Below are 72089 nucleotides of genomic sequence, written 5' to 3' on the forward strand. Positions count from 1 at the left end.
GGGAAACAATCATTTTTAGGTGCTTGATTATGGGGCATCTAACAAGATGCTTTAATGTTTTCTAGGTGAAAGTGGAGGGTGGTGGGTGCAGGTTGGGGGGGGGGGAGAGAGAGAGAGAGAGAGTGCAAAGCCAGAGAGAGATTTTTTCGACATGAAATTTGACCTATCAAATGTGGGCAGTGCAGAGAGACAAAGAACGGCAAATCCAAAAATAGATGGAGAGGCATTGAATTCTGGATGGGCAACAACGATGGGCTACATTTTTGTGGTGAGTCCCAGTGTGTCTGGTCGAGAGGAGAGACGCATAGAGAAGTGCAATAGTGATGATTGCTTGCATAAGTGTAGGGTTAATCTAGGGTGTTGCACCACAACAAGCAACAAACCAAGGAAAATGTGTGTGGTGTTTTGCATTGTGTTGCAAAGCTGAGCAAGGATACCATAGGTTAAGAGAGAGAAGGGGGCGGGGGGGCGGGATGCCATGTTTGGTAGCGTTCAAAGGGAGATCCCTGTATGGAGATCACAAGCAAAGAGAGAAAGAGGAGGAGAGATGGCAGTCATAGTGAGGGGCAGGGGTTGCACAGGGTTGATGTTGTTCCTTTCTTGTTCACACAAATTCGATGCAATTCTCCAAAACAAATTAATTGAATTTTTAATTTTGGAGCGAGTAGATGAGGTGTAGGTGGCTAACATCAATATGTGGGTGAATCGATAATATGAGCCAAAAAAATACATGATAGTTTGTGCTCACCACTAGCCACATATACCCACCAACTATATACATTAGATTTTTCCAAAATTAGTATGTATACTTTGCTTCTATGTGATGTGAAATCCAAATATGAGGTGTCCACATGGATCGTTAGAGTAGGTTATTATATTCAATGATATGTGTATGCACTAAGTTCAAATAATTTGGAGTATAATAATTTGATGTTGTTCTTCATTGACAGGTATGGAGCACAAACACCTCTTTACATCACCGTAAGCTTACTAAAAGTACCCCACTTTTTCTTGCACATGTCACTTTCTATGTAAATCTTTTGACATACTTAAAAAAAAAAAAAACACACAGGCCTTCTATTTTTACTACCATTGTATGAAATCACTTAGGAGGCTATTGGTGTGGTTTTGGCTGATTTCGTGCTCACTCTATTTGCAACATTTTTGATTGATCAATTTTCTTTGATGTGTTGATTTCAATTTCATTGAAGTACCTTGCTAGTGTATATTGAGAAGGAGGCAAGAAGGATGGTGCAAGATCCAAGATGTTTGTTGGGTGACAACGACTACTGAGGATAATAATTGAGCTCTTCCATGGCAAGAGATAAGCATAAGAGAGAGAGAGAGAGAGAGAGAGAGAGAGAGAGAGAGAGAATGAGAGTTAATTTTGACCAAAGAGAAAAAACAAACAACATGCTATATTTTGAACCATTGCAGTAGGTAGTGGCCTATTGCAAGGTGATTTCCTACACACACACACACACACACACACACGCACGCACGCATGGATCTCGCCCGATTTTTCCGCTCGCTCGGTGTATGGCAAGATTCTGTTGAACTCTGTATATTTGCATTGCTTTCTATTACCGAGCTCGAGAGAGAGTGAGATAGACCATCCTTGTATTCTCTTCTTGTTCTTTACCTGCTTCCTGCTTCCTGCTCCCTACTTCCCTTTTTTCTCAACTTCTCTCATTGCTTTCTCCTCTTTACCTTGACTCACAAGGTCAAGAGAAAGAGAGCTTAAGCTTCTGTAGAGCTAATCACTTCCCTTTGTTTTCTTCACTCTGCAAATAAATCAAGGGAAAGAGATAGCTTATTCCTTTGTTCTGCTGGGAGAGAGAGAGAGTGATCTCCTTCTTGCTTAGTTCTAAGAGTGAGAGAGATCGATGCTTGCTTCCTTGCTTCAAGGTCCCAAGAGAGACTCTTTGAGCCCTCTAGCTTTCCATCCTGCAAAATCCCCTCTTCTCTTTCTCGTTCCTCCCTTCCATCATGAAAGTCCTTCCTTCTCGTGGCCAGGCTGGGTATATCTTGCAATCATTTTTCTACATAAGATGACATTCTGGAACTTGGTCGAAGTAAAAATTTCCCTGATGGCACTCCGGCCAAGCCGACCAGATTGGTGCAAAACTGGGAAATTCAATTTGGCGATCTTGGTAATTGTAACTCCGATCGCTGATGTGAAAAGACCGACGTGCTCCACAAAGTGAGCACTTTATGTCCATGCATTCACTTCATTTGTGTCCCCTCAGTTGCAGTTGCCAAATCCAATACAGATCTACAATCGGCTTAAACTTCAAACTGACATAGCTTTATCATCGTAGCTCCAATCGACGAGCCATAAAGACAGGCCGGTAGATCACTTCAAGCACTACAGCTCTAGATCATAAACTCTCATCTATGCTCACTTCAAGCATACTCCTTTTTTATAATCATCAAATCATCTGTTGGCCCTTTTAAGCCGCATCTGGCATACATTAATCATTAAACTTGGCATGTTAACAAGCCATGATCAGTGCTCAATAAATGTGTAGGCTTCAAAGCATCTTAGCTTGCATTTATTTTCTCTTTTACCCATCATGGAAGCGGAGTGGCATGACATCCACCCCCTCTGAATCTCCACAGCCTTCGGTCTGTGCCCATTGCACTTTAATTAGCATCTTCTATAAGTACCTTAAGCTCTTTGCCATCAGCAGACTCATGTAACTGGTAAGCATATGGAAAATAATATAAGGCTTATACCCTATCATCAATGTTCTAGCTTAATCATTAGGTAGGTGTCCATTCGAAATCTTTTAATCGTATCTGTAGTATCTCCAAAGCATTCAATTATGGATAACCCATTTAGTGAACCCCGCTAGACTCAAGTGCTCCAGTTAATGATGCTTACGACTTGACCATTAAGGTCGCTTTAGGGAACCTTGTCAAGCTCAAGCATGCCTTACTCTGTCTGCACATGGAATGGCCGTCAAGTCCTTTACTTCAAGTTCTAGTAGAAGAACCAAGTCAAAAGATGTGAAGATACTTCATCAATTCTCCAAAGAAGTCAGTTGGAAGCTAGCCATGTAATCTTATTAAACGCATACCCAAAATTTCTTCTGACTTAGCTTAATCTAGAAACCAAAACCTTGTACCATGCAACCTGCTACAATAGACATTTGGTATCCTTTGAATCTGCAACTTCCACTAGTAGCCCCTAGTTGGATCAAATGGGATAACAAGGAATTGCCCAAATACTAGAGCAATATAATATCCACATGAGCATACATTTCTTGTATCAATCAACATTAAGAATATTTGGTGCAAATATGCTACCCTTGGTTCAAATAGCACACAATTACTATGCATACTTAACAGTATCCATCCATATTGAATCTGCTTATAAATGTCCTTCAAATATCCTGGATCAAACACCATTGAGATCACATAGCATTGACATGCTCCGAAATATATTAGAGCTTCACGTGAAGCATAGTGCAACACCCACATCTCGTAAACTTTTGGCAGCTGAAGTTTGTTACCAGCAACCATTAAAAAATTTTGACTCCCTTTTACTGGCAACCAGGACATCACTAACATAAGCATCAATAGGAATAGCACCCAAATCTAGTCACATTTGGCACATTGTCCAAAGAAATGAAAAACCCTATGCAATTTTTGCAGTATCAAGGATGCTTTAGCATCATCACCTCCTCTAGTTGCATAGCCATCACAAAAAATCTTGGGAGTCTCTGGACCTGTATCATCATAGAAATTTTTACCTATTGGAATTTCAGCTTGATCATGAAAAACAGCTTTATCCTGTAGATTTCATCCATAGAATCCTCATGAAAAACACTCTTCAAAAGATCAACCTTCATCCGAACTGTAGGAGTTATCTCCTCATGCAGCCCAAGTACAAGCATAGATATAAAATCCCTGCCAATAATCTATTCACAATCAACATGATCTAGGCAATCTTCATACTCGTCCATGTCATCCTCTTCTTCCTCATATGCATCCATGCCACTTAGCAATATGAAGAGGTACATGTATCAGAAAGCTCTTATATACTGCCATGATCATCTCCTTTGGATCTAGACAAAAAATCATCGATTATGGAATCCTCTTCTGTAATAGCAACATCTGTAAGCATATTGTTAGTAGCAATCATAGGTTCATTGACATCCTTAGGTGGATACTGAGTTGGGTCCACAATCTTAGTCTCTTCATCAGCTACTATGTATATAATAGCTTTATTCAGGTAATCACCTGCCAAAAACATGTTGTCCTGCTCGGCTATAGTGTAGATAGTTTCAGTAATATCCTATAGAGGCTCATGTGCATGATAAAATCCTTCAAAATAATCCATGTCAAGGTCATTATCTTGTGAACCACTTGCTGTACAGTTTATGTCTTCACTGGAACTGTTATTAGAGGTAGAATCCATGCAAGAAATCTTTTTTAAAAAATCATATAATTCTATTTCACCATTAAATTCATCATTTAGCTTTTTTTCATTGCTCAAAATATGTTCCTTTGAAATTGAATCTACTACTTCCAATTCCACGTTTTCTTTGACTTTGCTTCTTGCAAAAATGTGTTTCCAAAATTCATCAAAGTTTAAGGAACTGCATCTGATCCCCTTCACCTTTACTGAAGACAACATGGCTTCATTCAGTAATCTCTTTTTATTTCCAAATATAGAATCCTTGCGCTTTTGCAAATAAATTCCTCTGCAAAATATTCCTAGCGTCGTGTGGCATATGCTTTTGCTAATTCTTGAACCTTTTTTAAAAAATCTGAGTTTACAACCTCTCCAAAAGCTGCAATCATCCAATTTTCTAGGACATTTTTTCTCTTCATCTCAGATTCATAATATGCAATAAATTCATGTATTTACATCTTTTTGAACAGATGACCATGCATATAAATGCTACTTTGTACATACCAAAAGTGGTTTATCATCATTGCCCAACCCCTAGTAGAGCATTTATGCTCAACACTTGCATCAAACAGTGACAAAGAAACTGCAAAAGTGACCCCAAAATTCCTCCAGGATCATAGGGAAACTTGTCAAGCTTCATAGCACCACCTATGTGCCCAAGAATTCCACTCACACCAAATAAGAAAGCTTTTATCTTCTTGCATGAATGCCATCCTCCACCCGGATCCCAGGAATAATTTGAATCTTCTCCAAGGTTGGCACATGCCATGTTGTACCATACTTTGTTCCAATCAGCACAACCTACAAATACCTCAAAATGCAACTCATAACTAGATCCCATTTGATTGACAACCATAAATCCCACATTATCTTCTTGATGCATTGATTGCTCTTCACTCCCCACGCCCAAGAGACCATCACTCCAAGCATTAACAACTCCATTCCAAAATTGAAAAGACGCTTTGAAAACACTATCACCAGCATCTTCTTCTTCCAGATAAGACATTTGCCACTTGAAAAGACAAAGACATGCATACAAGGCCACATAAGACATCATTACCCAGTCTTCATCATGCCAACTAGCCCCAAGACTCGCCAATTGCCAATCAGGATCTTCACAGATGAAGGGTCTGGGCTCAAACATACATTGAAGCATGTGAAATGCATCCATAAGATCAATATGCAAGCAAAAGGTCACTTTAACCTCCTTGTCATCCACATCCTCAAGAAGTTTATACTTAACAATCGCATGGCGCATATCATCATGGACATCCCTTGGAGATGGCACTAGCATCAAATTCTTGCATACATAGAACTCATCCCTATCACCTTCATGACCCAATACCTCTGCATCACAACCACTAGAGGGTTGCCCAACCCCCAGCTTTGGTAAAGCACATGGATCCAAGGTCACATCGACCATCATAGCATCATCCTCTCCTGCATCATCTTCACTTGTCGATGGAGAAAGTGTTTTTCCATAGCCCACCATCTCATCATCAAAGCAAGCATCCATATCATGTTGCTGCAAAGCTCCTTCCCAAAGGATACGTTGCTCTTTGTGCAAGGCTACCATATCCTTCAATGGATCTAGTGACTCTATGTCATCATTGCACCAACTCTCACAAGCATCAGATGTGTCACCATCATAGGTTACCTCATCCTTGTCAATTCCATTCTCATCATCTTCACTTTCCACACTAGTGCTCAAACTCTTGCATTCATCTACTATGTCCTTGCCATTTTGCACCATGGGCATGTGTATGGTCTCTAAAATTGCTTCACATATTTCATTTGCATTGACTTTGTGCATATGGGCATCCACATCTATATCCAAGCTATTATCCTTGCTAACATGACCACCTGCAATCATGACTTTATGCACATAAAGGGCATCCACACTATCAATTCCGAGTATAGACAAAGGGCACTTCATGCCTCTAGCAACACACAACTTTCTCTCCTTTCTTAGCGCTAACTTCAATGCTTCATGCATGGAAATGGGCTCTTTCTCTTGCAATTTCATCTTAAGGACCGGCTGCAATAGACTCGTGAATACCTGTATTCTTTGGCTATTTGTAAATGCAGAATAGAATTCCTCTTTAGACATGGCTTCCACATGCAATAGAGCATCTTTCCACACTCTCCAAGCATCATCAAATCTTGACCAAAAATCTGCAACAGACTCGTGCTCTTGCATAAACAAACTAGTGACTTGTTTCCACGCATCTTGGTGAGGAATCACCTTTTTAAACCGCTTCAAAAAGCATATCTTAAAGCTGTCCCAATTAACTTTTTCATCCTGTGACAATCTCTCAAACCATTCTCTTGCATTACCTCTGACCACCAGATTGATACCTGCAAGCTTTTGCGCCTCACATGGAACTGCACGGCATAAACATGTCAAGTCGAGCTCATATGATGCAAGACAATCGTCTGCATCCTTAGAACCTGTGAAAATTGATGGTTGGAATGGAACCACCATCATGAAACTGCCTTCAACATCCAAAACTTGTGTACATCACTGTTCAAAATCCAAATTTTGGGTGCACAACCAGCAATTTTCGCTCCCCAGCGGGATCGCCAAAGGATGATGGAGCAAAAGATGTCGTGCGCACACTCACACACCCACACAACTCAACACAACACAAGGAATTTAATTGAATTCCTTTCCTCACTCACTACCACTCAAAATCTTCCTGAAAACTCTACCCACGAGCTCAATTCAAACTCCAAACGCCTCGACCTACAAGCCCTTGCCCGCCCGCAGACACTACAAGGTGAGTCGAGGTGATCAACACTTGAAATCACGCTTGATGGTGACCAAAATATACAAGAAAAACCATCAAAAAACCAAAAAATCCAGCCACAAAAGGCCACTCTCAAACCATTGCAAAAGATTCACCAAACTCCACTCTGTTGGACTCTTTGGATCGAGTAGCGCCAACCCTAATGGCACCGATACAGGGTCACATAGTCTTGCAGAAAGCCGCACCTTCTTCCCTCAATTCATTGCACACACACATCCATGGAAACCTCAGAACTTCCATAGACTCTCCCAAGTGCAAAATTGAGGAGAGAAAGCTGTCATTCACTCCTCCACACACTCGAAAACAGTACGAGAACGCAACGAGACTGCACTAGACCACCTGTAGGAACCCTGCTTCCTCCCACACACAGAGGGGTGAAAGTGTTGATATTGCTCTTCCAAAGTCCTCCCTCATCCTGGACCATCACAGCACCGTGAGTGATGTGGCAATTTGAAGCCATTTCACACCTTTTTGACCATTTTTTGACCTTTTTTGGCCCAGTTTTGACCCCTGTCGGGCATTTTTCGCAGGAAAAACCCCAAACGGACTCCAAAATTCACCAAATTTCGCATGCTTGATCCTTGATACCCAAAGAACTTTTACACATCCCCACATTCTATTTTTAACCACTTATAGGGCGATGCACGTATCACCGCAGATCAGGCGCCGCAAATAGACAATTACTGCATGTCCCAAACTTCTTGGGCGGGATGAGAGTACCCACACTTCTCGCTTGCATAATTTAAATTCTAGAAAGTTCAAACACATTCTCTAGAACCAAAATAAGCCACCTTAAACCATATCCAAGGCCCCGATACCCTATATGGGCATGTACATGTGTCCGACTGTTAGCGCGCGAACCTGACTATTCACAATGTGTACACATTGCATCTTTTTTCAAATTTAAAACCACTTTGAAAAGCTCCCAAATGGATGTATTTACATCTTTTTGAACATATGACCATGCATATAAATGCTACTTTGTACATAACAAAAGTGGTTTATCACCGTTAATGGCTTCGTGATTTATAAAAAAGGATTAACTAAATCTAACATGTTCTCGATAATCAAAAATTTCCTTCGTGTTGCATTTCCTTGCTTTGAATGTTGTTGAACTCTGTATATTTGCATTGCTTTCTATTACCAAGCTCGACTTAAAATTGCTACTAGGCTTGTGTTCATGTTATGCTCATTCTGAAAAAACTTTCTCCCATCTGATTCTATTGCTAGCCGTTTTTTGGCTATCCGAAATTTCCATAGTGAGCTACCTCACCGTATCAAAATCACTCAAACACTATGGCTATCCTCACTCTTTCAGTGTACATAGGCATGAGTGAGTTAGGGAACTTTTCCCATATCTCCTTATAACCCTCAGTGAGCTAGTCATTGAGATAGTTGAACCAAATAAATAGATAAAAACAAAAACAAAAATATATTATGGCCCATTTGTGTGTACATATTTGATGGTACATAGGGATTTATTTAAATATTTTTACCTGAGAAAAAACACAAAAATACCCTTCACCTAGTCATTCCTTTTTACTAAATCACCATTTTTCTACATGCATTCTTCTCTATTTCTTGTAGATAGTCCTAAACCAATAAAAACAAATGAGGACTCCTCATTTGATTTTCTATATTTCTTTATTTCTATTTATATTCATATAAAGTTGACACTATTCTAGATTCCATGAATTGTTTATATACTAATCTTTTTTCTCCATCATATCCATATATCTTATTTGTGAATAGTCATAATCCATGCATATTCTCAAACCCTCAAGAATATATTAGGTCATGCTCTCATGCAAGGAGGGGCTCACTCTTGGAGGATTATGCAAATTCAACAAAAGGGAGGCCACTGAAGACTTTTGTAGGAGGAAAAATAGGCATTTTGATGGGATTTTTGGCGTCCACCTCAACTCTGAATTTGAGAAAGTGATCAAAATGAAAAATTTAGCTCACAAGCTCAGTGATCACCTCAAAAATTTTCATAATTTTTGAAGCTGCCATCGATGAGATATGATTTTTTTGGTGGACCCCAGTCTACCTACTTTTTCTCACAAGTCATCCTAGTCTTCGTTCACCTTCCTTCAAACTTCCACACTTCCACACACACACACACACACACACACACACACACAAACTTGGTCACTTCATCTGACCAGGATAGCTATTTCTAGTTACACTAACTCAACCTATTGGTATTACTACCCTAACTATGTATGTTGCTAATACTTTACCCAACACACTTCTGGCAGTTTGACTAAGCCTTTGCTGCTTGATTACAAGTAGCCTACTCTTAGCATAAGGTTCTCCACCTTGAATATGAAATCACTGAATTGATACTTGAATTCCTTGTTGCTAGCCTACTATGCTATCTTGGTTAGCATGGATGAATGAGTACCACTAAAAGCCTAATTTAGTGGGAGCAATCCCTTGTGGATTTAACCTTACTCATTGCTATCTTGGTTTTCATGGTTTAGTGTGAACCAATTTTTTGAAAATAGGCTTAGTGGGAGCAATAATTTAACCGATAAAGGCTAGGTTTCCTTCCCTTCTGGCATAAAGCGGTTACACTCTGCAATACTAGGTTAGTGTACTCTATCGAGACAGGATTCTTCCCCTTTCACTCGTACTACTTCACGATGAAACACATCTAAATCTAATTGTAAGAACTAGGGAACTAGGCTCTGAGATCCTCCTCCCAACCTCCCTTTATATAGGCGGGCTCCTAGCCCCTTGCCCTAGACGGATCCCCTATCCACACTGCCTAGCCCGGCCCTTGGCCGTAGTCCGTGACTAACCTAGTTCTTAGGGTACAGGACCATTTTCCTGACATTACTTCCCCGTTAAGGAAGAGTTTTCGTCCTCAAAAACACAAGTAGTACTATCGTCTTAAGGATACCGATGTTTTCTTTATTGACATCCCATAAGTGAGCCAGTTGTCTGTATGACCGATAATTGGTGCAGTGAGGAGGTTCAATGAAACCAAGAGCAACATCTTGATTTTCAACATTGTTGTCCGTTTGCAACCACTTGGGTTCAAATGGTAACTCCAGTTATAACTCACTAGAGTACTATAAAGGAGTAGCCACAACTAAGAGTCACTTGGGTCTAATTGGTAACTCACTTGAGTACTGTAAAGGAGAAACCATAACGAAGAGTTGCCAAAAGGCATAACCATGTTGAGATCTTCTGAAGGTACTGGAATAATTTAAGGAAACCTTGGCGCAACTGTCCCTGAAGTTGAGAGCCAAATTTCCAACTCGAGTGAGTATCTTAAGAAGCTTCATAGCTAGGAAGAATTATGGTAGGGTGTGTCCTTATGGCAGACTTTTGAACATATTGGAACACCTAGAACTACAGGTTCATCCCTAATGAAGGTTACTGGCCAACATACTTTGTCAGCACACTTGCCAAGTCCTTGACGTATGAAAGTATTGACACAATCTCCAACCCCACCACAAGAGGTGTTCAAAGTTGAAAAATCATACTTAAGCAAATTCTAGAATAGGGAAAAAAATCATCTATTCAGAAATGTGTTGTTTTAACATATGCTCTTAGCAGATCCTTTAGCGCAATATTAATCTTTGTAATCTGCATATTCCCTTGGATAACTGATAGTATTGAGGTGTGTTTTCCTCACGGTTTACAGACAGTCGTCCCAGATGACTGGTAAACGGGGAATCACAGTAGTGTATAACCATCGTGGTTAACTTGTAAAAATCTACAAACCCCCAAACCAAGCCATGACCTCTATTGGTTATTAGTAGACCCAAAAGTAATCTCATAGAGATAGTGCACATAGAGTGCAAAATGCTTCATAAGCAACAACCTGAGGAATATACATGCCGTTCCAAATCAGCCTTTGCTAAACCCTAGGGCCCATAACACCTAGTGTGCATGCACTTAGAAGAAACTAACCCGAACCTGTATATCCATAATGGTCCTGGCCAATACTGATGGTAAATGTGATGCGCCTAGCGCACATTAAAAGGAATGTAAATAGTTCTAAAAAGAAACTAAATACTTTTAGTTGCAATCTTTTGCAAGCCTTGCTGAAACGTGTGAGTCACAATAGAAGGTGAAACATTGATCACTTCTAGGTACAGACAATGAAACTTTTCATTAACAACTTATAGCCTTGCTATATGTATAAACAAACATCTGTAATGTTGTTTAGCAGTACTTGTACCTTAACAAGTCATTCTGAGTATCCAACAATTTTTGGCCACGAAATTGCTCCTGATACGTCGTGCTAAAAAAAATGGTCTAGAAAACAGATGTGACCAGCACGTAGGGACTTTGTCGTGACACATAATTGAAATAATGGCGCCAGTGTCAGTCCAGAGACTCATATTCTCCACATGTGGAATATGTCTCATGTAAGGATGTGTAAAAAGGAACATCCTTCAAGTACAAGATGTACTTGTGTGTGGAGGTAACTGCAAACACTCTACGACGAGAGTGAGAGGGACCCTCATTCATTGCTCCACACTGGCTAAACGGAACTCCTCGAGTTCCTAGACCATGTTGTATCCCATGTGACAACATGTGCCAAATTGAATCCTACAAGTGGATTCTTAACAGCATAAGGTAGAAAGATAGATTGGACACTTGGCCCAAAATACTTTGTGCCGACATGCCCTTGGCATGGCTCTGTAACATTCAAGCGTATTTATACGTCTTGAAAAACCAAGCAAAGCATACTAAAAATGGAATAACACCAAATCAATAAATTCGTACCTGGAGATTTGAACGTAATGTTCACTTACCCGTATTTAAATGGAGAGGAGCATGTCCCCTACCTAAAAAACAAACAGTATTCCACTGGGAGCCCTGGTTGTTGCCTTTGCAACACAAGCCCTTGAATTAGAATCTACGTAGTCAAATCCATTGATCAGACTTCTTTGTAGAAACTGCTCAACTAGGAGATAATGGTAACCAACATAGTTAACCGTGTACAGATTGAGTGGAATCAACTTAGAAAGTGTGTTCGTCTGCTATCGCATGGTAGATTGCAAAATTATTTCCTTGAAAGTAGAATTGGGAGAGATCCACTATGATCTTCAATGCAAATCACACTGTGATCCTTAATGCCTATGGGGTGATGTAGCAATCACTCGCTGGGTCTTACCCCAAAACCGTATGTCCATAGAAACTTTGTAGTGCTATAGAGAGAGCAGGAGACGCACATGAGTGAACTACCGATCTCTTACAACCATGTTGTCACCCATGATTGCTGCGTCTATACTCCGTGGTAGAGATCAGCTTGTGTGAGGTTAAGATTATCAAGAAACGCACATGAGCATTTGCACTGAAAACATGTGGTGAAAAAAATGACACCCTAAACATCTGTAATGATATCTGTAATGACAAGACACTTGCTTGTCAATTAACGTTAATGTGTACTCCACTGGGTAGAGCTGTTCGATCTTGAGAACAATCATCCAAGGAATACCAAGAAGTGTATCGTATCCTAGATTTAGCAATGGCCCGTAGCCAGCGTGCGTGGTTCATAGCCCTTATGGCAATGATTGTTCAATCGATAAACCGATGAAAATAAATGTGAATGGCACCTTGCCCAATTTGTAGCTGAGAATGGTAGAGCGTCTTGGCTCAAGAGAAAACATGAAACAAACTTCGTAGAAAATTTTCATGTTGTTCCTTAGAAAAAGAGGTGAAGAATGAATAGAAGAGCATGCTGGGCTGAGGAACTTTCCTTAAATGTCTAGTTTGTGTGTGCCCAGAATGTGTGCACTTAGACATCTTATGCTTGGCTGGCAGCTTATCCTATAAGCATGCAACCATCTGACTGTATGATGCTCGCAACCGAAAATTATGGTAATCAATGCGTAACTAATAGTGTCCTTGTCAAAGTTATTTGTGAGAGTGTACTTTATACCATCTGGGTAGCATGCCTTGCATACAAAAACGGAAGCTTGTGGCTATCGTGACAAAAATTCAACACCCTAAGTGCCTTGCACCGATTAGACTAGTAGGGATTTGATGAGATGATATCCTAAATAATGTAGGTGCCCCAAACTTGGTTGCCAAATGTTCTTGTCGCCGAGTTAATCGGAGTACAAATTAGAAGCCTTGTGTCATGTGAAATTTTCCAAGCATTTGGCTTTTCACAATACTATCGAAAGTAAATGCGAGACGTAAATTTGTAGGACACGTGTATCATATACACCCTAATTCAGTGATCTTGCATGCATCTCATAATGTTTTCAGTAGATCGTATAAGCCGAGATGATGTGACTGGTCGTACCAAAAATGACTATGGCAGAAAGACAATTGAGGCGTAATAGTACCCAATTCAAAAAAACTTACAATACGCTGAAAATCCATATTCAAGTATGAGAAAATGGCTAAGATAACATGTTCAAAAGCCATATAACTACTGTGACATGCACCAAAACTGGAGTTTATGTCAAATCACGAACTCATGCATCATGCTTTAGTTGTTCGACATGTGGGCACTGCTTTTTTTAATGTGTTCCTAAGCAAATAAAGCATAATTTTTGACTTTTTGCACGTTGAAATTTGGATGGTGATAGGCGCTTCTTGACCACGTTGGTTGTGCCCCGATTTGCTCTGACAAGCGAATTATTGTGGACATGTTGGACCTCTTTGGTCATAACCGGTAAATTGGCAACCCCCTGGGTTGCTGGCAAGTGGAGAGCTGATTCTGGTAGCATTCGGTAAATTAGTTGTGTAAGATTTTCTACTTGTGTAACCAAGATTTGAACCCTAAGAGTGAGCTTCCAAAATCGGGCATCAAAAGTTTTCCAGTCCTGTCGAGTGACAAACTCCATGGCAGCTGGCAATTGTTGACTGTCATCCTCTAAAATATCCAACACGCTCTGAGGAGGAGGGGTTGATAAATGAGGAGATAGAGATAGATCACCTGGGTTTGCATTGTCCATCCCTGTTGCCACGATAGTACTCTCCGTGAGAGTATCCGGCCCCATTACATCCACAGGTGTAGCCAATGCCAGGTATTCAAAGTCAAACATGTGTTGATCATCAATTTCCGCACTCATGGAGAATCTGTGTTGTGCGAACAAAAGAGGAAACAATACCTTGGAATGCAACAAAAACTCGTAGCCGTATAGAACACAAAGGTAGTTAGCCGTGCTAACTTCACCGACAGTCGTAAAGAAGGTGAATTTCAAGTCTCGGTAGAATTGGCGAAGAGGTGAAATCACCGAGGAGCCTCAGCACTAGCTCATAGCAGGTTGCGATAATTAAGTGGGTAAGTATGTCCTCAACTGAACCGAAAGCTGAATTTGAAGTCGGATTGTAAATCCCAAGCAACCGCGAAATCAACACAATCAACAATTGATTTGCAGCCCAGGATGTACTTGAAAACACCGATCAATTTGTAGTAGTCGACAACCGGATTTGCATCTTATGCAAACGGAAAAATCAATTGGAGTTTGCAGCCTGATTGGAATACTGAATTATTCCTCCAGAACCACAAATTATGGTCGTTTATCTTCCAAAGGAGCACGAGAACGGAGGAAGGCTTGCCGGCCTCTTGTTTATGCTGCCCAGTTGGTGGGAAGGGCCTTCTACTATGGCCAAAGCTCAAAGTTAATGGCCAAACGCCTTTTAATGTGAATACGCAGAATTTTTGAAGCCAAAAATAGAGCCGAAAGCGTGCACTTCACTGCGAGGAGAAAGTTGGCGATGGCGCGACTTGCTTAGGCCGGCTACGGCCGCGAGGTTCTGGCAAACACCCTACCTCAGCATGCCGCTCCTTCCAAGCCCGACTCCTCATTAAATCATCCACCACACACATCGTTCCAAAAAAGGAAAGCCTCCCCGAATTGGCAAGAAAATCGGCTAAAAATGGAAAAGGCCATAAAAAGCCACGGTTCTCCCCCAAGGAGCCTGCTTTTAGGGACCTAAAGAGACCACGCCTAACTGTAAGAGACTCCTAGGCTCTGATACCAGTGTAAGAACTAGGGAACTAGGCTCTGAGATCCTCCTCCCAACCTCCCTTTATATAGGCAGGATCCTAGCCTCTTGCCCTAGACGGATGCCCTGTCCACACTGCCTAGCCCAACCCTTGGCCGTAGTCCGTGACTAACCTAGTTCTTAGGGTACATGACCCTTGTCCTCACACTAATGATGGGCGGCTTGGCACGGACTCTGGGCCATCCATTGCTTGGTATGATTCAAGTTTTTGTCTTATAAGACTCTCTTTTTCTTTATTGTTCACAAATGTTAAGTAGTATGCATGCTTAGAATCAAGTTTGTGGAGACGGCATCTTCCAAACATCAAGTAGAGCTAGTCACTCTACTATGGAAGATTGATAGGACTAATGTGCAGACATGCTTGATTAGTCATCCATTCTAGAATGATGTCGTAGGGTAAGATAGGGATCCTCTATCCGCTAGAAAAAGGACTAATAAATAGGATTTACCTTCTCTACCCCATAGTCAAGGATGACTATGATTTCAAGTGAGAGGTAATGTCATAATAACTAATATCTAATTCTCCTAAATGATTTTCTCATGTTAAGCTCGTCATTTAATATAGGGAAGTACCAGGGCAGAAAAAGTTAGAATATTGGTTAAACTGGCAAATTGGCCACAATAGGGATCCAAAGGAGGGAAGATAGGGATCCAAAGGGGGGGGCATATGCAAAAAAGAAATGTGAAACAATGTCCTTTAAAGACCCTAAGGTTTATCCCATTAAGACTTCCAAAATGCTAAGGTTCCAAAATTCAAAGGTTGTGTCCAATGGTCAAGCTTAGTGATATTGGATGCTTTGTGAGTGTGCCAAAAAGTCTTCAAGACTCCTACATAGGAGAGGGCAAGCCCTGTAAGTAGGCGATAAGAGAGAAACACACACACACACACTCACACTCATAGGCTCCCTTTACACAAAGGGAATGGGTGACACATGTCAACTCCCTAGGCCAATTTCCCACAAGGTGCACTCAAATCCTATTGGATGGCCATAGAAGTGGACCAATGAGAATTAGGATAGGTTAAATCTAGTTTAATTCATTTAGAAATACTTGATAAAAGGACCAATAAGAATGAAGCTCTCTAGAAGACTATTGGCCAATCTCCCAAGGGGTCCAATGAGCATTCATCAGCCCCACGGCTTGCTTGATTCCTATAGGCCAGAAGAAAAAGGGGTCCAATGAGAGTTTATTTGCATTATTTAATTACCTAAAGCTCTCACAAAAGGGGAAAGGGGGACACTTGTCACAAGGCTATCACTTATGCTTCTTAAACCCTATTGTCTAAGCTTGGAGAGGTCCAATGGGAAGCCAACAAGAGGATTTAGCGAGAGGGGTCGACCAAGAGAGAGAAGGGGGTGATTTTTCAAAGAAATTATCACTCACACACTCACACAATCTCATGTGTGAAGCAAGAAGACTCTCTCTCTCTCTTTCTCAAGCTTTAATGGAAAGCTCATCACCTACTCCAAGCTTGTGAGAAGGGAGGGCTACACAAACAACTCTTAGCTTTGTGATGCAAATCCAACCAAGAGCCAAGCTTCAATGCATGCTCATCTCCTCTACCATGCTAATTACTAAGGTATGCTAAGCTATTATGAGTGATTAGGTGAGGAGATATACTTCTTTCTCGTAAGACTACTCCTTCCTGTCAATCTACTCTCATACCCCGCTAGCTCTCACCATCTTTGAAGGTGCGGAGGAGATATACTTCTTTCTCGTAAGACTACTCCTTTCTCTCAATCTACTCTCATACCCTGCTAGCTTTCACCATCTTTGAAGGTGCATGAGGTCTTGGGTCTGAGACCATGAGGAATTGATGTTGTGTTTTATAAGTGTTTTCTTAGTGCTTGAAGTTTCCATCTTCATTCCACTAGCTAGTTATTGAAGGAACACAAAGAATTGTATTGTAGAATGTCTCCCTTGATGGGGGAAACCTATAATACAAAGCCTTTTGGAGGGGCGGCCAGCTCCATGTAAATCCGGTCCTCAACTATTGTCAATAGCTTAATTTCTCTCTCTTTTGAGGTATTTCTCATGCCTATCTAGCTAGATGTTATGATTTTGTTGCTCTCTCCACCCAAGCAGTCTTGCTATGATCATTAGGAATATATTCTAATGAAATGCTCACTATGTTCATGTTATTTTCCACTATACACAAGTTACTAGGCCATTAAATGTTAGACACACACACACACACACACACACACACACACAGAAGAGGGGTTTGATTTTGCAATGCACTATGGAATGTTTAAGTTAGTTGAGAAATAAATAGGGATAGATATACAAGAGCATAGAGCCATAGAGATAGTGTGAAATACATTGGAGATAGATAGATAGATAGATAGATAGAGAGAGAGAGAGAGAGAGAGAGAGAGAGAGAGAGAGAGAGAGAGAGAGAGAGAGAGAGAGAGAGAGAGAGAGAGAGAGAGAGAGAGAGAGAGAGAGAGAGAGAGGAGTGGATTGATTTAGAAATGCACTATGGATTGTTTAAGTTAGTTGTGAAAGTAATATAGAGATAGAAATATGAAAGAGAACATAGAAAGCTTATTCGTATTTTGAGTGAGCTTTTTTTGAGTGACCATTAAGAGAGTTTCTTTCCAATATTTTTCAAGCGAGGGTATCTCTAAAAAAAATCCCTCTCAATCCCTCAAACTACTCACTCCAAACCTCAACTCCATGTCATCCACATTGGGAATCTTTACCTAGATTCAGATGGCCCTGCCAGTTGTAGAGCACAACCTAGTTGCATCATTTTCTTGACAATACCATCATGATATTTGAGTGGATCTTTCTTGTTTTCACTTGGATCCACCTTTGGATTTGGCAATGAGGTACATGTTAGCCTTTCCTTATCTTTTGACATGTGACCTTCTTTGATGTCCACACACTTAGCATACTTGTAGAGACAAACTTCAATGAAATCACACTTAGCATACTTGTAGAGACATCATTGTAGAGACATACTTCAATGAAATCAACCTTGCTTCATGTACTTGGCTCCTTGAGCTATTGTTGTGTGAGCCTTGTTTCATTGAGGCTCTCACAACTACTTGGAGTTGTAGTCCAAGGTGCCACAAGGCATGGATACTACATCAATGATAGAGAGTGTCAAGTATCATACATCAAATTATCCATGCCAGGCTCTAACAATGCACTTGTTTCTCATTGCACGCTCATAGTTGTAGTTGCAAGTGCATCCATAATAGGTATTTCTTGATCTACGTCTTGTGTGTTATCTATTCATTGGCCCACCTTGAGTGCTAGTGCTTTAGGTGACATCAAGTTGATTTGGACCATGGTGATGAATGTTGACATGCTCCTTGATGCTCACACATTTTGGATCTTCACATGAGAGAGATCATAGGTTAATTTTGGGAGGCGAATTGTTGTGCCTTGCTAGACGTAAAAAAGATAGCTCGGTTGGAGCATGGTGTGAGTGTAGTTTTCAAGCTAGCTTTACAGGTAAGCTATGGAGGGAGCTTTTTTAAAAAAAATGTGCAAATTAGTTTCTTTGAAAAAAAACACTCCAAAAGCTCACCCCAAATAAGTTACAAGTAATCCTAGACAAGGCCAAAGTGAACGGATTTGAAGCCCACAAATAGAAATATGCCCACAAAAGCACACTCACACTATACGCACATACTAGCATGAAATGACAAAAAGCACACAAACACTTACAAGCATGTGTATACATACACATATGCACCTACACCACAAATATTTAAATACCAAAATCACAATATATGGTAATATACGTAGAGTATTTCCTTGACATTGATAAAAACAATATAGTATGAATATGACAAGCCATGGTCACCATGCATGAATTCCCAAATATGACTACACAATAATGAAGTTATCGCTTCTAAAAATTTCAATCCAACACCATAATAAAGTATCCTTGAGCCAAACTAAATCAATGACACACTTAGATACATTGTAAATGTATCATGAGCTCATACATCATATACAACAATCCTTGATTGGAAGCATTCAAGAGATTAAATATATATATATATATATTTTGAACAAAAAGTTACAATCTGTGACAAAAATTGAACGATGTTGCTATGCCCTAATTTGTGAGTTTACATTCATCGATAAACATATCATGGTTTACAATATATCCAAAGATATGCAAAAAGGTGTAATAAATGTGTGCATACAAGATATGGTCATGGTCACCATTCACGACTTCCCAAATATGACTACATAGTAATGAAGTGATTTCTTCTAGAATTCTTGACATAACACCACAATGAAGTGCCCTTGAAACAATCTAAATCAATGACACACTTAGAAAAGTCAATGTATCATAACCTCTTTCATGATATTCCACAATGTGTAATTTGAAGCATTTGAGAGTCACAAAATAATGATAGTATACCAAAAACTTACAATGTGTGAACATTGAATAATGGGGCAAGATCCTCATTTGTGAGCTTACATTCATGGCCAAGCATATTATGGTTTACAATCAATCCAAAAATACAAAAAAATAAGTAATTTTGTTTTCATTGCAAGATACAGTTATCATCACACCACACACTCACACTATACCACAAAACTTTTGATTCTAACATAACCATTTATGGTTCCCTAGAATCGTCTAAACAATTTGGTATCACTATGAAAAACCATGGCCACCATTCACAACTTCCCAATATATGTCTACTTGGAAATGAAGTGACTATTTCCAAAAAGTTGAACATAACACCACACTAAAGTATGTTTGAGCCAAATTTAATCAGTGGTACACTTAGACCAATTATTAATGATTCATGAGCTCATACATGATATACAAGAGTGTTTCATTTGAAGCATTCAAGACTCAAAAAACAATGATAATATTCCAAAAATTTAGTAATGTGCAACTAGCATTGGATTCTCATGCAAGGTTCTCATTTGTGAGCTTACATTGATGGATAAGCATAGTATAGTTTACATCCACTCGATAAATACCCAAAAAGATGTAGTAAATGTGTTTGCATGGAAGATGTGGCCATCCTTATGCTACTCAATCTGTGAAGTCTTTGCACTTACACATTGGGTCTGTTGTAATGTGCAATTCAGACACCTCATCACATACTTAAAAACTTGAAGTGCCCACCATAAATCTTTCTTGTTGTTTTTCCTATAATAACAACATGGTCCTCAATATTTGTCTCCATAGATATTGTAGAGTGAAAGTGGCTAAAATGCCTGGAGATACTACACATTTCTCAGCTTTGTCACCACTCACTTTTAAACTTTGAATTATCCTTCAAATTTCTTAATTCACTTGATTTCAAATATGTTCCTTTCTCCATAGGCAAAGTGTTTGAAACTCACCTCGGACATTGCAAAATTGTATTTCCATGTAATGTCCACACTGTTATTACAAAACCGCATGTACTATGTTTTTTCCCCCTTTCCCCTGCTGCCCACCCTCATTCCCAGTCTCTCCTATCCTTATCCGCTAGAATTATGGTGCTACAGTGATGATACCCTTATTTTTTATAATTTTCATACATTTTCCATTTTGATCACCCAACTAGCCTTGAGATTGTATGCTAGTTCCTCTAGGGATTCATCAAATTTCCCTTATTGTTTTGTAGATTTCACATTCTTCAAAAACCATCTCTTGAGTGCTTTCTTCCTCCAAGAATCTTGGTGGTGCTTGAGGTGTACATCTTGTTTTCCTTGAAATATTTTGACTTACATTTTTTTGGAGCAATTTTTTTCCTCCAAGTTTCTCATGGTCTAATCTACTTCTCTAACAAAATGAGGTTTAGTAGGAGCATGCCCTTGAGACATGCATCTTGACAATTCCTCTATAGAATTTCTAGCCCCATGGTATCTACCTTCAGAATGCAAGCATTTTCACACTCTGTAACAATGAATTGGGAAAATTAGACACACTTGCATTAAACAAGTTAAGATTTTTTATTTTTTCTTGTCTCTAGCTAGTCAACTGGTGTGTTGTGTTGTGGCCAAGTTTCTGGTAGGAATCTTTCTCTATATACTCATTCCTTTTTATTGCTCTTTGCTTTCTCTTCATTTCTCTAATTTTATTCCTTTGACTATCTCTTTATCATGTTTCATTAGCTCTTTCTAATTGAGCTAAGTTGCACCAATGGTTGTGCACAATGACTTGGTGAGTCTCCACTTTTTATTGCTCTTTGCTTTCTCTTCATTTCTCTAATTTTATTCCTTTGACTATCTCTTTATCATGTTTCATTAGCTCTTTCTAATTGAGCTAAGTTGCACCAATGGTTGTGCACAATGACTTGGTGAGTCTCCATAGCTTTGTTGCATTTATCATAGATGTTCATATGGATTATTGTTGGGTTATTTTTATGCAAGGAAAAGAAGAAAGGAAAGCTTCAATGTTTTTGTAATAAGTAGAAGGCCATAGTATAGATTTACTTTTATGGGTAGTCATGGGACCATAAGTTGATCACATTTGTTAATTGATGCAACATTAGTGCATAGGCTTTTGTTAAATGCCCAAACCTAGTAGCTACATATCAAGGACAAATACAAAGAAGTGGCAAGAATTGGATCTACACATTTTTTATGCAACACGTTGATCACATTTGTTAATTGATGCAACATTAGTGCACAGGCTTTTGTTAAATGCCCAAGCCTAGTAGCTACATATCAAGGACAAATACAAAGAAGTGGCAAGAATTGGATCTACACATTTTTTCAATTTGATCGCGTATTGTAAATTTTTCATTAATTTTCAATCACTGTAATAATTATGATGTGACACGGCTCAATATGAGTTTTGAGCTATATAGGTGATGTTAGTTAGTGTGTCTATGTAGCACATAAGCGAGTGTGGAGTCCTAAAAACTTTGAGCACTTAGACTTTAGGTACATAAAGAAATGTGGAAATGGAATTAGGGTTCTTAGCCTCATTTGTTGAGAGCACAACCTAGTGAGAGGTCATGTAATGTATGGCTATTGAGTTCTTGAACTTCTTTGTACTTATGTGACTTTATTAAAACTAATCAATGCTCTTAATTCTCTTTCATTATGCCTCTTTTACTCTCTGTTGATGGTATTTGATTAGCTAGACATCAACTAATCAATGGTGGTCAACTACTTTCTAATCATGGGTGATTGCTCTTTTTTCTTTGTGTATGCATTTATGATTTGATTGAAGCATGGTTAGCTTTATATCTACGTACGTACTCATGTGATCAATGTATGCCATGATAGGGTTATTGGAGTTGTGCTTTAGTGGAATAATTAGTGTGTTTGATTGTGTTGATTTAGGTGAAGAAAAGATGAATTAAAGATTTCTAATATCGTGGCTTAGCTCATCCATTGGCCAAACGTTACCTCATTGAGTAAACCATTTTTACTGCTTTGATTATATCACTATTTGTGTGAGTGATTCCATGCCCTATTTGGGTAGCTCGGCTCTCCGATTTGACAATTTTGTTGATCCATTGGACCTATGAAATCATCAATTAGTAGGTAAACAAGGTGGTATTCTCAACCTCCATAGGATGCTAGACATGTGTAATATGCCATGATGTTGCCAAGTTGATGCTACAAATCATTAATTTGTTTGTTTTCATACCATCGTAATGCCATTTTTTATTCTAGAGTATATATGCACAAAATTGATGATTTCAAGTGGTAATTAGCGTTGGTGATTTGCTAATTGTGTCCTTAATTGATCTAATTGCAAATGTTTGCACTAAAAATAAGTGTTTCTATACTCTAATTGAGTGTATGTAAGCTTGATTTCAAATGGACGTGCACAAAATTCAATTGTGTGTGCTTTAATTAATCAAGGTTTAATTGTGAATTTGGAGATTGTGAGATTGACTTGTGGTATGGGCATTGTTAATTATGTTTGATTTGCAAGATTGATCACTTTAATCTTTGTGTGTGCACACCTAAAAATTGGTAAAAAACCATCATTTGTTAGCATGTATGTGCATAAAAATTGACAAATGTGCATGTTTAATAGGACTTGGGAATGCAAAGTTGATGTGTGTAAAGTCTAATTAATGCATGATTGAGCTAAAATTATTGAATTACACACACTAATTGCACCAATTTTGACCGATATTGTCAACATAATGGCATAGTTCTTGATTTTAATTGATGAAATTAATTGGCAATTGAGTTGTTGTGAAAATTGTGACATTATTTGGCTTCACACTTGATCTAAGTGAGAGGAATTTTTAGAAAATTTGCGAGTATTTTTTGGATAATTTGATAAACTTTTGGCATTTTTTGCTAACTATTGTAATAATTTTTAACTGATTCCATAAAAATTTAGCTATGCATGATCTTGATGAATTGTTTTGAATGCAAGATTTTGAGTGCTTATGTCTTCACATCAATCAAGCTTGGTGCAATTTACTATGTTCAAGGCCAATTTTGTTGATTTTTGTCGTAATTGGTAATTTTATAAAAAATTATATTTGTGGCATGGTTGTACATGCCAATAATATCTTGATTTCTTTAGTATTTTTTGGCATTTTTAGTAAATTTTGAGTTTTTGGACAAATTTAGGGTTATTTTGGCAATTTTTGAAAGTTTGAAGGATTTACAACTTGAAAAGAAAAATTGCCCGTGCACACCCCCAACCGCACTAACTCACATGGACCACACTCACAATTGTTGCCAGCAAACATCTTGTCAGCAAAAATCGAAAATTTGTGTACTTTCAATTAATCGACTGAAATTTCAAAATGTGGTTAGAGCCTGAGCTTGCCTTCACAAAAACTCGTAAAATGAAACAAGTTTTTGTGTAATTATTGGCAAATGCTTCAAATTTTGGCCTAGTTCATCTGTGCCCTAAATTCTAAATTGAAGAATATTGTCATGGAGTAGTGTGAAACACTTTATAAATAATCAAAATTGAAAATAAAAAAGGTGAAAAAAAATCTCTTTTTTTATATCTCTCTAAACCTTCTCTCTCTCTCTCTCTCTCTCTCTCTCTCTCTCTCTCTCTCTCTCTCTCTCTGTTTCTCCTAATAACAATCACTACAAACACATCCTACACTCTCTCCCCTCCCACACACCCTCTCTACATCTACTCACTCTATCTTTCACTTTCTCTCTCATCCTTGTATGCATTGGACCTTGCTAAAGGGTGCGCGCACACACACACACACACACACACAAATGTTTTTTGCTACTTTTCATGTTGGAAATGGCAACCTTATTGCATTGGATGACAAATCCACACACATTGAATTAGTGGCTATTAAATTTTGGTAATATACACACCTCTCCAATTTTCTCTCGCTAATCGCATTGCCAAGCTACCTACTAAACCTATCAAAGGTGCACATACACACACATGGTTTTCTCCTTGTAGCTTGCATCCCAGCCATTCTGGAACAAACCAAGGATGACACCAACAATCACACAAATCCACCTTGCACTCTCTAATTTGTGATCTCCTTCTCCCTCTAATCGCTCATCAAATTTAATCCAAGGCTAGTTTTTAACAAATCAAAATCAAATGTTTGATGATGAAGATCTTGTTCCCACCTCCATCGTCTTGAGCCCTCAAACTCCCACACACACACTCCTTGTTCTCTATCTCCATCTCTCTTATTGATGGTTAGCAAAAATTCATTATTTTTGGAAAGTTTTATTAAAGAAGAAAAAAGAGGGGGACATAAAAGAGGGCTTCCACTTTGACCTCAAAAAGGATGCTTCCCAAATTTTTTTATACGGGCCAGCAAAGACATGTTTGGGAAATTTGAACTTAGCCTATGTCAAACCCAAAAATTTTGAGCAAAAAATGACTCAGACTTAACCTTGAGCCAATAGAGAGAAATTGAGACACACTAGAGAGGATTTCAAAGGAAAAAAAAAAGGTTTAGATTTGAATCAACCTCATTAGGGAAAATTTGGACTCACAAACGGGCCTTATAAGGAGTTTGACTTCTTCTCTTATGTCCAAAACGGGCGTGCGATAATATTTCTGCAAATCAACTCTAAACTTGGAGGAGATTTGATAGTTAGAATCTACCCTTCAAGCTCTTTCTATTGATATATAGCACGCCATAAGATTCCTCATATTCTGAAAGATTCTCTAGATTCTAAATGGAGTTGTCATATCACAAGAGAATAAAAAGTAGAATCTTTCAAAATATGAGGAATCTCGTGGCATGCTATATATCAATAGAAAGAGCTTAACACTAGGTTGGTAACGGGACACTTTTATGTCCTGTTAAGTGACCATTTTCAGTGAATTATATCAAGAGTTTTAAAATGGATTTTGAGGTGCTATCTGTCTAGAAAGTTGTCTCATGAGCTGAAAAAAACTTGACATTTTTTTGGAATATCAATTCCATCTTTAACCTTGTCCTTGCACACCATTTCACAACCTAAACTGTGTGAAAAAACGGGTCCTGTTTTTGGCTTTTTTCAACTTTTTGCAGCTATACCACTCTAAAATTCATGTTTGTGAGGTCTATAATGCTAGAGAACTATCTTTAGTAGTCCTCAACATGTCCTGATGCTTCTAGGGAGAAATAACTGTTAAAGTTGTAAGTTATGACCAAATTACAAAAATGGTCAAATCCTGTTTTTTAGCCAATTTTAGCTCTTCTATGATTTTTTTGGTGGCTTTCATGATATCCAAATGCAGTTTTGATTTTCTATGTCGCATATTGTAACATAAAGCTAATATTCCTTGAGTTTTGGGGCACCTAATACCCTATTTTTCATAGTAGACAACGATGGTTGATTTTTTTAATTATAGAAGAAAACGAAGCATTCTAGTATATCAAAGTATAGCTTTTTCAATATTGTTAGTTTCTTGTGACAACTACATGCATTTTGTAGGTAGTAACCATATCTAGTCATAAGGATCAAATCTGGCTAGATATTGAATAGTTTCTATGGAATTCTACAACTCATAATGTTGGACCCAGTTTTTTCATCTTTGCTGTATTTAGCACTTCATCTTTGTCCCCAAGATTCCCCTTGGTAAGATATGTATTATTCTTTTGACACGCTCCATGGCTCTTTACGAACCTAAAGGACAATAGGGAACTAAGAAAACATGCATATATTATTTGTATTGAGCGTGGCTATAGAAACTTTGATGATAGGTTTGCAGAATGGTAAAAATTCAACTTCTCTGTACCTATTTTTTTTGGAAAAACAAAAAATAGTGAGTGTGAAGCAATCATATGTTTTGATCACCAACCCATTGAAGTTAACTAGGGAATTTATCTCAAGTCCTACAAAAATCCCTAATCTTATTTTTATGCAACAAAACGTAAGAAATGACTATTTTGATGAAAATATATTGGTCCATCAACTTTGGAGGCTTGGTGTGACCAAAAGATGAGAAATTTTACAAGTTTCTTATTTTTTCCATGTGTAGTAGACTTTGAACTATAACCTCATGAAAGGATTTTACAAAATGAGTGGATCTACTATGGTTTTGGAGGTTTTTTTCAAAACCCTGAAAGGACACTTTTATGTCCTGTTAGGTTACCAACCTAGTGTTAAAGAATAGATTTTAATTGCCAAATCTCCGCTAAGTTTAGAGTTGATTTTCAAACAATTTATTGCACACCCGTTTTGGACATAAGAGAGGAAGTCAAACTCCTTATAAGGCCCCTTTGTGAGTCCAAATTTTCCCTAATGTGAGCCCTTTGAGATTCAAAAAAGTCATAAAGAGAGAAGTGAAAATGAAAAAAAATCTCGAATTTTGAGTTGGTGTTAAACCCACCTTGCAAAATTTTGAATTGGTGTTAGGATTTAACATTTGAGAGTTTTTCATTTCAAGTTTTTTTGACAATTTCAGCAAACTTTTGATTTTTTTAAACCAAACATGTGTCATAGCATAAAGTATCTACTTAATGTAATTTTCAATCATCATAAGACTCCATATATGTGTGGTTGAAGGAGAGAGAAAATATAAATTCTAGAGAGATAATATCTATGCGCATTACCATTGGAAGAATAGATTATAAACCCTAGAGAGAGAGAGTGACTTCTCTTCTAAAATCTTTAGAGAGACAAAGTAAAATTCTAGAGTTGTATATCACTATGCACACCAATTCAAAGCACAGAGAGAGAGAGAGAGAGAGAGAGAGAGAGAGAGAGAGAGAGAGAGAGAGAGAGGATGACGACGTGAAAATGTAAACCAAAAAAATCGCCACTCCACAACTCATGCCATCAGAGTCAAATATGTTTGCAGCGCATGCCATCATAGTTAAATAATTCCACAGCATATATACATGCAAGAAGGTCAAAAATCATGCCAAATAGAGATAATACTATTTTCTCCAAGCTTGAGCTTTTTGAAATAACATAAGTTTGAGAATGTAAGTATAGTCACTTAACTACCGCAGGGTAGGACCAAAATTAGAGTACAAAAAAATTCATAAATTCCATCATTGTAATGGTCACTCTAAAATGTAAGTAATTTTCTCCCAAATAGCTTTCAAGTTGCTTCTGTCTTTTGCTTGAAATTTGAAATCCTGTGTTGCATAAACAAACTTTTTATATAATCACAAGTATAATAAACTAAAATAAATGCAAAAAAACACTTTAATATCATAAAACAATTATCTACTTTAGTGAAAGATGAATACCAAATCAACAATATAATTAAATGGGGGGAGAAATCCTTCTTTTGGTTGTCTAAGAGTAAAGGTGATGTCCATTGGTGAGAGGGTTGGTTGATGAATAATCATGTGCTCCTTAGGTTCAAGTCCGAGCACTTTCGTGTACGCATAGGACATATGTTTGCATGCCAAAAAGGATTTGTTTTTCTTCTCTCGCTTTTGAAAATCCAGACACCTACATGCTGGACTCCCTTTTATATGAATCTCATAACTATTTACAGTGAGAACTCAAAAAACTACATGCTCTTCAGACCTTTCACTTCATCCAAAAATATAATTGTCATACTATTACATGCTTCCAACTTCTTCATGGCCTTCTTAGAAATTCCATGCCTCCACTTTTTCTTCCACGAGCTGCCACCACCTTCTTGGTAGTCACCAGCAGGAGGTTGTGTATTTGCCATTGTATTCTCTCTCCTAAATCCACTTTGATCCAGTGCTACAAGCTCTTGTGTGGAGAAATCTGTCCCTCTTGCTACTGGCCAAACGTTCGAAGCAAGAGGTAAATCTTTGACTTGTCTTTTGATTGATTGAGTATGCAAAATATCATGATTACAAAACCATAACCATTGCTCAATTGTTTTACCCTTGAACATTCTTTCGGACCATATACATGGAGCAACAAGAACATTAGAGCGAATATGCAAGAGATTGTCACAACTTTTTCTCCCTACTATTCCAAAACACTTTCTTTGACTTTGAATGGGCATTCTCCTCATGGCCCATTGAGTGCGTGACACATCTCTCTCAAACACACTGTTTGTTTGAGATGACAAAGGTGTGGTTGTTTCATTTTGAGATCCAATATCATCATCACTATCACTAATTTGCAGTGGAATGTTAGAAATACCTGGTCCTTGGGTATCAAACCTGATTTTTTTGGGCCAGCCGTGATGGTTTCATTGCCTAGATTCCATGACATATTCCGGGCGATGGGAGCTACTCGTTCCTATTCTACTCCTCTTTTTGCAATTGTTTCTTTATATCCATGCAAAATTGGTTGCGCATACATTGGAGTCCCTTCAACATCCTCATGTAATAGATGGGCCATGTTGGCCGGAGTTGGAATATGTTGAGATTCAAATCGAGAAAGCAAGGTCTCCATTGTGGGACCCGTTCCTATATAACGCCTAGTAGTATATCCCAAACGCTTTGCACATTGAATATATGAATTTATAACATTTGCTACACAGGCATCATACAAGGAAATTTTTCTATTTCCACCTTCACCTGCTAACCAACTGGAATGCACAATTTTTGACAAATTAACATTGGGAAATTGTGCCCACTCCCACGAACATAGACCAGCCTATGAAATTCAAACAAACATGCATTAAAATTTATAAATTTCATGTATGCAAAGTTTATAAATTTTTCTCAAAATATAAATTATCATAAAGGTACTAACATTTGTACCAATTCCTTGTGAGTGAAATTCATTGCTTCCACCATTTAAACCATCTGCTCACTGTTTTGATTCTCTCTGTAGGTAGATGCTATCTCCATCATTTTTGAATTGAACGTGCCTTTTGAGATGCAAGCACAATGGTATTACAAGATCTCCATTCCTCACACATATCAATGTGTTGATTTGTTAGATGTTGAGGTATCTACTTTTTAGCATATTTGTGCAGACTTTGCTCCCAATGAAATAGGCATGACCGTTCACGTCCCTCCATGATATTATCTGGCCCGCCATTGAAGACTATTTGAATAGCATTCCAATTTGCACTAGCCTCATCAGACATAAAACCTACAAAGTCAATTGCACCATGTCCATATTTTTCCATTGTTGAATTACGGTTCTCCCAAAAAATAACTTGAGTCTTTGCATCCTCCTCTTTAGTTTCACATATAGCAATTATTTGCAGTGATCGTATGTTGCAAGATATTCAACATAAATATTTTCACACATATCATCTCATATTCAATGATGAAAAAAAATATGAGATATTTAAATACTTAAAGACTACCTTGGATCATAAACTGAGCATGACATTGTTGCCCAACCATCTAATCTATGGGTAAAATCAAAATGCACCCACGCATCTCTTTAGTCACCCGTTCCAGTTCTTTTCATTTGATTTACTAGATAAATCCCAGAACCTCGTCCCTTAGTGGCCATTTTAAATAGGAAGCACTTGTCATCCTCTTCGCCCTATCCAACAAATCTACTCCCATGGAAAAAAGGAAACATGCACTTATTTTCAAGCAATAAAATACTATAATATCCATCCCCAATAACAACACCTTGACTCTTCCTCTCCTTTGAAACAATTGAAGAAAACCTACATGATGCATCCCAAGAAAGTTAAATCAATAATAGTTTAAAAATGAACAAATTCAAGGAACAAAACTTAGTTTCTCATACCCTTTGGTTTGAACAAGTGGCATCATTTTCTCCAAAAAATCATTGAATTGTCCATCACATGTAACTTTAGCTTCCTCACCAATCAAGGAGTTAAGCACAAGTTGTTGCACCACCAACATTTGAAATTTTTTTGGACCACCCTTTTCAATTTTTAGTACTACACCTACCAATTTTTGCACTCTTGAAATGGGAGCTCTGGAGGTTCCTGCCTTAGCATTATGAAAATATTTACCAACATGTATTTCCAGTCAGACATTGTACCATCTTGAGGTAAAACATAATAGATCTTGCAGGGACAAACAACAACACAAGGAGCAACATTTTGACAATAAGGACAAGTTATTTTTGTTTTCTCTTCCATTGCAAGGTAGTCCTTCTTGTCTTGTCTATCCAACTATCCATGAAAATCTCTATTATTAAATTCTTGATCTTTAATATAATGAGGACATGTTGAATGATTGCATTGCATGCATCCCAAACAATGTCTTAGACGAATTGTGCATGCTATCGCCATGGTTGTAACAGATGGGTGAGTCCATAAGTGACCATCAAAGCGTTGTTCCATTCTTGACATTCATTTTGTTTTATCTTGAGTTGCAGGCATCTCAAAGCACAAATTTCCATCATAATGCTGTGGAAGTTCAGCAACTTGCAAAGGAGCTCCACATAATGCTATAGATCCTTTTAACTTTTTTGCCCCTAGATTTTGTTGAATCCAAATGATGATTGACTGAGTTTTGAGTTGTCCTATTTTGTCACTGCTACTTTCAAGACGCACAATGCTTAAAACCTCTTCAGATATCTCTTTATTATTTTCTTTCTCACTGTCAGATACGTGTATAAAAGTGTCTGAATGAATCAACTCAAACAAGCTCGACAAAGATCCATCTATTAAGAAATGTTGATGACCTTCAACATCCCACTATGGCTGCAATAAGACTTTTGTTAGGCCACAATCGCTTTCAATATGAGAACATAGTGATTGAAAATGGCAAGATGGAGGCAGCAAGCTCTACAAATAGTAAGCACTAAGCAGCAATGAGTTTCCCCTCAACTGAATGTCGTGGTTGACTATCTGACCACCAACCTTCCAAGTTATGTCACTTTCATGTTGGACATATTATCTCAAACAAAAGATTACAAGGTGGAGACGGGAGAAAACTGTGGTGGGTTAAGTCAAGGTAGTGAAGGTTAATCAAAGTGGTGAAGGTTAATGAAAGTGAAAGATTGGTAGGTAAACAAAAAGACCCATGGATTTTGTGTATAAGATATTGTGCATTAACATAGGTGGCTCAAAGAATAGTAAAAATCATAATTGAAGAATGCATTTAAACTGGCTAGTACATCATTTAATATATGACGGTTGTGAATGTATGTGCATTCAAACTAGTAAACTATAATTTTTTAAATATGTACAAACTATAGTTTTGTGCTTGTTAGTGGAATTTGACATTAACTTTGGCGGGCCATTTAATTTCTAGATGGTGGCTCAAGGACTGCATTTAATGTAGTATAATAGTGCCTCTATCTTGTGTGTGTGTGTGTGTGTGTGTGTGTGTGTGTGTGTGTGTGTATGACTATGTGTATGTGTAAACAGTATAGCATTTTTTAAAGTTAAGCTATTTATATGCCTCCCATCTTGTGTGTGTGTGTGTGTGTGTGTTTAAGCTACATATACAACATATAATTTTTTTAGAGAGAATATGAATATGTGTAAAAAATGAATTGCAATTATATTAGTAAATGTTTTTTAAGTATTTATGTGTTTACTATATATTTCTTCTTCAATGCTATGTTAATTTCAATGCAATATCAATGCTATGTTACGTCTTGAAAAATTTTGAATTGTTCATTTTCATGCCATCATAATGCCAAAAAATTTCAGATTTGGAGGCGTATGAAATTGACAAGTTCGAATGCTAATTGGTGATTTTACATTACCAATTGTGTGCCTAATCGATCTAATTGAATGCTTGAATGGTCAATTGCAAGTTTGTGTGCACTAAAATCAAGTGAGTGTGCATTCTAATTGAGTGTGTGTATGCATAATTTTAGGTGTGTGTGCACATTGATTTTTAGGTGCCCTTGATTGTGCACCTAAAAATCAATGTACGGTTAATGATTTTTCATTTGTGATGATTGATTTGTGTTGTGGTCATGCCCAACTATACATTTGGGAAATCACATTGCAATTTCGACAAGATTAACCCTATGTACGAACCTAAATATTGGTAAAAAATGTCAATTATTAGTGTGTGTGTGTGTGTTTGTGTGTGTGCACACGCCTAAAAAGTGCTTTAATGTGCATGACTAAATTAATTTAAAGTTTGATTGCATATTTGATGTGTTTAATGGTTAATTGCTGTATTTTTTTAGCTCCAAATGCGTCAAATTTTGACCTAATTTTGCCGATTTTTTTGCCTAGTTTTTGGATTTTATTGACAAAATCATTTCGCAATTGAATTGATATGATTTTTGTGATTTGGTTTTTTTTTTTGCCTAGTTTTTGGATTTTATTGACAAAATCATTTCTCAATTGAATTGATTTGATTTTTGTGATTTTGTTTTTTTGCACTAATCCCCTATGTGTAGAGATTTTTTTTTTAAAAGGGTATTTTTTGGATAATTTTTGTAATATTTTGGTAATTTTTGCATTAGTTTTTGCTTAATTTTGTTAAAAAATTGATATCTTATGATCTCAACGAGTTGTTTTGTGTGCGTATTTATGACATCATTTTGAGCGCCTTTGTGCCCTCCTTGGTTGAGTTTTGAGTGTTTCACTTTTTTTGGGGGTCGGGTTGTTAATTTTGTCATAAATTGTATTTTTGATAAAAACTACTACTTTTGGCATGCTTATGCATGTTGAAAATGTTAGATTTTGATTGTCAATTCTTTTCTAAGATTTCTAGAGTTTTCCATGAATTTTTTGGATTTTCGGGTGAATTTTAACATTTTCGGCTAATTTTCAGATTAAAATTGGCATTTTCGAGCATTTGAAAAATTTAACATTTAGAAATTTGCTTCGACGCGAGTGCTGGCGGTTGATCTCGAGCTTCGGCACCTGTCTTTTCCCAACTGTGCGCATGAGCTTTGTTGTATTTTCCTCGTTAGATAAATATTTACGGTCTCTTGGGATAGTTTCCTACGAAATTAAAATACTCTTCTTCTTCTTCTCTCTCCCACTGGCCGACAATTCTCTCTCTCTTTGTCTTGCTCCACGTGAACACAACCCACACACACACCCTCCCCCTCTCTCTCTTCTCTAACTCTCTCTTTCTCTCTCCTTCAAATAAGAGATTATTAACCCTCTCTCTCTAATTTACACTCTCTCACTCTCTCTGTCACGTACTCTCTCTCCCCGCTGGCCAATGGCTGTTACACACACACTCACACACACTCTCGCCTCTGTGCGCCTGTCACTGATGGTGTTGATAGAGCACGCAGGCCGGCTTGTCTTTTCTCTCCCTATGATCATGTTGACTACCTCGTATTGTGTGCCATCAAGTTCTCTCTCTCTCTCTCTCTCTCTCTCTCTCTCTCTCTCTCTCTCTCGTACACTCCCTTTCCCTGTCACGTGCCATCACCATGTAGGTCATCGCCTTGCAGCTCCGCCTTCGCTCACGTTGTCACCAACGATCAACGTCCCCCCATCCCGTCACCATGGTAAGTAGGTAAGTTAGGTTTTTTAAAAAAAAAATTATTTTTTATTTTAATCAGTTTAAATATATTATTATTAAACTCACAAAAGATTTTAAAAAAATAAAAAATCACAAAAAAAATCAAAAATAAAAAAATTACAAAAACCTTTAAAAACGATAAAAAACCATTAAAAATTCAAATAAAGGTTTAGAAAATTATTTTAAAAAATTAGAAAACTCATAAAAATTTAATTAAAAACAAAAACCTTACAAAAAAGTATTTAAAAAAACAAAAAACAAAAATCACGCAGATAAATCATAAAAATTGTAGAAAATTCATCAAAGCTCAAAACAATTCATAAAAAATCATATATTGATTAAAAAATCACAATAAATCAAAAATTTTATAAAACCTTTAAAAATTCTACAAAAATTACCAAAAAAATCTTTAAAATCAAAACTTTCTCATAAAATCACAAAAATATCAAAAATTTAGAAAATTAAAATTTTACAAAAGAAACAATAAAAATAAAAAGAGAGTCATTGAAAGAGGCAAAAAAGCATAAAAACATGTCGTCGGGAGAGTGACACACCGCAAAGCGAACAAATTGAGAAGAAACAAAACAGATTGGCTAAAAAAAACGAGCAAAAAGACCCACTCAAGGCTGTGAGCAGTAGAAAAGATTTTGTCCGCAATTCTGGAAGGCGTAGCCACAATTCAGTCAAGAAGCTAGAAGTGAACATGCATGCTAGAAATTGGCTAATGCAAGTAATTGCATTGCAAATTAGCTTCCAGCTGGACGAACGGGGGCACAAGTCACCATTAGGAAAAATATGAACCCTCTATGGGCCCTTTGGGATTAAGGTTAATTAGAGGTCAGCCAATAGGAAGAGGGTGGTGGACACACTCTATACCCTCAAAAAAGTAGGACGACTTTGACCTCTCTTCCCCCACTTTTTGGCCCGGATTTAAAAATACACTAAAAATTTCAAATTTTCAAAAAATTTCAAATTTCAAGTTTTCCCTCAAAAGGTCCCCAAACCTATTTCATGGTCAAAAAAAGTATTTTTGACCTTCAAAAGTTAAAAACATGCACTAAAAAATCCAAAAAATTAATGTTTTTAAAAAACAAATTAAAACATCATTTTCACCCTCCAAAGTCTTTCCAAACCTATTCTATAGCTAAAAAGTGTTTTTCTCTCTCTACAAACCCTTTTCCAAGCTCTCCATTGCTGCAACAACCACATGCACCCCCTATTGTTCATCATTATCTCTCTGCTAGCTTTCTCCCACCTCCATTGTAGCACCAAGCAAGCTCCTCCTCCATCTCTTCCCCTTGCCCACAACATAGTTTCACACCAAGCTAGCTCCTCTCCCTTCTCTCATCTCCATTACAACATGAAACAAGATTCTGCTCCTTCTACTTTCATTCACTCACACTACATGGAAATCTCTACTCCCGAAGGTGGCAAAAGTATGAGCTCACATGAGTTGCATACCACAGCAATAGGAGGTGTGATCTCGTGTGGGCACTGCAAGAGTTCATCTCCAACATAAAGATAGAATGGTAAGAAAACTATCCTTGTAGCTTACATTCAGAGCTTAACATCATCTCCATCTTTAAGTTTATCATGCTAGAGAGAATTAACCTCTTTATGGATTTCAGTGTTTAGGCTTCACACCTCATAACACTGGGTGGTGCTATTTTGTTGATGACTTTGGTGCGCCATCTATAGTTGTGTAGCATGTGATTTGAGTCTCACAATGTAAGTAATGTTGTGTTCTCTATGGAGAGTAGTCAAAGAATTTTCTTGTAATTTATTCTTCGTATAATTGTCATTAGATAATTGGAATGATATCATTTTGTACTTTATAACTTTGTGCTCACATAATCTTCTGTTTACTTACAGATTCAACTTGTTTTAAGAGGACATGAGCAAGCAACAATGTGTAGAGATGGAAATCACTCTATTTTTGTTCCTTGAGGAACCTTTCACTACCATGTTAAAAGATTTTGATAAGAATAGTAGGTGTTTTTTAGAATCTTGAACCAATAGGGACTCTCTAGGAGCTCTCTTAGAAGCCATCCATATAGTACTACTATCTTCCCTAGTGTCATAGACACACAAATACTCAAGTGTATATGAATCTCTAGATGAGGAAGACAAATACTTGTAAGATAAGCCTAACAACAACAACATTGTCTCCATTTGTAATTATTTTTTATGAGGCTAGATTCCTCTATAAATGCAATATAAATATGTTTTTTTGTTAAATGGTGTCGCATTGAGTGAGAGTATTTAATTTAGATTACTGAAGTTTCATACAGATCTAAGAAATATTGTTTACTTTTATGGATATTTTGATTTGCCTGTACGATGATTCAAGTCGCAAGTCTTAATCACCCCACCTTGAAGAAATTCAAGCAATATTTTGATTTCAGTTTAATCATTAATGGTTATTCTTATTAAAGTGGATCATAAACTTTGTCAAGATGTCCTCATTTGGGGATGTTGAATACATATCATTAGCAATGTTTCACAAGAACACTAGGTGGACACAAGGAAGTAAAAATTGGCTCCTTGTTTGGTCGATTTCTAGTGTTTAATGTTTAGTGCACAGGATTTGTGAGGCCGTTGACATGGGGAGTTCACTAAAGTATATGTAACATAGCACATGTGTTCAACAGAAGGGATTTTATATTCTTGTAAAGTTGCAGAAACATGTGTAGATAAGGCCTATAAGGGGTACTTTTAATCCATTCTAGTGAACGCACGTGATATAGGAAAATTTTACATAGTGAATGCTCTGGACCTTTGAACACAAAGAAAGGGGGGGGGGGGGGGGGGGGGGGGGGGGGGGGAGCTGTTATTACATCTGAGTGAAAAGAAGTGGAATTTGTAATGTCATGTTGCATAAAGATTTGCTTTCACTTAATCTAAAAAAAATTGGTATCCTGGGGTGCAGACAAGGCCATATAATGCAAAAAAAGGGTGGCCACAAGGGCGTGTAGTGAGCCATCCAAAACTGCTGGATGGGCCATATGTGGGCCCTTGTGGCCACCCTTTTTTTGCATAATTAGGCTATTGCTATACTCCAGAACCCTGGAAAAGATGAGATGAATCTAAAATTGAACTTTTCAAGCACATTATGCCTTCCTTCAACTCAACTTACTAGTTCCCTGCACCAAAATGGCAAATCACATTGGACAGTATAAAAATCTAGTCTCATGCTACATAAACATCTGGTTTCATCAAATATTAACATTCTTGCTATTATAAGGGGCAGACAAGGCCATATAATGCATAAAAAAGGGTGGCCACAAGGGCGCGTAGGTGAGCCATCCAAAAGTGTTGGATGGGCCATCTGCGCGCCCTAGTGGCCATCCTTTTTTTTGCATAATTAGGCTATTGTTGCACTCCAGGACCTTGGAAAAGGTGAGATGAATGTAAAATTTAACTTTTCAAGCACATTATACCTTCTTTCAACTCAACTTACTAGTTCCCTGCACCAAAAGGCCAAATCACATTGGACAATATAAAAATCTAGTCTCATGCTACATAAACATCTGGTTTCATCAACTATTAACATTTTTGCTATCCTAAGGGGCAAACAAAGTTAGAAAATGCAAAAAAAAGGGTGGCCACAAGGGCGCGCAGATGAGCCATCCAAAACTGCTGGATGGGCCATCTGCGCGCCCTTGTGGCCACCCTTTTTTTTGGATTTTCTAGCTTTGTTTGCCCCTTAGGATGGCAAAAATGTTAATATTTGATTTAAATTTAACTCTTTATGGCCAAAACCACTTAACTTAAAACACATGGATAAACCGAAAAGCCAAATCACTATGGAGACAGTAGACACAACTCTTAATTATTTTGTCATTGCAAAGTCATCTGAAATGATGTGAGCCTCTACAACTTCTTGAATAGCCTCCAACGCTATTGCTTGCATTTTATACTGATTTCCATAGCTTTGAAGCACCTCCTTCATCGTGTGAGCATATTTTTGATGCATGGTAATGATTCAAGTGTAAAGTTTTTTTTTTTTTTTAAATTTAGGTGTTGAACTTTTCGGTTGTTTTCAATAGCTTCTAGATTTCAATCGGCTCTGAATCTGTCTGGGCTTGTCTCACATGAATTTGTTCATCTCATCGCGTTCTTCGACCATCACGTGATGAGAAAAAATCATATCTTGCTCGCATTCTCCAAAAATCAACGTGCAAGTTGACAATTTATTTAAAAATTATGTAAAACATACATTTTTTACTTTTTTCTTAATCTACGGGCTCCAACGAGCATTAAAACCATGGAATCTGAAAATACTCAAAGAACCATTGTTTTTTATTGTGTTAAGGACTGTATTTCCTACATACATAACTTTCCCAAAATCTCGCCCTAACACCTTCAAAAGTGGTTTCCAAGGAGTGTACTCGGTCAAAATTTGAAACTAAAGAAAAACAATCAGAATGAACCCCCCATTGGACTCCCCACAACGATAGAAATCAAAGGGTTCAAGGAGAGGTATGGTGTCACAAGTGCATGGTGGGAATCTCATCGAGGTTTATTCCGTCAAGATCTCTTGTACTTTATCATGTCTTCTCATGTACAATCTTACCAAAAAAAAAATGACACTTTAAATGACTACAAATCTTATTTAACTTATCAAATAATCTAAAATATGGTAGACCAAGAGTGCTCTTACACATCAACAAACAAAAAAGTCCAAACTTCTTCTCATTAACTTTGATAAACATACATTCGTGAACAACTTCCAAGGGGTAGTGCAGTCATAGTTCTTACATCCATTCCATGACATGGTATGCTCATGGGGTGACCTATCATATAAAAATATCTCTGGTGGGGATGCCCTCATGTTAGGAAAGGGTGTGCTGCTGATGAAAAGTTGTTGTATTGTCCTACTAGGGATCTCTCCATGTTAGCATAGTGATTTTTGGTGTGGTGGGAGCCACATTGCTTGAGGAGAGCTTTGTGCCACCGTAAAAGCTTCATGTTATGCTAGTTCCTTGAGCCATTCTTGCATTAGGATGAGATTACCCACCTCTAATAAGGATGGATTTGAAGCACCTACCTGCAAGATGTAACAAAGAAGGCTGTTTTAGAGGAAAAGTGGTGACACTTGACCTCTCTAACCTGCACCCACTGTTTCTTGTAATGCCATTGTTTTGAGTTGAAGACCTTGACATTCGTGCATCCACGAATGCAAAGAAGCACCCGCACCCATACACAACCAGTTGCAATAGCCTAACAAGCCTACTTCTCCCCTCCCAAGATATTGAAGAACCATACACATTCGTCTCACCAACAGTATGACGATCTTGGGATGACCTCTGCTCACCCTCACGTGCAGCCTTCGGTGCAAACACCGCGGACAAGCAATATGTACACTTTTGTTGTGCGGAGTACATGGTGGTGGAGGCATACGATTTGTGAAGTCCGTGAGCACCATGGCAGCTGTTGCGTGAGGAAGCAAAGAATGAAAAGAAAGAAGGGGGAGGGAGAGGGAGGAACATGGGAGGAGAGAAGGGGGCAGAGGGCAAGAGGGAGAGAGAGGGGAGGAGGAGGAGAGAAGGGGGTAGGGAGGGAGAGGAGAGGAACATGGGAGGAGAGAAGGGGGCAGAGGGGGGAGAGGGAGAGAGAGGGGAGGAGGAGGAGAGAAGGGGGTAGGAGGGAGAGGAGAGGGAGAGAGGAGGAAGGAGGAGGAGAGAACAAAGGTTTTTTTTGGGGGGGGGATTGTTTTTTTGAAAAAGTGGACTTTTAGTGTTTGTAGGTTTAAAAAAATGTCAAAAAATAATTTTTTGATGTGTATATATGTTGGGAGGGAGTTCTAAGTAAAAACTAAGTAAAAAAAACTTTTTTGAAAAAAAGTCAAATTTTGGCTGTTAGTGACCCACGTTTTTGCTCATGTGGCCACACCCCTTTACTCCCTTCACTTTCCAAAAGCTAGAGAGACAAAGTGACCTCTTAGGTCCACATCTTACATGTGTCTAAAAAAAAGGCTAGAAAAGTCTACTCAAAACTAGCTTCTTGAATGTCCTTGTCCCCTTAACCCTACACAACATTAGCCTTAATCCCTAAAAATTAGGATTCCTTACAAGGCCCATGCAAAGTCCATATTTCTCCTAATGCACTGGATTGCAGATTAGGCTATTCAAGGCCCATATCAATTATAACACTGTCGAGCTAGAGTTAATCAACTTTTGTGTTTCTAAAAGTAGTCTACTACAACAGTGCTTTGGTTGAAGTAGTTTAATAAAAATCGAGTAGGATAAATTTTGCTAATCAATACTAGAATCTGCTAAGAGACAATTTTTGTAGATTGAGCCAACATGGGTTCAAATCGAGCTGAGAGTTCAAGTACAATAGGACAAGCTAGTAGCAGTGGCAACATAGGTACAAGTGCAACAGACCAAATTTTACAACTATATGGCTATAATGGAGATAAAGTCTGATATGCAGATTCAAAAGGCCATAGATACCTTATAAGCAACAAAAGCAACATAGGAGCCAAAATCCTATGGATCAGAGTAAAGCCAGATTTAGAGAACTCCCAAATGTTCAGAGACTTCAGTGGAGCCAGCTATTGCAAGCTCGAAGATGAAGTGCAGATAGAAGTTCAAAAAGTCAACCGAAGTGGCTATCCAAAAATCTACACAAGCCAACAAAACATAGAGTCGGTGCATATGCAATCAGGGTCATTGTACATGGATTATAGTGGTCAGATCTATAGTCGAGAACCAAAAATGGAAGATCCAACATATCAACCAATAGAAGCCAATCTAATTGAACAACCAAGACAAAGACGGTACAAAGGTCAAGATGGAGCATTCTAAAACTTGATTCTTAGTGTTCTAAAAGCAGATGCTGATAACTTAGCCAACATAGAAGCAAAAACTTCTCAACAAGAGCTTGACATGACAGAACCAAATGAAATACCACCAGTCATGGCGTATTGCTTAGATTATGGATGAAAAGGTAGACCGATGTAAGTGTACTTAACGCGTCACTTTTAATTCAATCAGATGAATCTGCATTACCAGTAAAAGCACTGCAAGTTCAAGACCAGTATAAAGATGCACAGGCACCTACAAAGCTTAAAATTGATTCTTTGAACAACAAATTCTTACATGAATTTGGTCAAGGTGTCCAGATATCACCGAATATTGAAAAGACTGTTAGGTTTGCAAATGATTCCCCATCCATTGCCACAAGTGTGCAATCATTTAGGAGTCTAAGCGACACATCAAAGCAAATGATGTTAGCTTTGTATGACACACATAATTCATATGCACACTATGTAGACCAAAAAGGGCAACTGTACAAAAAGGATCAAACGGTGTTTGAACAACCCACATACCAACTCATAGAAGTGCATCTAGAGACAGATAAAAAAGGATGGTTCATTTTAGAGAACAGAATTTATTATAGTCCCATCCTCTCTAAAGCTAAAGGATATTACCCGAGTGAGCCCAGAAATCTGTTCAAAGCCAAAATCTCCTCCATCGAAAATCAAGCTTTGACGTTGTAACCAAAGGAGCACATACTTTGACCAAAACAGTCGTAGATATAAACGAGAGTCTAATATATATCATGCCTTGGGTCCTGAAACCATAGAAGCTCATATCATAGGAGACCCATGGGATAGACAATATCAGAGCAAAGATAATGCTATCTACAACTTGACTTGGGAAATAATTTGTCATGTTTTACGAAGATACATAGGAAACTATGCAGAAGGTTTACAGATGTCAAACATAAACAATGCTACCCAAAGTGTACCTTCATAGTCCCAAAAGGTGAGAATAAACCAGAGCCAAACAATTTTGAATAGTGATCACCCTAGGAAGGGGGGAGCTACAAATCCATCAAAGTTAGCTCTTGTACTAGGAACCGCAATAGTAGTTAGAAGCATTAGAGCCTCTAGCCAACATACCCCTTCAAAGCAAAAACCATTGAAAGATCATATGGTTGTTGGAAATTTCCAATTGACCCAGATTCCATCAGAATCTACAGATAAATTCCTTTCGGAAGATCATCAGGGACAAAAGTTTCACATTAGGAAGAGAATAGGGTCTAGGATTTAAGGAAGCCAAACCTTTTCTATTAAAAAATTAATCAAAGGATAGCTTTTGAATTCAAAAAGGAAAAACGGCTAGTTTATTTGAATTCAAAGTTTCCCCCCAAAGTGGAATTTAAAATCTAGCGGGTAAAACCATATCATGTAGCATATCTATGGAAAGAGTTCGATGCGTAGATCGTAGATCTATGATGTCCGCTCAAATCAGAGATCATACGTGGGAGCTATGGAAGGCCAAAAATCATAAAAATGTCCACCTCCTTTTTGGGTGGGAAGAGTGAATCCTTTGACCACTCTTACACATCTCTTACACACCCACCATTCTTGCACACATTGCGTATCCCTATTTGTCATCATGTTAATCACTTCCATAAGCTCATGGCAAATAAAGGGGCCCTCCTACACCCCATCTTCTTCCTAATGGCTGATCTCCATAAATCAAAGTCAAAAGCCGACAAATCCTAAAGCGTTCAAACAGTTACATGTGACCAAGCTCACATATGCATATCTAGGTGCACATGGTAGTGAATATCAACAGGTTCATGACCTTAGTACAAACTTGTATGGATGGTTAAGACTGAAGTCAAAGACAATCTAAAGATGATGCAAAGACTCAAGATGCCAGAATAGGTGATAGAGAAGTAAAAATCAATGAAAGATAATGTCCAGAAAGATACACAAAGGTCACCACCAAAATCTCCTCCGAAGAGAGAGATTCTACTAGAAAGTACATTAGGAAGAAGATGGGGTGTAGAAGGGCCTCTTTATTTTCCATGAGCTTATGGAGGTGATTAATATTTTGACAAATAGGTATACGCCATGTGTGCAAGAATGGTGGGTGTGTAAGAGATGTATAAGAGTGGTCAAAGGATGCACTTTTTCTCCCAAAAAGGAGATGGACAATTTTGTTATTTTTGGCCTTCCAAAACTCTCACATATGATATCCAATTTGAGCGGAGATCATAGATCTACAATCTATGCATCGAGCTCTTTCCATAGATATGCTACATGATATGGTTTTACCTGCTAGATTTTAAATTCAATTTTGGGGGGAAACTTTAAATTCAAATAAACTAGTTGTTTTGCATGTTTGAATTCAAAAGCTTTCCTTTTATTAATTTCTTAATACTAAAGGTTTGACTTCCTGAAACTGCCAAATAAAGAGGCCCTCCTAGATTTCATTCTCTTCCTAATGGGTTACTCAGATGTAGGTAGACAATGCTCATCAATTGCAAGCAAAAAGTACAATATTATTTCCAATGGAGCCAACATTGATTGAAGTAGGTGGTCAAAGGAAATAAAATGCAGATAAAGATCAACCAAAGGAAACTGTCACAACAAAAGCAGTCAATTCAGACAAAATTCCTCAAAAGATCAAGTGCAACATCACAAATGAAAACAAAGAAAAGTTGTTAAAAGAAGTAAAGCTAGATTTTCAACTAGACAAGAACCTCATGTCTTTTTGCACTTGGAAAAGATGTGGCCAACCACAGATGGAAGATGCTCCTGAATTCATTGACATATCTGGAAACAAACAAGTAGAATGCCCGGGAATCATCTCCAACACCATTGAAGTAAGTCCACATATCATCATAGCTCAATTTCATGTGATGATAACAAAAGATATGCCAGCTGACATCATAATGGGAACGCCAATGGCCTAGAAGATGTTAGAGATACAAAATGCAAACATGAAAGAGTCATCGCACGCAACAAAGAATAAAGACCAAGATTGGTCACCCGCGGACGACAGTACAAAGTCCTCAAGCACAGTTAAAGTGGAGACTGATATCAAAGCAGATCTTACTGAAAATGATTCATCTCCCTCAAACAAAACTTCAGAAGAGCTAGGAGTAGATTAGGCAACAACAAGTGTAGATCAAAAAGAGAAAAAAATACAACCAAAGCCAGAAGTTAAGAAGAATAGGGTTGTAGACAGCCAAGAAGCTATAGGAAGTTTAGAGATCCAGACATTACCAGGCGAATCTACCCATGTAAGTCAGAGTGGAATACATAGTCTCAAGTCACCTTCCATAGAGACACAACTAGATCAAGATGAGATCATGATAAAAGTAGGACAAAAGTCTTAAATAGAACCTCCAATGAGAATAGCTATAGTTCTCAGGAGTACAAAAGGAGCGAGTGTCAAATGCAATGCTCTACTGGATAAAGAATCAAAGTGAAATATGGTTGTAGCAGAAAACATCCAAAGTATTCTAGAGATAATAGAGAAATCATGGGTAAGGCTACAAGTCAAGAAGAATTGGCTGCTACTCTTAGCATCCAGCAGGATGAAGAGCAAGTGAAGCCTTCAAAGTAAATGCTTGCATATGTCATCATTGGACATCAGTGGGGTTAGACCAACACAAGGCCTACAAAGAAGATAAAATGCTAGTACTCTCTTTTCCAAGAGGTAGCCAACAACATCTACAGGTATTGTTAAGGCTAGATTCAGAGTTGTAGCAGTCACAAGAATAAAAAACAAATCTTGCAGACAAAGTTAAAGCTAAAGTGAAACTTCCACCGATTAGCAAAGAAGGTGTGACAACATATGCCTCTACATCAAAGAACCCTCACGGATCAGCTTCTTCAAGCAAGTCAGGATTTCAAAACTTCAAGACAATTGCTGACCCAACTAAAACCTCTAAGGAGACACCCAAAAAATCAAAGATATATCACCCAAGGTACTCAAGAAAGCAAAGGAAATTCAAGCAAGCGTTTTTTCCGAGTAGTTTAGTCAAAGTTAATGATCCAATTTGGATTAAAGGTAGGAAATCAACACAGAAAGACAAACACATAGGATGGATAGCATTACATGGAGCTTAAAAGAACAAGAGTACTGTAGAGGTAACATACAGATATGGGTACCAAAACCTCAAGTTAGAGCATATGAAGTAGCATCAACACCTCCCAAGAAAGAGCATCCACAAGGTATCAATCTCGACAATATCCTAGGATACCTAAGCAACAGGTATACAACAGAACAGCATTTAACGATGCTAAAGTCTACCACAACTCTCAAGAGGATACAAAATAGAGGTGGATCTCAAAGAATCTTCCTCTTAGACAAGAATTCTACATAGGTTATACAAATATTTGGCTACCAGTCAACCACAAGCCAATGCAAATACACTAGAACTTCATGAAGATCTTAAGAACTCAACAAGACCTAGAGTGAAGTAAAGTCAACAAAGGAGAAACAAAGGTCATCAAGAGATTTGGATTATTAAGTCTTCCAATGCTCCTAGTCAAAAGCAGAAATATTGTAATAAGCAAAAGAATGTAAAAGTCAAGTTGCTAGGGTGAAAAAAAACACTCTTTGGCATAGTCAAAGTCCGGCTGCTAAGCCATAAAATGAGCAAAGCATTAGTCCCAAAGCTTCAAGTCGTAATAAACTCTATGCTAAGAGTCGTAGTTATTAGGCTTATGCTCAAGCTGGAAGAGTTGAGCATATCCAAGTCATGTCACTCATGTTAGATGAGATGAGCATAAGAGTCAAAGTACATTAACTTCCAATTGGTGGAGTGTCCAAGAGTCTAGTACTCACGCACAATGCATAGTAAGATGAGAGCACATATCCTCGACAATGAAAACCATTCGTAATGGGGTGCCAGCTTGCAAAGCCATGTCATATGCTTTTATAGCTAAACCATCTTTATGAAGAACCCCTCAAAATCTTTCTTTCATAGTATATTGTTTTCCTTGCATTTCTATGTATGCATAAAAAGGATGTCCCATCATCGGACATATGCAATAAAAATCTTTTTTGCTTCCACCTATGCACCTTGAGTGGACTTAAACAAGCAAACCAATATTCCATCATGCTATCCTCTCATACTTGATGTCTTTTTAATTCCATATCTATCAGCAAATAATCCCTTGAGTACTTTATTGATATTTCCCATGCGCGTGAGTACTCCAATAATGCATGTATCCCAAAGGTACTTTTTCTCCACTAAGTTTTTCTCCTTTGGTCATCAAGGTATTAGACCCTAATTTAGAAACTCATCATTCTACTTCCCTTGTACATAATTCTTATAAATAATTAGTAGCCTCATCATTATGCTATTACAATGGACAAATGCAACATCATCTCTCACATCAAATACAACTTCAGACCAATCGAGATGCTGCAGCAAATTGAACCTCATCAACAAAGCCAACATAAATGAAGACGATCAGCCCATCATCAGCAACCAATTAAAACCTTCCACAGCTTCCACAGACACTTTTCAACGAGAACGGGCACTAAAATCGGAAGGGGATAATGTTAACTGAGTCAACGCTAGTTAACAAGAGTTGCTAAAGACCGAAGACATACAGATGCACATGGAGGATGAATACAAAGAAGTAATGAAGATTAGAGTTACACATTTTTCATATTTTTCCAGAATGATCATGTATTGTAAATTCTCAATTTATTTGAAGCCATTGTAATATTTTTAACGTGTTACGGCTGGATGGGAGTTCCAAGCTATGAAGAACAGGTCAGTTAGTGTGTCTAGGCCGCAGATTTAGTAGGTGGTGGTGGAGCCCTAAAGGACTTAGGGGGGGAATGGGCATTGCATATTTTTATTACGCATAGTATATAAGGCAGTGTGTAAAAGAAATTAAGGTTCTCAAGCTCATTTGTTGAGACCACTCTTTGGTGAGAGTTCTTGAGGGTGTGTGTGGCTGTGCAGTCCTGAGCTTTCTCCTGCTCATGAGACTTGATTATCACTAATCAATGCTTAATTCTCTTTCACTATGCCTCTCTCATACTTCTTGTGATTGCTAATGATGCGTTGATTAGCTAGATCATAACTAACTAGTGGTTAATCCATCTCTAATCTTGTGTGATTGCTCTCTTTTGCTTGTGTGTGCATGTATGTTTGATTGGAGTGTGGTGCTCGATAGATCTATGTGTGTGTGCTTGTGATTAGTGTGTTGCATGATAGGATTAGTGTTGTGTGCATCTTGCAATCGATAGTGTGTGTGATTGGGTTTATTGGAGGTGAAGGAAGTGGATGTGGAGATTGCCAAATCATTGTGCCTTAGCTCATCCATAGGCCGAGAATCTCACCTCATAGAGTCACCATTCGTGTTGCCATGATTAGCTCACTAATCGTGTGGTGTTTCCATGCCCTAGCCGGGTAGCTCATCTCTTCAGATTGATAATTTTGTTGGTCATTGGAGCTACGTTACGATGGTACCACCCATCTCTCTCTCTCTCTCTCTCTCTCTCTCTATAAATGTTGCCTTCCAAGTCTTTCTAACTACGTTCAATTAATCCAAAGGCCCCCTAACTAGCTTAAAAGTGTACTAATATGCCACTCACTTACTACTTTCAATCCCATTTTAACAATTTATGGATATACGTTTGTAACTTACATATCTTGCTAAATTTTAGCAGTCCAACTATATCTAAAATTTTATATGCGTTCTCAAATATACTAAAACCAAGAAGTACAAAACACACAAGAATGCATTGAAAATTCCACTTTTACAAGCATTTCACTCACATAAAGATAATTTATAATTTTTTATTTCAATATTCAATGTCAAAATACTCTAATTTTCCAACATCCACAAACACATAGTTACACTTTTAAACTGACATGTGAACTCAATAAATGTTAAAGAAATGTTTACTTTGCCAAGTCAAAACTCACTCTCAACTGCCCATACAATTACTCTTTGACATAATACACAGACGAATATTGAAATAATTGCATTCAAATTATTAATTGTTTTGAAAATGTTCACTTCTTCCCAATCCTAATGCTTCTAATATGCATTATTTTCTCAATTTAAATCTCTAGCAGACATTCACAATAATGCAAAATCATAGGAGATATGCAAATCCGTTTTTGTTTCAACTTTTTATGCTTAATGTTTAAATTTTATTGTTTATTGTGTAATTTATGTTTGTATCTATGTTATATTTCAAAATATAAACCAACATTTTATTGCTTTGAATCTTCTCTTTACGATTTCCTTTGGATCATTGTATTGATCTCACCAGTCTCTACCTTGACTTTTGTGTCCATGCTAGCTCTTGTTTACGTATGTGCTCTCCCTATCACTATTCGGGCCATATATTGTACACAAACTCTTACAATTCTCTGCATATATATATATATATATATATATATATATATATATATATATATATATATATATATATATATATATATATATATATATATTATATATATATATATATATATATATAAGAACTCAAACAAAAAAAGGTAGAACTCCACAAGACGCGTGAAGCACATACAACAGGGAAATGGGCAGTCTATCGAGGAGGTAAAGCCATTATCCAGGAGTTTCAAACTCCCAAGCCAGCCCCCTCCTCACCTTCCCCTTCTTAGTGTTGTTCATTTTAACGTTTCCCTTTGACACCTCTTTGGACCCTCAATCCTTAACTGAGATGTATCTCCTGATCCTCATGCCTAGAAGAACCACTTTGTAATGTTTTGATTTCGGTCCCATCGGTCGTATTTGACCTCCATAGACGATAATTCAATCAATCTATCTCTGTCTACCGACCTCTTCCATAAGGGCTAATTCTCTCTCTCTCTCTCTCTCTCTCTCTCTCTCTCTCTCTCTCTCTCTCTCTCTTATATTTTCCCATCACAAGCATGCGCACGCACATTTTATGGCACTTAGGCTCGCATAAACACACACACATACACTCATAATATCACAATCATACTCACACATGACATCATACACATACAGGCAATAGCAAACACATGCAATATCGCGAGCACTCACAGTTTCATACTATCAATTTTTTGCTCCCCTCCTCTTGCTCTCGCTCGGGATCCTCCTTATGTCGGGCCGATTTCTCTCTCTCTAACTTTAAGCAATATCAGGGAACTCTCTCTCTCTTTATTCTATTTTCTTGCTACTTCTCCTCATCTTTCTCTCCATCTGGTCCATATCATTGTCAAAAAGAGAGGGAGAGAGAACAAACTTACACAATTGTAACAACAGCCCGACATGTTCATTTGTTGTAATAAATAAAGATTTACATACCAAAAAGAGGTTTTCGTTACAAATCTTGAGATTTAAGATACAAAAAGAGCTTAGTATTGTGAGGGAGATTTAATTTAAATCATGGGTTGCATCCTCTAGAAGGTCAGATACACGAAATTTTGATTGGCCAAATGAATCGCTTGCACCCGCATCGTCCATCTCTTCTTCGTTAATAGGTCCATACTTTGCCTCGTACCATGCCACCTTTATTTCTAGAACTGCTATACGAGCGTGCAACATGTCTGCGATCTCTCCTTAACTTGCCAAATCCACGCCTTGGGTTGCAAGCTGCTCAATGACTACGGTTGTTTGGGCAAGTATGTATATCCTCTCTTGCGAGAAGGGTCTTCTTGATTAGATTCCCGTGCATGAATCTTCTCGGCTGGGCATCCTTTGCCAACACCTCCTATAGTGGGATGATCATTCCAATCAACTTTGAGCCGCAATACATAGTAGCAATAGCATTGTTGTACAAAGTAAATTGCCACTTGATTATTGTTTGGTGGTGATCTGTACACTTGGATAAATCTTGCAAGGATATTTCTTGTGAGGACAGTGTGTTGGAAATTGGAATCCTTCAAGGGAGTGGAAGGTTTAGCAATTCCACTGGCTTGAAATAATGTGTTGCGTAGAAAGTGATTTGGGCATAGCTTTCTGCATTGCTTGTAATTCAATGGCTCCCCTTGAAGTTCTGATTCGTCTTGTTGGGTTGCAGCCAAAGCGCTCAGATCTCCTTGAGCCACCCAAATCTCTTCCTCTTTGTAAATTTGTTCAGCCAATGCATGATTAAGCAAAGGATCATTTGTGTCAGGACAAGGGTCCTACGGGGCAAGGCCAAACCTAGGGTGGTAGGGACCTAGGCCAAAGGCCGGCTGGACCAGTGTGGACTGGGGATCCGCTTAGGGCAAGTGCTAGGAGCTAGCCTATATAAGGGGCGGTAGGGAGGAGGATCCTATGTTCAGTTACCCTAGGTCTTACATTGGTATCAAAGAGTAATCTTGTGCTAAAAGATCTTGCTAAGAGCATATGTTAGCACAACGCATTCTGAATAGATGATTTTCTCCCTATTCTAGAATTTGCTTAAGTACAGTTTTCGACTTTGAACACCTCTTGTGGTGGGGTTGGAGATTGTGTCAATACTTTCATAAGTCAATGACTTACCAGGTGTGCTGACAAAGTATGTTGGCAAGTAACCTTCATTAGGGATGAACATGTAGTTCTTTCTGTTCCAAACTATTCAAAATTCTAACACGAGGACATTCCCTATCTACGGATTTTTCAAGATACTCAGGCGAGTAGGAAATCTGGCTCACAACTGCATGGAAAGTTACGCCAAGGTTTCCTTGCATTATTCCAGTACCTTCAAAAGATCTGAAAACTAGTTATGCCTTTGGACAACTCTTAGTTGTGGTTAATCCTTTACAATACTCAAGTGAGTTAGAAATGGAGTTACCATTTAGACCCAAGTGGTTGCAAACGGACAACGATGTTGAAAATCAAGATGTTGATCTTGGTTTCATTGACCCTCCTCACTGCACCAATTATCGGTCATACAGACAACTGGCTCACTTATGGGACGTCAATAAAGAGAACATCAGTATTCTAAAGAAAATATTACTACTTGTGTTTTCGAGGACGAAAACTCTTCCTTAAGGGGGGAGTAATGTCAGGACAAGGGTCCTACGGGGCAAGGCCCAACCTAGGGGGTCAAGGACCTAGGCCAAGGGCCGGCTGGACCAGTGTGGACTGGGGATCCGCTTAGGGCATGTGCTAGGAGCTATCCTATATAAGGGGCGGTAGGGAGGAGGATCCTATGTTCAGTTACCCTAGGTCTTACACATTTGGCTGCTGTGCATTCTGGTCGGGAGCAATATCTTCCATAACTAAAATGAAAAATAATAAACTTTAGTGAAATAGGTCTTAACAATTGGAAAAGAGAGCTGTTTTAGAGAATTGAGAGATCCAACTTGAAATACTTTAAAACCTCAACTTGAATAACTTTAAAGACGTAATTGAACATCATTAATGAAACACTTTAAATATCACCACACTAACTATCATCACACATTACACACCATTAATGTCAAAAAAGTTGATTAAGGGTTTAATCATCAACATGCCTGGAGCCAGATTCGGTTACAATATGATAGCCAACATTATGGCCTCCATTCAAACAAAGGCTTAAATCCCATATCTTAGGTCTATCTAAGGGTTTGGGGGATTTTCCACTAGCAAGATGTTTATTTACATTTTGCAAATATTCATGCTTGAGAACCTCATAGGGCTCTGGAATACACGCAATCAAGCGTCTAAGAATATATGAGAGACTATATATATCAAATGCCTTGGTGAATGGAGGAGGATTTGTGTTGATATTTTCAGGGGCAATCCATGGATAATCTCGTTCAAATTGAGCTCTACATTGAGGGGTGAGATTTGGCAACTTGGAAAATGTTGCAGACGTGCTTGATGGTGTGCTTTGCTCCCAGTCCACAATGCTAGCATACACTCCTCACTTGCCGAAATAATGTAGAATATTTCAAGTGTGTAGATCATTGTGAATGAATTCATGACTATGCACGAATTTAATCGTCCTGCAGAACAGCATTACAGATTGGCAAAATGTTGTCTGTGAACGTTGTACATTTCCAGATGTGTGTTGGAACTCTCTAATTGCAAGCTTGCTTCCATCATGATAACATGCTTGAATCCACTGCTCAAGATGACCTCCACTGCTTGAAGATCAACATAGGTCTTTTGCTATACCGAACAAGAGCACGAGGCAATATCATGCCACAATGCTGAATAGTTGTAGCAGTAGCCTCCTCTAGCACGATCTGTAATGTTGGCTTGCTTTCTATTTGGTCTTTGTAGATCTTTGCCGCATAGACAGGATCATTGAAGAGAGGATGAGCCACTGATACTTGTTTCACATTTGCAAAACGTCCCTCACCTAATTGGGGTGCTTGCAAGTGAAAGATGGAATTCTCCCCAAGTAAGTGTAGGAGAGGAGGACATATCGTATCATCCAGGTGTACAGCTAAGGGTTGAGCACCTAATGGAGGAGGTACATCCTCTTCTATCCTAGGACATTTTGAAGAGCCTTCAATCTTATCTTTGCTCTTCAATTCTGAATGTAGTTATGCTACAAGCTGCATTTGCTCTTTGATTCCAGGTTTGGTTTTGATTTCTGGATGAACCATACTTTCAAAACTTCTAGTGACTTGACCCAATAATTGCTTTACTGTGCTATGCATCACTCCATTAGTGCGCAGAGCTGGGTCAAGTGAAACTGGGAATGCACTGCACAGCTTCAGCCAACACTGTTCCACAAGTTCAATCACAAAATCATCCAAATTTGCGTGCAGTGGATCAAATGCTCGTTGCAAATGATCGTCTGAAGCTCCATAGAGAGATAAAATTAGAGTATCACTAATGATTTTGCGATGTTGGTGTGTTAACTTTGTCTCTACCATGACTAAGACTGAAAATACATGAAGCAAATACAAGCAAGGTAAATGTAGAATAGATAAAAATTTAACATATATGATTGTAAATAATTCTAAACAAAAACATTTCATGGACAATAATAATCTCTAGTAAATGAAAGATCAAAACATTTCATGCACCATAATAGCAATAGTAATGAAAAACTTTAAAACATATATAATTTTTTCATGCAGTGTGATGTAGTGGTCGGCAACAATCAAAGACAAAAAAACATATAATAACAGCTGCCTTGCAATGCGACGCGGAAGTCAGGAGCTATTAGGGACAAAAAATTAATACTACCAAACCTCTCTCTACAGTGCGACACGGTGGTTAGCAACAACTATAGATAAGGAATCTATTAAATCCAATCAACCTAAAGTGCGACACAATGGTCAAAGCATTCAAGATTGAAGGATGTAAAATATATATCTCCATCCTGCAGTGCAACACGGTGGTCATCAGCAACCAGAGACAAAGAATCCAGTAAATCCAATCTCGATGCGATGGTCAACAACAACCAAAAATGATGGATTTAAAAAGTTTAAACCTCTCCCTACAGTGTGACATGGTGGTCAGCAACAACCAGAGACAAGGAATCTTTTAAATCCAATCTCCTTGCAGTGCAATGCGATGGTCAGCAGCAACCAAGGATGATGGATTTAAAAGTCCTAAACCCCTCCTTGCAGTGCAACATGGTGGTCAGCAACAACCAAAAACGAGGAATCTATTAAATCAAATCTCCTTGTAATGCGACGTGATGGTCAGCAACAACCAAAGATGATGGATTTGATAACCCTAAATCCCTCCCTGCAGTGTGACACGATGATCAGCAACAACCTGAGACAAGAAATCTATTAAATTGAATCTCCTTGTAGTGCGACGTGATGGTCAGCAACAACCAAAGACGCTGGATTTAACAACCCTAAACCCTTCCATGCAGTGTGACACGATGGTCAGCAACAACCAAAGACGAGGAATCTATTTTTTAAAATCTGATCTTCCAATAGTGCGACACAATGGTCAGCAACAACTAAGAAGAAAAGATGTAAGTTAGCCAACTCCTCCCTGCAGTGTGACTCGGTGGTTAGCAACAACTAGGGACGAAAAGTCTAATTGAAAAACCTAAGCTACTCCCTACAGTGCAACACTGAGGTCAGCAACAGTCAAGGACAAAGCGTCTAAAGTATAACCCCCCTTGTAGCCTGTCACGAGGATCAACACAGTCAAGGACATGTGTCTAAACCTGTAGACTAACGATGAGGTGTGAGTAAAGCTCCAGAAAAACAACACTAGTAAAAAACAAAACGTAAACTAACACTCACGTGTGAGCAAAGCTCCACAACAACAATGTTAGCAAAAAAATTACCAAAAAAAAGTACAAAATGAAAGTACCTGCACTGCCTGTCTCGGCGCGGGCTGCTCTGCGTGCTCTGTACCTGCTCTCTCTCTACTACCCTCTCTCTCTCTTTGTCTAGCAACTGTCTCTATCTCTCTCTAACAATCGCTATCACGGTAGTTTGTTCAAACTAGCGCGGCACCTTTTTTTATAAGTCCAACAATATTTTGATCGAAATATATTTCGATCAAACTATTATTCGATCGGAATATATTTCGATTGAAGTAAATTTTGTTCAAATAAATGCGTATAATACAGATATACAGCGTATAGCTACATAATATACATACAATTTTTAATAAATGGGTGTATAAATACAACTTAGAACTAGGGACTCTAATACCAACCAACCCCCTGCCATGCTACCCTCCGGACGTGCCTTCTGGCGCACATATCCCTTGAGTGTTTTCGTGAAATGTTGGAGACGGGGAAAGGGGAACACACCCAACACACAACACAATGCCTCACTATAGCCCAGGGTATACACAACGCCCCAATCCACTAGAGTTCACCTTCAAAACTCAACACTACCCGCAAGCAAACCATTGCTTTCACACAATCATACGCACATACGCCTTGCAATGCACGAGACAGACTCAATCACTACGCTCCGCTCAATTCACATCCTTCCGCACTCACACAAACTCTCTGTATCTCTCTTTGCATGACAAACCTCGGGGGGCACGCACGCCTACGCACGCTCGGAAACACACGCACACCAGCAAAGAAGAGAAAAGGGAAGGGGGAATGACGTCTTGAAACAGTAGGGAATAGTCTACTAGCATAGGCAATATCATGTACATCCAACACACCGCCAGCATGAACCTCGGAAACCAAAAACAAGAGCTCCAAAAGCCTTGGCAAAAAAACCCTCCTTGGTCCAAAGCCCTCCTTGGCAAAAGACATTGGTCCCAAAAAAAGACCTTTAAAAATAACAATAATCCCCCTTTTATAGGGGTTTGCATCGGAGTCCAAAAAAGAAAAAATGGTGGTGTGATTCCATGTCGTGCACTCCCTTTGGAGTTCCATTTAGAAGTTCTATGCATTGCCAACACTTGGCTTAATTATTCTTGGAAACTTTTGCATGCTAGACACATTGGCCCTTTGGCCCCTTTCCCTTCACTTTTTTTGCCGGCCGCCCGGACTCCCTTCTCCTTGCACTTCATTTGCTTGTCGCCACCTCCTTGCACGCTACTGCGGGACCTCTCTCTCACACGAGGGGGGGAGGCAATAGCGACCTCGCTATTGCTCTCCCTCTCCTTCTCAAAAATTTGGAGGCGCGGGACCCGCCTCTAGCAAGGCCTGCCACGTCATCACTACATCACCAGCCAGGGCCGCCCACGGGTGCCACCACCATCTAGCATCGCCGGCCATTGCCACCAAAATCACCGCCGGACGCCCACAGCAACGCCATGCGCGCGGACGCCATAGCTGCGCCCAAGAGAGCTCCCCTCTCTCTCCTTCCTTGTGTGCTAATGGGAGCCCACGCCTCAGCCTTTATAGCCTGGCCTCAACGGTCCCGCGCCCGCATGTGGGTTTTAGGCCCCTGCCACGTGGCATTCCCCTAAGAATTGAGCCCCAAGGGCTCCAAAAACTCATTATTTTCTTCCTTTAACCAAAAAAACTTTGCAATCTGCCTTGACTTGGCCCCCATTTTGTCCTCCCACCTTTTGTTGCCGAGCCGCAAAGCCCGAGTGAAATCGTGCACTGCCGCCCTGCTCCTCCATGATCCGCACCATTATTCGACTCCTCCAGGCCCGAGATCCAATGCGACCAAAACACGATCAAACCATCTGCAATTAACTTCCGGCAAAGACAACCAATCTTCCGACTTCCATATCTTTCTGCTTCGGATTCCGTTTGGTGCAGTCACTTCCTGCTAGCTCCATATGGTGTACACTTTGCTCTAGAACTTTGACAAGGCTCAGAAGATGCTAGATGGCGTGTACTCCAATGTGGCCAAGTGGGCTCAGACCTGGCCCCCGAAAAAACTTCAGCTAACCATAGCTTGCAATCCAGAGCTCCGATCCACAATCCAAAAAGACGGGTAGGCTCTATGAGTTGAGCTCTACACATCTATACCTCAAGTTCTACTTGGATCACCTGTCACCAGCTGCCCTATCCGGCAAGAATCTGCAAACCATCAAAACTTCAACCTTCAATAACTTGGGCTCCGTAGCTCGGTTTGATGAGCCGTCTGGACCTGCTCCTTCAACACTTCAAGCTCTTCATTTCTAGACCCAAAAGCTGCACTCTACATCTCCTTCACCTGCTACCCCAATTAGCACATTATGGAGCCTTTCTTGGCCTATAAGCCACATCATGCATACACTCCCGCTGCTACCTGTCATCCCATGAACTTCCTAGCTGCTCCAGTCCTTTGCCATGCCTATACTTGCCTATACACACCTGTCCATGCCATCTTCTAGCGTCGACACAGTTTGGTTGCACCATCATTGCCCACCCCCCTGTTGAGCATTTATGATCAACCACATAAAAGCTTTATTTCACTATAAACTGCAAAAACCTGGCACACATTATGAGAAAACGCAAACCATATATACAATGTTTTATTGCACTCTATCACCTAAACCTTCAAGTGGATTGCCCCACCCCCTGCATAACATAGCTTCCACCTGGATCAAACACCTGGCTCTGTTCACTTTCATCCATTTGCAACAACCTCAAATAGTGCCCTACCCAAGCACGTAGCCATCCATGCACACAAAAGGCCCATAGCACTTTAGCACCTCTCCGAACATCATCTTGCTTCATCACCCTATATGGATCTGCAACCACATCATCTGTAAGAACCAACATTTCTGACCCTCCCTCCCAGCCATGTAAAGGAGAGCTCCTCTCAAAGGAACCCCGTACCTGACGGATAACATACTGTACAGTTGCACTTACAAGCATACCTTTCAACCATGGGTTGCATACCTCTTTTGAAAGCTTGGACATATCTTGGGAGCCTCCTTCATAGGCCATAGAACACATCTCTTGCATTGCCTTCATGCTCTCTTGCACCTCCTCTTCGAACTCACTTACACTGTCATCAAGCCCTTCATCATCGATTGGCCCTTCAAGGTATCTCAACACTTCCTTCTGTCGAGCTTCAGTCTCCTACTCTTCAATCACCCCTCCTACAGCTACATCATGCTCCTCTAAGGAAAAAAGAAACTCGTTCTCTACCGCATCCATCTCCAGTTTTTCCATAGACACGGCCGCTTTATCTCTCTTGGCAAAAGTCTGCACATGTTGCACCACCATGGCACATTCCACCACTACTTTCATCAACACAGCCATTAGCATGGCACCACATACCACCTTCACCTGCATTTCATCATCTGTAGGTCTAGACCGCACCTTTTGGCTTTCATCAAACATCTCGGCTTACTCTGTTCCCTGCTCTTCTTGCACATGTGCTATCACCATATCATCAAACATACAAGAGGGCAGCTTTACCTTTACCGGTTCAGGTTCATTAGATTCCGTCACTTCTTCATAGGATGTATATTCATCGACTCTATCTTCCTCGCTTGTCTCCCAGCAAATCGAGCGTGCATCATCATCGGCATCGGCATCATATACTGACTCCGTATCAGCATCTGCATCCACTTGTTGCTCCACAAAAGCTTGACCATCTTCACAGCTTTGTTCACTTTCTTCATCAGCTTTTGAACCCTCGGTATCTGCGTCTCGATTGCATTCTGCTACCATTTCATGCAAACTTTCAACAAGACCATGCTTTATCTCTTCAATCCGTACTGGAACCTCCACATCTGCTACCGCTTTTGCATCTTGGTTCACATCGACATGGAGCTTCTCTTCGTTGACAAGCTCTTCCACTCTCGGCACATGCACATCACAAACTGGAAAACTCCAAGGAACATAACCAATAGTAGGTCTTACCTCCACAGGCCTTGCATTTCGCACAACTGGAACCACCTTTGGTTGGACCAAAGAGCACTTCGCCACCTCCGCAACAGGCATATAATCTGCTGGCTTTAGCATTCCCAACTCCAACTTTCGCTTCACCTTTCTGCTCTTTATCTTTGCCAGATAGACCATGTCTTCATAGGTATCGGCACCATCTTTGACCTTTTCCCTAATCCTCGGATGCAAGCACTCTAACAGCTTTGACAGCTTCAAAGATTGATTGCTTTTGACCCCAGTAGCAATCTCTAACTGCTTCCAACAAGATTCAAACTACTCAATGAAAATAGAGAAATCTTTACTTACATCCTTGTGTACCGCCTTCAGCTTTGCACCGGCTTTTTCTGTTGTGATCACCTCTCGAAACCGCTCCAGAAACTGACTCTGCAACTTTTGCCATGATTCTCTATCACTTCTCTCTAGGCCATCGAACCACACCTTGGCTCGTCCTCGCATTAACAACGGCACCATCTGTAATCTCTGCGCATCTGTCAACATACGCATCGACAACAACCATAACTCGAAATCTGCTAACCAATCCTCGGGATCTTCGACGCCCGTAAATATGGGGCCAAAACCTAGCTCCACCATCTCTGTCAGCTTCAACCTTGACCATCAAACATCTCGACCCTTCGCCAACCGCTTTGTTGGCAAAAAAACACCACTTTCAACCGCAAATTGGAGCATGAGACAGCTCCTCAGTGGGTGCACCAGAAGATGGAGAGGGGGAAAGGGGAACACACCCAGCACACAACACAATGCCTCACTATAGCCTAGGGTATACACAGCGCCCCAATCCACTAGAGTTCACCTTCAAAACTCAACACTACCCGCAAGCAAACCATTGCTTTCACACAATCATACGCACATACGCCTTGCAATGCACCAAACAGACTCAATCACTATGCTTCGCTCAATTCACAGCCTTCTGCACTCACAAAACCTCTCTCTATCTCTCTTTGCACGACAAACCTCGGGGGGGCACACGCCTACACACGCCCAGAAACACACGCACATCAGCAGAGAAGAGAAGGGGGAAGGGGGAATGACACCTTGAAACACTAGGGAATAGTCTACTAGCATAGGCAATATCATGTACATCCAACACACCGCCGGCATGAACCTCGGCAACCAAAAACAAGAGCTCCAAAATCCTTGGCAAAAAAACCCTCCTTGGTCCAAAGCCCTCCTTGGCAAAAGACATTGGTCCCAAAAAAAGACCCTTAAAAATGAACATAAGCCCCCTTTAATAGGGGTGTGCATAGGAGTCCATTAAAGAAAAAATGGTGGTGTGATTCCATGTAGTGCACTCCCTTTGGAGTCCCGTTTAGAAGTTCTATGCATTGGCAACACTTAGCTTAATTATTCTTGGAAAGTTTTGCATGCTAGACACATTGGCCCTCTGGTCCCTTTCCCTTCACTTTTTTTGCCGGTCGCCCAGACTCCCTTCTCCTTGCACTTCATCCGACTTCCATATCTTTCTGCTCCGGATTTCGTTTGGCGTGCAGTCACTTCTTGCTAGCTCCATATGGTGTACACTCTGCTCTAGAACTTTGACGAGGCTCAGAAGATGCCAGATGGCGCGTACTCCAATGTGGCCAAGTGGGCTCAGACCCGACCCCCGGAAAAACTTCAGCTGACCATAGCTTGCAATCCAGAGCTCCGATCCACAATCCGAAAAGACGGGTAGGCTCTATTAGTTGAGCTCTACACATATATACCTCAAGTTCCACTTGGATCACCTGTCACCAACTGCCCTATCCGGCAAGAATCTGCAAACCATCAAAACTTCAACCTTCAATAACGTGGGCTCCGTAGCTCGGTTTGATGAGCCGTCTGGACCTGCTCCTTCATCACTTCAAGCTCTTCATTTTTGGACCCAAAAGCTGCACTCTACATCTCCTTCACTGCTACCCCAATTAGCACATTATGGAGTGTTTCTTGACCTATAAGCCGCATCATGCATACACTCCCGCTGCTACCTATCATCCCATGAACTTCCTAGCTGCTCCAGTCCTTTGCCATGCTTCTACTTTCCTGTACACACCTGTCCATGCCATCTTCTAGCGTCGACACACTTTGGCTGCACCAACGTTCTAAAAGAACATCCATCTGGAATGCACTGTGCTTGTTATTTCCACCTCATCAACTATGTCAATAAGAAGATGCACTTGAATGGTTTGCATGGTAGTAGGAAAGTGTTTCTCAAACATGCATACAACCTCTGCAGCTTTTAGCTTGGCGGATGGTATGGAACCTACATGGATCTCCTTTTGGGAGATCCATTGCACCAACTTTGCAAGATTGTATATCGTGGTACGGACGCCAAGAGACAAAAAATTCTCAATGGCCACCGGTAAAATAAACTGCAAAACACGTCTAGCAATGGTATTAAAGTCCACACACGGATATGCCACACAATTTCCACTATGATCTATTCCACTTCAAACATACCTCACACATTTTATGCCAATCGTGTGACTTCAAACCAGTAAGATTCCCTTATTTAGTGAAACATGTTCAGAGTGAGTGCAGTACGTGAGTGGGCTTCTGCACAGATCGAATGATCTCTTTTACTTTGTGTTTTTTGGCAGCCTGTCAAAATCCATGGTGCTTTAGGGAGTTTAATTGATCCATTGGGTGCTGTCTGCGGCCAATATTGCTACATATGATCCACATTTCTAAGGTCAATTATAGCTCCCAAATTATCTTTCTTGCCAATGAGATGGTCCCCCAACAGATTACCCACATTCTTGAATATGTGCATTGGATCAAGCAAGTGATTGATCATGAGTCTGGTCCAATCTAGTAACTCGTACCTCAAAGAGAATCTCTTCATTCCTGGGGGCAAACCTTCATCATACATCTCCTTTTTCTCTAATCATGCTCAAACAGACATCCTCGATGGTTTCTTCCCAAAAAACCATCACGTAACTCGTGACTCTCAAGAATAGGCTCTTGATGACCTTCATAGATTTGCTTCTTTAGTGTGGGTGCCCGACGTGCATTAAGTCTAGGTTCACATGTAATGCATGCTTTGTATCCGCTTGTTTGGAGCACTGCATGTATACACATGACAATAGATAATCTTTAGAAAAACAAAGGTTTATAGTGTTTGAGTTTGAGTATATATCACCTGAGCATTCTATTAGTCTGTGATAGTCATGCATGGTTTACATCAGAATGCCTATGATCAAAGCATTATGTTGACCTATGTGTCGGCTCATATCTATTGCTTTTATGCCAAACCACAATTGTTGTAGCTCTTCCAATAGTGGACAAAGATACACATCCATATTCTTCACTTTATACCGCCCCGGTACAATCAAGCTTAGAAACAAGTGTCCCTTCTTGGTAGTCAAACACGGGGGAATGTTGTAGTTGACAATGACAACTGGACATACACTATAAGATGTTGACCTCTGATTAAATGGATTTATGTCATCCATAGCCAGGCCGAAGTGCAAATTTTGAGCTTCCCTGGCAAAATCTTGCCATGTGTCATCTATATGCTTCCATGCCGTGTATTCTGCAAGAATTCATAGTACACCATCCAAAGATCTATTCTCTTGATGCCATGATGCTAGGGCGGCCATGGACTTACATTCAAAGAAATTCTTGATGCAAGGCAACAGAGGAAAGTGTCACAATACTTCAAGAGATATCGAGATCTACTCGATATCTCTCGGAGTCACATCTTGGACACGTCTCCATGTCTATGTATTCCCCTCTGAAAAGAACGTAGTCATTAGGACAAGCGTGAATAGAATTGTTATCCATCCCCAAGTTTTGCAAGATCTTTCTTGCTTCCTCTCTAGAATTTGGCATCACATCATCAGCTGTATTATGTGCTCTTTGAGCAATCTAAAAAAATGAAGTTCACTAGTATAAGTGATTTGGTACAATATACAATATATATTTAGTATAAGTGATTTGGTACAATATACAATATATATTTAGTATAAGTGATTTGGTACAATATACATTTACATTTTTTTATTGAAGTAAACACATTGTAATAGATCACCTGAAAAGTGTTGTGACGCTAGTATCACTCCATCCAAACTTTGCCTACATGTTGAGAAGAACCAGGAGTGCCTTCAATCTAGACACACGTGCTCCACCATACAATGGCCTATCGGCTTCACTTTTCATGTCGTCATAGATAAGCCTTTCTAATCCATGGTTGTCTCGATCATTTTGTCAATCTCAGCTCAAACATAGCCTCATTGGGAATGTGTTGTGCATGATCACCCTCCGAGCTGTCAGAGGCTGCATCTCGTGGCCTCACGTATGTTGCTTGAGTAGAGCGCCCGCGAACATGTATATTGGGTTGCAAGATTGCTACCTATTGGCTAGTGTCGGAGTCCGACAAAATGTAATTGGAAATAACTCGATCTATAATATATGGGTGCAATTTTCCAAATTTGTGAACGTGCTGCAAAGAAACGTGTCTTGTTCATCGCACATCATGTTTGCATTTATTACAAGGACATAAGATCCTTTTTGAGAGATAGGCGTTTTGGTTGGACCGCCCCACATTGTCGTCACTACTCATAATGAATGTAAAAACCTTATAACTTGAACATAAATTTAATCTTCTATTGGAATCCTCCATCTCTTATCTCGCTCTCTCTTTCTCTCTCTCTCTCTCTCTCTCTCTCTCTCTCTCTCTCTCTCTCTAATCTCCCTTACAATCAAGAAACCATAGATCACAATGTAAAATACCTCAAATTATCTAGCCATGTTCGATCCTCACACACCTCGGTCTAGAGGTACACAAAGATCAAAACCACCAGGTTATAATCTCGTCTTTATTGGTCAATGCCTATATTTGTGGGTATGAGAAATCTACACACCCACGTCTACATGAAAATGCATGTAGTGGAGAAAACCCCTTTGCCTCTTCTTCAGTTGTAGCCATTCACAATAGCTTAACATATCTTCACAACAAGTCCTTGTTTGAGGGATTACTGTGCACATTACATGTCTGTGTCCATTCTGAGTATCATCTCATTGAAATATTTCCAACCTAGTGCCACATCCGTGGAGAGAAAGAGAGGGAGAAAGAGAGAGAGAGATGTTTGCACTTGTGAGCTTGTGAACAACTACATACTTAAGCTCATGTGAGCTACATGCAAACATAACCATAAACCTAACTACATACTTAAACTCATGTGAACAACTACATACTTAAACTCATGTGCGCTACATGCAAACATAACCATAAACCTAACTTTAAATTTAAACCATAATCCTCAAGCTAAACTTTAATATAAAAACTAAATCCGAAATCTAACCTAATCTCTCTCTCTCTCTCTCTCTCTCTCTCTCTCTCTCTCTCTCTCTCTCAAACATGCATGCACATACATAGAAAAAAATGCAGTTTTTTCTATTGAAAATTGTTGCTTCTTCAGCTGCTCTAATTCATGCTCAACACCACAAGTGCTCCCTCCCCCCCCCCCCCCCCCCCCCCCCCCCCCCTCTCTCTCTCTCTCTCTCTCTCTCACACACACACACACACACACACACACACACACACAAACACACAAACAAAAGCCAATTTGATACTTTGTGAAAGACATGAGTTATCCACTTTCCTCTTCCATCACTCAAGCTCAAGAGAAGGAGAATGCTTTTAGCAGCTAGTGTTGCTGCCTACCCTTTGGACATTCCAAAGCTAACTAGCGTCAAACACCTTTAAGCTCTATAAAAAACAGAGAGATGGTTGGGCCTCTTCTTCAACTCTAAACCTAAAATCTTGAGTTAAATCCTAAACCTAACCCCAAAGCTCTAATATTTAATATAAATCTAAACTCTAACTTAAATATAAAAATTAAATCCTAAACCTATGTCGACTCTCTCTCTCTCTCTCTCTCTCTCTCTCTCTCTCTCTCTCTCTCTAGCTCTCTTTCCCTCTCTCTTTTTCTATATATATCATAGTACCTCTATTTACAAAGATAGATATTGACGAAGCTCTTCACCGATCGACGCACTATTTTCTTGGACAACACAGACATTAGATTAGATCCACAAGGAGTTTATCGGAATGGTCTCATAAATCATTTTGACACTTTGAAGACGTCTAATATAACATTTTATTTCATATTATCTCTCTTTCTCTATTTTTTAATCTCTCTCCATCTCTCCCTTTAATTTCTTTGTCTCTCTCTCTTTTGTTTTCTCCCCTTATCTCTCTCTTTCTCTCTCTCTCTCTCTCTCAATGTGTGTGTATGTGTTCTTTGTTTATGCATGTGTGTGTACATTCTTTGCTTTCTCTCTCTCTCTCTCTCTCTCTCTCTCTCTCTCTCTCTCTCTCTCTCATACACAATGTGTGTGTGTGTGTGTGTGTGTGTGTGTGTGGGCGGGGGGGAAGAGAGGGAGAGAGAGAAAGAGGGGAAGGGAACATGAGAGGGAGGAGAGGGAAGAAGCATACATGGATCTTCTTCCTCTCCTCATGTGTGTGTATGTGTGTGTGTGTGGAGAGGAGGGAGAGAGAGAGAGAGAGGCATGGGTATACCTATTTTGCAAGAGCACGAAAACTCAGATATGATATGAGTTTTTGGCACTCGCGAATTATTTTTTTACATGGTCAGCATCGCTATGAGAGTCTCTATCAGCGTCGCTATATTATTTGTTGCATAGAAACACTCGTAGAGATAATTATAGCGACACCGTAAATTTTCACATTTAAGCGTCATATTGCTAGCGGCGCTATTGTGAAGAACCTCTTGTACTGAAAATGTGCTCCTTAAGCTTAGTGTAGGGCATTCCCCGACAATGACGCCAAAAATGTACTCTCCTATGACACGTTTCGGAGGATGGGGACTTGCCAAACACTGTTTGCAAGCCACAAATGGCTGTAAGAACACAACCAGGTTATCCTTGTAAGCTCAAAGGGGAAGTGCTGTGTCACTCACCTCTCAATGCTTGCCTCGTGAAGGATTCCATGCCACAAAGAAGAGGGAGCTACCGCCACCACGCTCAACCACCTCGCTGCTGCTATCGTGCTGCTCCGCTTCCATAATGGGAAAAAGAGCAAAGAAATGCAAGCTAAGCTACTTTAAAGACTACACATTTATTGAGCAGTGATCACGGCTTGTTAACATGCCAAGTTTAATGATTACTGTATGCCAGATGCGGCTTTAAAGGGTCAACAAATGCCTCGATGATGCTAAAAAAGGAGTATGCTTGAAGTGAGCACAAATGGGAGTTTGTGATCTAAAACTGCACTGCTTGAGGTGCTCTACTGGCTTGTCTTTGTGTCTCGTCAATTGGAGCTGCGATGAGAAAGCTATGTCTGTAAGGTCTCTACTTTCAAATTGCACACAAGTTCTATTACGCATTTGTATTTTTTTGAACCATCACTCCTTATTTAAAATATTCGAGTTCAAATTATGAATCGTAGGTTGAGAAAACCTAGAAATTAAAATTTATGCCACAAAATTCTGACATGTTTAGCTATATGAATCACTAACTAACTTATTGCAAGACTTATTTACTGATTGTAGAATTTTCTTTTACTACTGTAAAGTTAATATAAGACTGTAAAGTTTAACTTAAAAATGTAAAATAAATTATCATTAATAAAATAAATAAAATAATTATAAAGACAAAAGAATACACAGGGATGACAAATGAAGGCACATGGATCACATAGGAGGGGACAAAGTGGAACACACTGTCACATGAAAAAGGAGAGGCTACTCTTGACTAATCTTAATGAGGGGGGGCTTGTGTGGCCTTATCTTTTGATGATAATGACAAAGTGGTCAAGCTCATGGGTACCACAAGGGTACCAAAAATGCGGGTATGATTTTTAGAAAAAAATAAAAAAATAAAAAATAAAAAAAATATTTTTTATTTAAAAAATTTTTTAAAAAATATTTTTTTTGAAAAAAAAAGTTGGACGTTTTTCTTTCTGATATAAATAGAGAATCCATGCTCACACTTTAGACATAGAGATTGCCTCTATAGCGCTCACGAAGTGCTGCCACTTCTCTCTAAGAGAAGGCATCCACAAACCACTAAGAGAGCAAAAACTCTAGTGGACTAATAAGGTGCGTATTAATTGAGCATTCAATTAGTTTTAAGAGGATATACTCTAATCTCTCTAATAGATTAGTAAGATTCAATTAGTTATGTATGTGTGTGCTGTCTATTACTCTAATCTTCTAATAGATTAGTAAGAGTCAATCAGCTTTAAGAAGGATATGTGTGTGTGTGTGTGTTATCTTTTACTCTAATCTCTCTAATAGATTGGTGAGATTCAATTATCTTTAGAAAATTATGTGTGTGCGTTCTCTTTTACTCTAATCTTTCTAATGAATAGTAAGATTCAATTAACTTTAGAAAAGATTTGTGTATGTTTTCTCTTACTCTAATCTCTCTAAGTATACCTACTCTCTCTAGTTAGTACATCTTCACTATTAACTTATATATTGTTAATTGAAAGTTAATACATAAGAGAACTCATCATATTCTTATTATACATGATGAAATTCTCATTCACCAATGTTATTGTCAATTAGGTTAAATAGAATTTTGAATAATACAAAAAATTGATTTAGTTGAAGTATAAAATTGAAGTTAGAATTGGATTAGAAATGTCATGCATAAAAGTAATGCATTCCTAAACTTTCACTCGTAATTTACACACTTAATTTTTGATTAATTAAGATTAGCAAATATTTGATGTAAAGAAATTAGATGTAGAACAACAACACTAAGTGTGAATCCGAGTTAGCGAGGGTTCAAATTACAGACTCTCTTTGAAAACAAGGAGATTACTAGGGAAATTGACCAATTTAAAGTTCTAAGTGTATAACATAAGTGTAGTACAAAAAAATGGCTCCAAAGTGTGCTCGAACCCAAGGTGCTAATGATCATGAGGCTGGTACAAGTAATGGTGAAATCCTTGCGGAAAATGCTATCTCTCCACCAATCGGACCAATCGGAGCTATGGTACAGGTTAGTATTGCCGTTTCAAGTTATGCATCATTGCATATGCGAGACCATAGGAATATATTATTTACCTTATGAAAAGAAAACACGGACCGAAACCACGAGGCTTAACCCCAAGAAACTCGTCATATGTTTGACAAGTAGGAAAGATTGTCTGGTTAAACTGGTTGCTATAGGAAAGAATGTTTGTCCAAAACCTTCGGTATGGTTTCTCTCAAGTCTCTCTACTTATTAGCGCTGGTATTATGTGGCAGTTGCCGAGGCGTGAGATGACGCCCAGGATGGCACCGCTGATGCTGTGGTGGAAGTACACCCAGATTAGCCCAGCTGGATACTGCAGTTTTGTTTTGCCGTGGCGTGAGGATGACGCCCAGATTGGCACCGTTGTTGCTGTGACGGGAGTACGTCCGAATTAGCACAACGAATACTTGTCGAGCGGTATGGGACGCTTATGAGGACAAGGATTTTTATAAATAATATATATACCGATCGGAGATAATAGCGCCAGTAGAGATTCTTGAGTGAACCTAATCCAAGGGTTGTTGGTTTAAAATTGGACGACTTCTTGTTTGACAATTGTTTGTAATACTGTTTGAAGGGTTGTTTTAACGAACCAATATCATAAATAAAGTAAAGGAACATGTATGTTTGAACAGTGTGGTAGTAATTAGATAACAAAAGAAGGGCGAGTGTGGTGTGAAAAGTGGGAGAATGATACCCCGAAGGTATCATTCTATGGACGGGTGGACCCGATGAGTCGGGTAACTTTCCAACGCTAGAATTTTTTTTTAGTCATAAATCTTAAAAGAGACAAACCTTGGCGGCTGTGCTTCTGAAACATGGAGAAAAAAGCGCACAGGTTGGTCACTCTAAGATTTATACTTTTAGGTATAATTGATTATAGATAGTTTTTAGATAGGGTTATCGTGGTCACGCTCCGCCATAGCGAGATAGGACCAATCCTTCACTAACGGTTCATACCCGTGGCTACGTAGTAGCTAAGGCAATGTCCGTTGGTTTTTCCTTATCAGGATTGGAGACCTATCAAAGGTACTCCGCTCCTCTCGACAAGGGGCAGGGCCCTCACAATGTCAGTTTGAAGTTTAAGCCGATTGCAGATCCGTATTGGATTGGGCAATTGCAACTGAGGGGACAAAGATGAATTGAATGCATGGACATGAAGTGATCACTTTATGGAGCACGTCGTCCCTTTTAGATCAATGATCGTTGTTATGATTACCAAGATAACGCCAAATTGAATTTCACTAAGGGCTAGTTTTGTACTAGTCTGGTCGGCTCGACTGGAGTGCCATCTTGGAATTTTTGACTTTGACCAAGTTCCAGAATTTCATCTTATGTAGAACAATGATTGCAAGATATACCCAGCCTGGCCAGGATAAGGAAGGGCTTGCATGATCCAAGGGACGAACAAAAAGAGAAGAGGGGATTTTGCAGGAGGGAAAGCTAGAGGCCTCAAAGAGTCTCTCTCGGGACCTTGAAGCAAGGAAGCAAGCATCGATCTCTCTCACTCTCGGAACTAAGCAAGAAGAAGATCACTCTCTCTCTCTCTCCCAACGAGATGAAGGAATAATCTATCTCTCTCCCTTGATTGATCTCAACCTAAAGGTAGAGTGAAGGAAACAAAGGGAAGGGATCAGCTCTGACTACGGAAGCTTAGGCTCTCTTGCTCTCAACCTTGTGAGTCAAGCTAAAGAGGAGAAAGCAACGAGGGAAGTTGAGAAAAAGGAAAGTAGGGAGCATGAATTAGGTAAAGAATAAGCACCAAAGCCATTCAATAACAGTAAATGGTACTAAGTACAATAGTACAGCCAATGGACTAGATATTACAACTCTATGGCTATGCTGATCATAAGGCTTTTTTATGCCAATTTTGAGGCCATAACTACTTAATGGGTTGGAAAAACGGTAGTCTTGGAGCCAAAATCCCATTGGTAAGAGTGAAGCCTGCTCCAAATCATCCCCAAAAAAAGAAAAAAAAATCAAATCTAGGTACTACAAACTCAAAGACGAATTGCAAATAAATGTCTAAGAAACTGAGATAAGGTGTTATTTGAGAATTTTCACAGTTTATCAAACCTATAGTTGCTACACATGCAATCAGGTTCTTTGTATCTAGACTACCGTGATCTACTCTATAACAGGGAGCCATGAATGGTAAATTCTACAAATTAGTATTTGGTTAATGCAGCTTACCTGCACTCTCCTAGTCGATCGAACACATATCCAGAGCCTTATTTTTGATATACTACATCATACTTTTCTTGGGATCCTTGTAAATGAGCCCATTATTTTTATTTGAAAGCTGTAAACATCCAAGATGTAATATTTGACTACGTACTCAAAGCCCAAAGTAGCCGTCCGTTGGCCATTTTGAAAGCCCTAGGTATAAAGGTCAAAAGCCTTAGTTTGGATGGTATTATTATCATTATTGATATTATCTTTGGAAAAAGAGGAGATTCTATTGTACGATTGTTAAGCGGCTATTCTACTCAGACTTGTAATCAACTTTTCTCTTGATCAGGTAATCCAAATTTGAATGCAAGAATCGCATTGTGCTCCTTGTCTCTTGCTCTTTCATTTATTTGTAAGAATTAAAGTTTTGTTGTGGTTTGAGGATACACATTTGTGAGTCTTATTTACATTTTTGATTGCTTAAATCACTATCTTTTGACATTTTGACCATAAGAGAGTGTTATTAAACCATAGGGCCTCCTGTTTACGTAGTTTTGTTGCAAGTTTTTGTGACCTAGTACATGATTGATCGTGTTTTAGTACCTTGTTAGATTGCAACTAGACTTGTAGATTTGCTCCCTTAGACCTAATATGACTTGACTTAAAGTTTTGTGGAAATATGAGTCCGTTTAGTCATTGAAATGGTGTGATAAATGAAAGCCATGAGATATGACATATTCAGATTCCTTGATTTGGGAGTTGTGATTTGGTTGTTAAGTAGATACATTTTCACTTCTTGAGGACTGACACACTCAAAGAAACTATATGCCCCATATCAAGTCACTTCCCTGAGTATTGACATTAGTATTCTAGTGTGAGATAGCTATGCTATAGATGTCCATCACTACAACCCGGTAACATTGGTGTCATTGCTAGGAAATGTCCTTAGGTTGGTATTTAGAGTGTTCTTTTCAAAATATTTGTCATCCATTCCATACACAATAGCGATAAAGTAGCTAGATATGGGTTTAGTACTTCATAGAGTTTATGATTGAGGGACCATCTAGATCTATCCTTGAGAGGAAAAGAGAGTCGTGAGTGAGATACCAAAAGCATTTTATATTTCAAATTTTCTTTGAACTTTGAAAGTACTGTTTTGTTTTTGTTATGACTTTAATGCATTGTTTTGTTTCTTTTTGTTTGAATTTTCTTTCGAGCACATAGGAGTAGGGTAAGTAGAAACCATCACCATCAAATTGGGCTATAATGATCAAGGCAAAAAGAGTTGAAAACCATATTTTCCATAGAAAGATCATAACTCTAAAGTCATAGGAGTAGGGTAAGTATAAACCATCACCATCAAATTGGGCTGAAAAGATCACAAAAAGAAAAGGTGAAAACTCAAACAATGAGTAGTTGAGACACATAAAAACACGTTTCCCACACTCAATTTGCAAAACAAGTTGAAGATGTGACCAAAAAGATCTTGAAACACAAGATAGCCAAAAACTGCTAAAATGGACTTGGGATTTCACTTTGGTTGACCAAAACTAAACCAAATTCAAAAAGATTTTGGGGGTAAGCTGACCAAATTTCAAGTCTCCTATTTGGCCAATCTTTAATTCCAAAAGTGATGGAACATGGATCACAATGAATGTAAGATTTTTGGTAGAGACTTGTACATTCTATATAGTAGAGACCAATAAGAAAAAAATCCCTAAAAAAACTTGGCAAAAAGAATCCAAAAAGTAGATCAAAAGGGAAAAAAAATTCTAGTGTGAAAAATTGCAAAGTTTAACATAGGGTTTGACTCCACCTGACCTAAATAAGACAAGGTTATAGCTAGTGTCAAGGTACCAAGGGCAAGCTGTGTGTAAAGTTTCATCACATTCTGCCAACCACTGAGGTACATGGATCTCAATCCATATCCCAATGTCACAATTTGAGGCTAGAGTCAAAACCAAAGCTAGATCTACTCATAAAGAGAGAAGAGGTCTTTTCAAAACTGAATTTGGACATCATTAGAGGATTCTTCAAGCTAAAATAGGATTTGTACCAAAAGTGCAAATGTTTGGTCAATTCAAGAATTTTTGACGAACAAAGCAGCTGCAAACTCACAACCATCAAGTGTTTGTTGTACATATTGTGACGGTTGGAGCATTGGAATTTGGAGTGATCTCAAGTTGAAAATTTGGAAACAGTGAAGAGTTAACAGGATAGGGTTTTGCAAGAGCAATTATTTCTTAATGTATTTGAGATTAGGTAAGTTCTACTCGATAAGAAAACCTATTGTAGGAGACCAGGTTAGCAACATTTCTAGTGAAGAGAGTGTGAATCATGGACCATTCCATCGCTTAGAGCCTATCACAGAGGAAAGTCTATCTAATATGTCACTCAAAAGATCCCATACCTACATGGTTGAGGGACTCAATAGAGTGAGTTTTAAAGAAGGAAAAAAAATGGGAGTGAGACCATCCCAAACATCACCTACAATAAAATTGTTGCACTTAAAATACCAATTTGAAAATGACCCAAGTCCAAAGATTTACAACGATGGTATGGATCACTATTGCATAAAACTAGAGGAGAGACCTAGTGAGTTCAAGGATTGTGTCATCAGAGAGATCTTATACCTACATGTTTGAGAGATTCAATAGAGTGAGTTTGAAAGAGGGAATAAACATTGGAGCGGGACCATCCCAACCAGCACCCACAATGAAATTGCTACACTTGAAAGACCAATTCAAAAATGTTTAGAGTACAAAGATTTACAAAGATGGTATGGATCATTACTGTGTAAAATTAGAGGAGAGACCTAGTGAGTTCAAGGATTTAGTGCACGTGGACTACAATGGTGATCAATAGTTTGATTATGAGATAATAATGTATTTTGTTGTGTAAAATTTCTATATTATAGAAAAAAATGGGGAATGATAGGCATAAAAGACAAAGTTGGCCAAAAGATAAGGTGCCTAAGTTGGACATTCCAAATGCAAAACAAAGGAGAGTAAAGGAAACAACACTAGTCATCATGAAAAATACTCACCTGGAATTGTACAACTATGATAATGGTGATTGTATGCACTATTACAAGTGCAACAAGCCCTACCTAGAGAGTTTTCAAAGCACAAGA

The sequence above is a fragment of the Adiantum capillus-veneris genome, chromosome 9, assembly GCF_014529385.1.
Source record: "Adiantum capillus-veneris isolate H3 chromosome 9, ASM1452938v2, whole genome shotgun sequence".
NCBI lineage: Eukaryota > Viridiplantae > Streptophyta > Polypodiopsida > Polypodiales > Pteridaceae > Adiantum > Adiantum capillus-veneris.